General features: G+C 50.6%; 2 protein-coding genes across 3 annotated transcripts in view; both read left to right on the forward strand.

The window, feature by feature from the left end:
* The first annotated feature begins 12,863 nt into the window (after positions 1 to 12,863).
* Positions 12,864 to 19,655, forward strand: LOC136628598 (RNA polymerase II elongation factor ELL-like). Its single transcript, XM_066604628.1, has 4 exons — positions 12,864 to 13,418; positions 13,496 to 13,667; positions 15,638 to 15,682; positions 19,160 to 19,655. The coding sequence occupies exons 1-4, from the start codon at positions 13,402 to 13,404 to the stop codon at positions 19,274 to 19,276; spliced, it is 351 nt and encodes a 116-aa protein (XP_066460725.1). The 5' UTR covers positions 12,864 to 13,401; the 3' UTR covers positions 19,277 to 19,655.
* Positions 19,656 to 54,912: 35,257 nt separating this feature from the next.
* The window catches only part of ISYNA1 (inositol-3-phosphate synthase 1), a 21,582-nt gene continuing 4,668 nt past the window's right edge, over positions 54,913 to 71,826 (forward strand). Inside the window, exons 1-8 of one of the 2 annotated variants that reach the window (XM_066604629.1) lie at positions 54,913 to 54,995; positions 55,479 to 55,599; positions 57,420 to 57,581; positions 59,149 to 59,278; positions 62,424 to 62,617; positions 63,922 to 64,071; positions 64,959 to 65,174; positions 70,436 to 70,600. In XM_066604629.1, coding sequence (XP_066460726.1) covers positions 55,486 to 55,599; positions 57,420 to 57,581; positions 59,149 to 59,278; positions 62,424 to 62,617; positions 63,922 to 64,071; positions 64,959 to 65,174; positions 70,436 to 70,600 — 1,131 coding nt within the window. In that variant the 5' untranslated portion in view covers positions 54,913 to 54,995; positions 55,479 to 55,485. The other variant, XM_066604630.1, reaches the window with a different exon arrangement.

Consider the following 71,826-nt stretch of genomic DNA (forward strand, 5'->3'; position numbering starts at 1 on the left):
TTGATTATGTCATAAATGGGAAAAGTTAATGGGTCCCAACACGGTTATTCAATTCTATGCGCAAAAGAATTAGCGTCCAAATTTTACGTACGGAATCTAATTATCTCACTTTCCGGTGTCACAGAAACGTGAAATTTGGCACGAGCATTGATTATGTCATAAATAGGAAAAGCTAATGGGTCCCAACTCGATTATTCAATTCTAGCGCAAAAGAATTGGCGTTGAAATTTTGCGTGCGGAATGTAATTTTTTCACTTTCCGGTGTCATAGAAACGGAAAATTTGACACGAGCATTGATTATGTCATAAATATTAAAAGCTAATGGGTCCCACCTCGATTGTTCAATTCTATGCGCAAAAGAATTGGCGTCGAAATTTTACGTACGGAATGTAATTTCACTTTCCGGTGTCATAGAAACGGGAAATTTGGCACGAGCATTGATTGTCATAAATAGGAAAAGCTAATGGGTCCCAACTCGATTATTCAATTCTATGCGCAAAAGAATTAGCTTCCAAATTTTACGTACATAATCCAAATCTCTCACTTCCCAATGTCATAGAAACATGAAATTTGGCACAAGCATTGATTGTGTCATAAATATGAAAAGTTAATAGGTCCCAACTCGATTATTCAATTCTAAGCGCAGAAGAATTAGTGTCAAAATTTTATGTACGTAATCTAATTCTCTCACTTCCTGATGTCATTTTATATGAAGGAAACGTCGCATGGTTACCTTCACGTGGTGTTTCCTGGGTAACGCAGAGAATTATGCAAAATGGTGAACATATGTTTTTCCGGTATCTCTAAAGTAAGCACGACTTCATAAGATTTTCCGTGTGAACACCAGATAAACACGAGTACCAAATTAACTCGGGCGAAGCCGGGTATATCAGCTAGTTAATTATAAAATCTAATAAAAATTGATTTAAAAAAAAAAATTCTCCAACTTCCCGATGTCGTAGAAACATGAAATTTGGCACGAGCATAGATTATCTCCAAAATAGGAAAAGTAATTGGGTCCCAACTCGATTATTCAATTCTATGTGCAAAAAAATTAGCGTCCAAATTTTACATATGGAATCTAATTCACTTCCCGGTGTCATAGAAACTCGAAATTTGGCAGAAGCATTGATTGTCATAAATAGGAAAAGCTAATGTGTCCCAACTTGATTATTCAATTCTATGCGCAAAATTAGCGTCCAAATTTTACGTACAGAATGTAATTTTCTCACATAGAAACATAAAACTTGGCACGGGCATTGAATCTGTCATAAATAGGAAAAGCTAATGGGTCCCAACTCGATTATTCAATTCTATGCGCAAAAGAATTGGCGTCCAAATTTTACGTACGAAATGTAATTTTATCACTTACCGGTGTCATAGAAATGTGAAATTTTGGCACGCGCATTGATTTATGTCATATATAGGAAAAGCTAATGGGTCCCAACTCGATTATTCAATTCTAAGTGCAAAAGAATTAGCGTCCAAATTTTACGTATGAAATCTAATTTCCTGATGTCATTTTATATGAAGGAAACGTTGCATGGTTACCTTCCCGTGGTGTTTCCTGGGTAACCTATGCAAAATGGTGAACATAAGTTTTTCCGGTTTCTCTAAAGTAACCACGACTTCATAAGATTTTCCGTGTGAACATCAGATAAACACCAGTACCAAATTAACTCGGGCGAAGCCGGGTATATCAGCTAGTGTGTGTGTATATATATTTTTTTATATATTTATATTTTTATATATATATATTTATATTTTTATTTAAAGCCCTTCCCCGAAAATCATTGTGGGGATGTTGGCGTCCTATTGCTTTCAATAGGGCAATGCCATCCTCATTGAAATTGGTGAGAGAGCTTCGCAATGCGGAACGGATTAATTGCTTTTCCATTCACTTCAATGGGGAAAACTGATTTGACTTACAAGTATTTAAACTCAAACGAATTAAACTATTAACCCCAGGCAGCACTGTATATCTACACACTCACATTCGATGTATTCATTAAAAAAAATTCTATGTAGTCTAGCTGGGGTTTATTTTTGCGGTAGTTTGTATATTATTATATTATACACACACCCCTCTTCTAGGGATAGTTGAATATTATATTGATGGCCTCCATTCCACTAGAGGGAATATGGCACAGAGTGATAAGGCAGCAGAAATGCAGTTCTAAGCGCTCGCTCACGACCTGAGGGTTGCTAGTTCAATCTCCACTTGGTTCAGGTAGCCGTCTCAAGCTTGACTCAGCCTTCTATCCTTCCGAGGTCGGTAAAATGAGCACCCAGATTTATAAATATACACTCTTATTGTCAGTAATATCCCTCCCCTAAATATAAACATTTTATTTGTATAGCGCCAACCTATTCTTCAGCGCTTTCAAGGAACTTGTTTATTACCCCTCACCAAGCTGGGTACTCATTTTGCCGACCCCAAAAGGATGAAAGGCGGAATCAACCTTGATCCGGCTACTTGACCCACGTGGGGATTAAACTCGCAACCTTCAAGCTGTAAGCAAGAGTTTAGAACTGCATACTGCTGCCTTAAAGGGGTGGTCTCGCGAAACCAAGTGGGGTTATACACTTCTGTATGGCCATATTAATGCACTTTGTAATGTACATTGTGCATTAAATATGAGCCATACAGAAGTTATTCCACTTACCTGCTCCGTTGCTAGCGTCCCCGTCTCCATGGTTCCGTCTAAATTCGCTGGCAGCTTGCTTTTTTAGACGCGCTTGCGCAGTCCGGTCTTCTCCATTCAGCACGAGCCGCTTCAGTGTGCTCCCCGCTACAGCTCTTCTGCGCATGCGCAGACGAGCTGTCACTGCTCGGGAGCGCGCTGCAGCGGCCATTCTGTACCTTCCTCTGTTAGAGGAAGGTGCAGAAACTGGAGCTGCCCAGCGGAGAAGCCCAGCCCAGCCCAGCAGCCCCGAGAAGCCTCCCAGGTAAGTGATTTGTCGGGGGGGGGGGGGGGGGGGGCTGCCGCTGCGCCGGGCTGCGCCGGGGGGGGGCTGCCGCTGCGCCGGGCTGTCGCTGCGCCGGGGGGGGCTGTCGCTGCGCCGGGGGGGGCTGCCGCTGTGATGGGGGAACTAGCGCTAGGCCGGGGGGGCTGTCGCTGCGATGGGGGGGCTGGCGCTAGGCCGGGGGGGGCTGCCGCTGCGATGGGGGGGCTGGCGCTAGGCCGGGGGGGCTGCCGCTGCGATGGGGGGGCTGGCGCTAGGCCGGGGGAACTAGCGCTGGGCTCCGGAACCTAGCGCTGGGCTCCGGGGCCTTCACCTGGGCTGAGGGTCTAGCGCTGGGGAGCCGGGGGCTAGCGCCGGTTACCTGCTGCCTGGCGGTGGGCGTCTGGTCGGCGGCTGCGGGGCGTCTGGTCGGCGGCTGCGATGCGTCCGGTTGCCATGGAGACACAGCTGGCGGCGTCTCGGGAGCGCGCACGTCGGGCTGCAGCGAGCGACGGGGAAAGAGCCGGCGGCCATCTTGAGGAAACTTTTATAAGTTGCTGAAACGCTGGAACGGTAAGTACGAACCAGCTAGAAATGTCATTTACAGGGGGGCTTAGTAATGTGTACTTAATGGGGGGGACTGGGCAAAAAAAAAATTTAACTGCTTCCTCGAGACATCTCCTTTAACACTCCGTGCCACATACATGGAAAGTTAAAGAGCCAAATTTTGGCTTACCTCCTCCACAGCCCTGATAGGAGTAAGGTCAGGCTTACACGAGCGGGCCGGATTCCAGCTGGTGAACATGTGTATGGCACTTACCTGTATTGTAAATGACCGTGGCGGTCCATTGGCACAGTACAGATTTTCTCGTCCGTATCATTGGGGGCCACAGCCTAGACCATGGGATATAGCCACTGCCCTAGGAGGCGACACTAAGCAAAATTAGTGTTAGCTCCTCCCCCTGGCTATATCCCCCCCCCCCCCCCCCCCCCCCCCCCCTGCAGGCAGTCAGCTAATTAGTCTTTAGCTTAGTGTCTGCTAGGAGGCAGACGTGGCTATTCCCTGGCTCTACTGGCCTCCCGGGGGAGACGCAGGCAGGGGTGTCTCCACCACTTCTGCGGCGTCTCACCCAGAGAAGAAAAAGGGGCCCGACCATGCAATGCACATCTGAGTCGGTTACCCGCCAGCCATAGGGCTCCCCCTCCCTGGAGTGGCGCACTGCCTGACCAGTGACGCATAGGGGGTAACACTGCTGGAGACAGGTCGACGGGCGGACAGGCTGTGGCTTCCCTGACGGCGCAAGGTACCTCAAGGAGGACGTAGTGAAGAACGGCATCAGGATGGCAGCGGCGGCAGTAGCTCTCCCGGCAGCAGGGGTAGGAGCACGGCATGCTAGCAGGACGCGGGGGCACTGGCTGGGCAGGTCACTTCCGGGTGCGGCGCTCCGGGGGGCGGGGCGCCGGGCTGGAAAACGTCACTTCCGGGTCGCGGGCAGACTTCCGGGGCAAGCCACGCCCCCTCCGACCGCGACAGACTTAAAAGAAGCAACCAGACAGAAGAATGGTCGCTCTCAGCAGCGAGACACCCTGTTTGTCTGGCACTACTGGGCCCAGCACTGTGCGCAGCTCTCAGCTTGCAGCACACAGCAGCATCCAGCCCTCATACGGCCCTGCAGACTATTGGCTACAGAGTGAGCACCCGGACAGCAGCAGCATCTCCTGTAACGGGCACCAGCAGCTGTAGCAGCACCGCAGCAGTTCCTGCCACACACCTGCCGGGTCACCAGCGCTACTATCTCCGTGTGGTGGACCCACGTCGACTCCTGACGGCCTTCCAGCTTCAGGACCAGAGGCTCCAGCTGGATCAGGGGAACCGCTAAAACAGCTGCTAGACCGGGTAAGCCCTGCCAAGGCAGCACTTTGCGGTGTCCCCCCTACCCCTCCCCTGTCCCCCCTGCAGGTACTCCTGTGGCAGTACGTAGCATCCCCACTTACCGGAGGTTTCCTTTTGCCATGTCTGACCCTAGATCAGAGGGTTCCAGCCCGGCCAAGGGGAGGGTGAAGCATTACGCTTGCACAGCGTGCAGCGTTAAGTTTGCCTGCGGTCAAGTCGACCCCCGCTGCGCTAAGTGTGCCACGGCGCGCGCAGTTCTAGGGATCACTGTGCCCCCGCCGCCCCTGTGGAGCCAGGGCCCGAACCCCAATGGGCGAGGTCCTTGGCCGCTGCCGTCTCTGGCCTGGCCACATCTTCTGCGGCAATTTTACGCCAGTTAGAATCCAGCTCGGAAGTTTCCTCTTCGGAATATGCGCGCAGGAGGGCACGCAAAAGGAGGATATCCCGCAGCAGCGAGGACACCTCTCGTAAATCTCGCCATACCAGGAGGTCATCTAGACCCTCCAAGTCCAGGCGGTCCAGAGACTCTCATGATTCCCATGGGTCCAGGGAGTCCGTCCATACGTACCACAGGTCAAGGTATTCTTCGCGGTCCCCGTACTCTGCGAGACCAGTTCGGTTCCACGGTGTCGTTTAGACGGCAGAAGAGATCGCGACACATCAGGATTTCGCTGACGTCCTTAATAAAGAATGGCAGAACCCTGACAAAAAAATTTTAGGGAACATGGGAAAACCTGGGAAGTCACATACCCATTCCCAGGAAGTCTGAAAAAGGGTTGGGCGGTACCCCCGGTAGTCGACCCACCAGTGTCACGGCTATCTAGAGGCACGGCGTTGCCAACAGCCGAAGTGGCAACTCTGGCTAATCCTCAGACAGAAAACCGGATACATTGACGAAATCGGTGTTTCAGGCCACGGGCACCGCCCTGCAGCCGATCTTTGCGGCCGCATGGGTCAGTAAAGCGTCCATAGCCTGGGCCAAACAGCTGCGGAAAGACATTCTAGCAGGCGCTCCACCTAGTGAAGTACTGGAAGCAACAGACAATATCATACAAGCGAACAAGTTCGTATGCGCAGCAGAGCTAGATGCAGCTAAGTTCGTGGCGCGAGCGTCCGCCGCATCTGTCACGGCAAGCCAAACCCTCTGGCTAAAGAACTGGTCGGCCGATTCAGCATCCAAGATGGTCCTGACAAAGTTGCCATTTGAGGGAAATGGGCTCTTTGGGCCTAAAGTAGATGACTTGATAAAGGATGCCACAGGCGGCAAAAGCACGTCATTGCCACAAATTCCAACATGAAAGGAAAAGGTTCCGTTGAAGAGGAAACCGTTTTTTAGGTCCTTGCGGCGTTGCTCGTCCCGTTCTGGGTCAGGGCAGTGGTCCCAATCTAGAAGGACCCCGACAGACGCAAGGAAGGGTCCAACCTTCAAGGCGAGACAAGCATGGCGATCCCGACCGGGAACATCTAAGGCGGCGGGATCAAAGAATGCAGCATGAGGCCGCCGCCCCTACCCAGGGTCACCAGGGTGGGGGGGCAGGCTCTCCCAATTTCGGGAGACATGGTGGAGTCGCGTGAGCGACAAGTGGGTGCAGGAGATCGTGGCATCTGGGTACGCGATCGAATTCGCGACTCTGCCACAGGATTCGTTTCGCAAGTCCAGAGTGCCTGCCACCCCGGAAGGAGTAGCCAACCTACAATTGACAGTGGAAAATCTTCTGGCACAGGGAGTTATAAAACCAGTGCCAGGGGCGCAAGAGAAGCAAGGGTTCTACTCAAATCTTTTTCTAGTGCCCAGAAAAGACGGCAGGGTCAGGCCAGTACTGGACTTAAGGAGACTAAACCAATTCATCAAAACAAAATATTTCCGGATGGAGTTGGTCAGATCCATGATAGCCTCCATGCAGCCGGGGGAATTTTTATCCTCAATAGACATCAAGGACACCTACCTCCATATCCCGATTCGGGAAGCACACCAAAAATTCCTTTGTTTCGAGACGCAGGGAAGGCATTTTCAATTCACGGCTCTGCCATTCGGCCTGTCAAACTCTCCAAGAGTCTTTACGAAAGTACTAGCAGCAGTGATGGCACTACTCCATGCAAAGGGCATAGCGGCCATACCATACCTGGACGATGTGCTAGTAAAAGCACCGTCGCGGGACGGCAATATCAGGAGTTTACGCGTCACGATGGAAACTTTAGAAGAATTTGGCTGGATAGTAAACCGCAAAAAATCGTGCCTAATACCAACACAACAGTTGGAGTTCCTAGGCATGATATTCGACACCAGCCAGCACCGAGTGTTACTACCCCAAACAAAGGTGGACAAGCTTCTACACGGTGCTCGGTCTCTAATACAGAAGAGAACGCTAACCATCAGACACTGTATGAGTATTCTGGGCCAGATGGTAGCAGCCTTCGAGGCGGTCCCCTTTGCCCAATTCCGGTCAAGGATGCTACAACATCTGATATTGTCCCGCTGGAACAGGTCCACACTGACTCTGGAACAACGAATCCGGATAACCCCTCAAGTCCAGGATGCGTTGAAGTGGTGGTTGAAACCAGGGAGGCTTCAGGCGGGACGGCCTCTGGGCCCAAAACAATGGGTAGTATTGACGACGGACACCAGCCACTCAGGCTGGGGCGGAACACTGGGGGACCAGTCAGTTCAGGGAGTCTGGTCTCAGAGAGAAACAAGGTTGCAGATCAACATCCTAGAATTACGGGCCATTTACCTGACTCTCCGGCATTTCAGGTCCAGTCTCAAAAAGGATGTGCGCATCCAGACGGACAACACCACAGCGGTGGCTTATGTCAACCATCAAGGGGGCACACGGAGCGCGTCAGTAATGAACGAAGTAGCTTGCATACTGACGTGGGCGGAGAATCATCTGAGCTCAATATCAGCAGTCTACATTCCCGGAGTAGACAACTGGGTGGCAGATTACCTAAGTCGGGAAACGGTGGATCCCGGCGAATGGGGGTCCCGGCGAATGGGGGTTGCACCCCGAAGTATTCCGGACAATGTCGGAAATGGGGTACACCGGACGTGGACCTCATGGCGTCCAGACTGAATTACAAAATTGTTCCATTTGTGGCCCGAGCACGGGATCCACAAGCGGCAGCAACGGACGCACTGACCATTCCGTGGGGAGGATACAAACTCCTGTACGTATTTCCACCAGTCCCCCTCATACCAAGAATCCTGTGGAAAATCAGACAGGAAGGGCGACCAGCGATATTAATAGCGCCAGATTGGCCAAGAAGAAGCTGGTACGCGGCCATCATAGAAATGTTGACCGACACACCATGGCACCTACCGGATCGAAGAGACCTGCTATCCCAAGGGCCTTTACTACACCCGGATTCCAGGTCTCTACATTTGACGGCCTGGCTGTTGAAACCGAGGTGTTAAGAAGAAAAGGTTACTCGGAGAAGGTGGTTCAGACAATGATACGGGCCAGGAAACCAGCCTCATCGGCTATTTATTACAGAGTCTGGAAGCGTTTCTTCACCTGGTGTGAGGAGCGGCGAGTGCAGCCGATGCAATTTCAGTAGCCAGAATACTGGCATTCCTACAATCGGGTCTCGAAATAGGATTAAGGGTAGGCTCGCTAAGGGGGCAGGTGTCAGCACTGACGGTGCTGTTTCAGAGGCCAATCGCAAACAGAATGGCTGTGCGTACATTCCTTCAGGGAGTCGCCCATACGACACCCCCGTTGAAACCCCCGGTTCAAGTATGGGATCTTAATCTCGTATTGGAGGCTATGACAGACCAACCGTTTGAGCCGCTGAAAGAGATTCCTATGCGGCTACTGACCTGGAAGGGGGTATTCCTCATCGCCATTACCTCTATTCGTAGGGTCTCGGAGCTGGCGGCCTTGTCTATACAGACCCCCTATATGACTTTCCACCAAGATAAAGTGGTACTGAGACCATCACCAGAGTTTCTACCGAAAGTAGTCTCGGAGTTTCACATCAATGAAGAAATTGTCTTGCCTTCTTTCTGTCCAACGCCAGTACACACGAGGGAAAAGACACTGCACCACCTGGACTTGGTGAGGGCACTGAAGATTTCTGTAAAAAGAACCAAAGGATTCCGTAAGACTGACACCCTCTTCGTGATTCCGGAGGGGGCCCGGAGAGGCTCGGCAGCCTCAAAGGTCACCCTATCTAAGTGGATAAGGTCCTTGATAACAGAGGCGTATCGCACCTCAGGACGCACGCCACCATTTTGGGTTACGGCCCACTCCACACGGGCGGTAGGGGCCTCCTGGGCGGAACGGCACAGAGCCTCGGCGCTTCAGGTGTGTAAGGCAGCCACCTGGACTTCCTTACATACGTTTTCAAAGTTTTATAAGGTCCACATATCTGCATCATCGGACGCCGCGCTCGGCCGGAAGATCCTGCAGGCGGCGGTCCCTTGACCACACGGTCAAACTTTAAATGCCCACCCGTTATATATAGATTTTTGGGACTGCTTGTGGACGTCCCATGGTCTAGGCTGTGGCCCCCAATGATACAGACGAGAAACAGATATTTTTGGTATAACTTACCGTAAAATCTCTTTCTCGTCACGTTCATTGGGGGCCACAGCACCCACCCCTTGTTTATTTAGGCGGTTGCTGGAACTTTCTGTTCTTTGGCATAATTCTCTGCCAAACAATGACCGAAGTACGTATTTTGGTATGTATGAAACATAATATGTATAATCGTACTCCCACTGGCTTCCTACTGCTTGCAGACAGACTAATTAATTAGCTGAGTGCCTGCAGGGGGGATATAGCCAGGGGGAGGAGCTAACAATTTTTGCTTAGTGTCGCCTCCTAGGGCAGTGGCTATATCCCATGGTCTAGGCTGTGGCCCCCAATGAACGTGACGAGAAAGATTTTACGGTAAGTTATACCAAAAATATCTGTTTTTCTGTTTTGGTTTGCTTACATTCTCCGCACCGTCGTTAGTGATGACGTGGGTACCTGCAGCCCATACACAATGCTAATTACATCTAGGCTGTGGATTGGATGCTTCCATTGACATCAAGGGAGGCTGCCATGCGGATTCCGTGAAAAAATACAGCATACGGAAAATTGTCTTCCTCTCGGGGGATAACGCAAATCATATCTATAAGTATGCAAGAAAAATTTAAAATACATGCCTTTTAATGCCTGCGGTTTAGTGTGGATCGTCCGAGCGGACGTCTGTTGTGTGAGACTGTCCTAAAGATAGAAGTAGATTGACGCCTAAATGAATAATCGCGTTGTTGGGCAGCCATACACCCATAGCAGTCCATACTGGTCACGCCAGCTGTTCTAGATGGCCATATATGTTCACGGACACTGCGCAATACAGAAACCACTTTCCAAAGACTCATCTTCTCACAAGATAGTTTTTGTGCAACTGTCGGACAAACATTTGACCCCTGGCTGCTTGTTTCCAGACGATGGCGGTCTGTCGGACAAACATTTGACCCCTGGCTGCTTGTTTCCAGACGATGGCGGTCTGTCGCCCACTGCTGCTCATTATCTATCCAACTATTGTTTGACTTGAAACTGTCCCGATTCTTCACCTCTAGTCTGTTATGGGCGCCTTCACACCCTCCTGCCCCATGACTGACCCTTACGTTCCTGTGATTTGACAGATTATTGTGGTCATTTGGCCACAGGAGTTCTGTCCCCACCATCGTCATAGGAGCACAGCTTGAACTGACAGCTTAGGGTCCTGCTGCAGCTGCTGAGATTGGAGAAAACTCTGAACCCTTCCATTAAAGGGGTTGTCCCGCGCCGAAACGGGTTTTTTTTTTTCAACCCCACCCCCTCCGTTCGGCGCGAGACATCCCCGATGCAGGGGTTAAAAAAGAACACCGCACAGTGCTTACCTGAATCCCCGCGCTCCGGTGACTTCTTACTTACCTGCTGAAGATGGCCGCCGGGATCTTCTCCCTCGGTGGACCGCAGGGCTTCTGTGCGGTCCATTGCCGATTCCAGCCTCCTGATTGGCTGGAATCGGCACGTGACGGGGCGGAGCTACACGGAGCCCCATTGAGAAAAGAAGACCCGGACTGCGCAAGCGCGTCTAATTTGACGGCTCCATGGAAACGAGGACGCCAGCAACGGAGCAGGTAAGTGAATAACTTCTGTATGGCTCATAATTAATGAGCAATGTACATTACAAAGTGCATTAATATGGCCATACAGAAGTGTATAGACCCACTTGCTGCCGCGGGACAACCCCTTTAACTCTTAGATGCTGCCATTAATCTTGTGACAGTCATCTGCGATGCATCCACGGAGGGCTAATGAGTGGATATGGGCAGTCGGATACCTAACAGTGCCCTTGAGCCTTGTCAAAGACTAGAGATAATACACTGCAATATAAAAGAATTGCACTGTATGAGCACAGGATCACACGTGCAAGCCCTTCAAGGACGTAGAAGAAAATGTGGAAATGGTCAAAAAAAAAAACAGATAAAGGAAAAATTCCTTTTGTGCACTTTTTTTCTCCTTTTTGTTATTAATTTCCTTCTGCTACATCCGTATCAGCCCGTGTAATATATTGAAGTTCTATCCTGCGCAGTATCTTGGCTCCCTCATTCGGCAGTATGGCCGCCCGCATGTTGAGGGGATGCCCTCTTGTATCAGTAAGTATCTGGCCGTTCTCTGTGATTTGTATATCCTGCACAGTGAAGCCAAAATGTTTTTAATCATTCCGCCTCCCAAAAAAATATAATAAAATGTTTTTAACCCTTTCCAATCCACTGTCTGACCTCTGAAGACATTATGATTTAAGGCTGACAGCTCCGATGTTGGAAGACATCCGTCGGGGTTCTCTTACTGTATATTGCCAGCCTCTCTGCTGTCGGAGCCTATCCAACGTGTCACCTCATGCAGTACTGGCTTTAGCCAGCACATAGCGCCGTTGTGTAACGGCAGAAAAAGAGTAAGCCCCCTAGGAAAACCAGGATACAAATTGGATTGGAAAGGGTTAAAAGGAAAAAAAGGAATTGTTCCACAAAAGGGTGTCGATAAAAAAAATAAAAGAAGCTTGTTCTGCTGGAAACGGGTCTTCATGCAAGTGATGGGAAGATCGTTATGTATGTGACTGCAGTGATGTTAAATAGGGGGCGTTACTGTGCAAAAGTGGACAACCAAAAAAAAAAACAACATGGAATGTGACATCATGGAGAAAAAGGCTCGAAATGAGGCAAAACGAGTTAAAGGGGTATTCCGGGCTTTTCCTGTTGATGACCTCTCCTCAGGATACTCTGATCATGAACACATGAGCCATTCATGGTTGGGAAGTCTCGCTGTCCTCCTAGAGGATTAAAGGAGATGTCTCGAGGAAGCAGTGAATTTTTTTTTTTTGCCCAGTCCCCCCCATTAAGTACACATAACTAAGCCCCCCTGTAAATGACATTTCTAGCTGGTTCGTACTTACTGTTCCAGCGTTTCAGCAACTTATAAAAGTTTCCCCAAGATGGCCGCCGGCTTTTTTCCCGTCGCTCGCTGCAGCCCGACGTGCGCGCTCCCGAGACGCTGCCAGCTGTGTCTCCATGGCAACCAGACGCCCCGCAGCCGCCGACCGGACCCACCGCAGCCGCCGACCAGTCACCCACCGCCAGGCAGCAGGTAACCGGCGCAGCCCCCCCCCCCCCCCCCATCACAGCGGCAGCCCCCCCCGGCGCAGCGGCAGCCCCCCCGGCCCATCACTTACCAGGACGGCGGGACAGCTCGGCAGCTCGAGCAGTGACAGCTCGTCTGCGCATGCGCAGAAGAGCTGTAGCGGGGAGCACACTGAAGCGGCTCGTGCTGAATGGAGAAGACCGGACTGCGCAAGCGCGTCTAAAAAAGCAAGCTGCCAGCGAATTTAGACGGAACCATGGCGACGGGGATGCTAGCAACGGAGCAGGTAAGTGAATAACTTCTGTATGGCTCATATTTAATGCACGATGTATATTACAAAGTGCATTAATATGGCCATACAGAAGTGTATAACCCCACTTGGTTTCGCGAGACAACCCCTTTAACCGCTTGAGGATCCGGTCTGTAGAGATGCTGGAAGCGCCGTGACGTCCGCTGCGCCCTCCTATGTAGCGTCTGAGGCAGCGCTCTGCGGAGAATGTTTTCTTCGTATCGGACATCAGTAAATAGCGGTGTAGTGGTGTCAATCTGGCCGATCGCTGTCCTTCAGTTACACAACGGGAGTGCTGTCAGACTCGTGGAGCCTCCTCGCCTGAAGGATGGCACAGTCTGTCGTCCGGCATTGCCTCCATGTGAATGCTGGACCCCCTCTCTCGTTAGTCTTTTAGACGCAGTTCCATCTTGGGACACTTTGTGGCTTGTATATATTGTCTTACTGAAACCAGACTTTATGCAACCGCAGCAAAACCTGCAACAAATCACAGCAAATCTGTCTGCAGTTTTTGATGCGCTCCCTACTCCACCCGCGCTGCACTCCTGATGGGAAACATTACTTAACAGGAAAACTGTTTTTTGTGTTTTTTTTTCCTTCCCCTAGATGTAAATGGGGCTTGCAGCAATTCCAGTATCCCAACATCGACATCCGAGATGCCAGACTATAGTTTGTGAGTATCTAACTTGTATTCTGTCTGTTGGCACTTGTGTAACTCGCTGCTGATGCCTCGTTGTGTCTGTAACTTAGGAAGTACGCAGCAATCGCATCGCAGGAACAGCGCCAGAGTTACAAGAATGACTTCAATGCAGAATATAACGAATACAGAGATCTACATGCAAGAATAGAGCGGATAACCAGCAGATTCACCCAGCTGGACTCTCAGCTCAAGCAGCTGTGCCACGGCTCGGAGGAGTACAAGGTAAGCGTGGGACGCTGCTAGAGGAAGGTGCATTGTGTGTTGGTGGACTGGTGAGCCCCTTCCTCAATGCATCTATTGTCTAAATCGCCCCACTTACAAGTGCTGGAAGAATGCAGGCTTCCCACAGCGGCCTTCCATGCGGAGCAGATGGCCATCACGCCGAGCGTCTCCGTTCCATGCAGTATTAAGGCCCTGGGCGATATAAATATGTTGGGGTTTTGGTTGGAAGGGTTTATTCACATGGACGTATATCGGCTATGTTTTCACACCCGGACAGTCTCTGCAAGGGGAGGAGGTGGGACAGAGCGGCAGCTAGTGTCCTGAGCCCTGTCTTACCTCCTCCCCTTGCAGAGATGGGCAGCGTATATCAGCCCGGGCGTTAAAACCCGACCGATACATGTCCATGTTAATAAGCCCTACTGACGGCGTGCCGCTACAATGTTATAGTCACACATTCATGACGCAGGATTCAGGCCTGGATTTGCTGACATTCTCCAGTAATGGGGTGAATGCAGTGTTTTTTTATACCGCATTCACGCCCTTCTGAATAAAATGTGAGGAGTATTATACACACTATAGATCTTATAATCCACAGCGTGTTCATCAGTGCTATGCAAAAGAGGAAAAAGGAAAACCGCCAACCAATCGCCAGGAGGACGGAAGCACGGACACGCTTGGCCAGGTGCAACAAGCATGCCAAAAAGGAGGTCCAGCTCATCCAATGGGGAAACCTTTCTGAAAACACTAAATTTTAATTTCACCACCTTTTTGAAAAAAAAAAATGTTAAGGTCGTCTAAACCAAAAAGGACCATAACACACGAAAAAAATAGCTCTAAACCCACCGACTCTTCTCCGATGCCATTCCGCGCTCTTAGTGGTAGGGCTAATTCGTGGAGATCCACATGCCGGTTTCAGCTACGGATTTTTACCAAGCGTTGTAGAGCATGTTAGCAAAATAGAGTGTGCCCACTAGAGGGCAACAGACTGCGTGCAATGGGGAATAGGCACATTACATCGCCTCACCATACTAGTAACTGGCTTCAGGACAACCATATATGTTGAGATCATAACTCACTGGAAGAAGGGTCATTGTGAAATGTCAACTAGTGCGCTGAAAATAATCACACAATCAATGCTGATAAAGCAAGTAATTAAATACGCCAGTCAGCAGGAGATCACAGGTGCCATAACTAGTGCTGTGGCCCCCCAGGGGCAGACTTTGGATTGGGATCCCCCCACTACAGATCCGCCAGGTCTAATCACAGCCTCTATCTTCCTGATATGTAAGTGTCTTACCCAGTTCATGGGTTCCAGGCGTGCCAACACCAACATGGAGATCGGAGATGTTTTCAAATGAGTGTAAGTAAAAGCTCTTTCACCTTGAATCGCCATGCGGTTGTGCAGGAAAGCAGTAATTCAGCGCATGGCCATTACAGTAGAAGTGCTTTCGGCTGCAGTCACTTGATAACTGCGTTGATCTCCATTTTTGGCCGCTTTCTGCACCCTCATCAGCCACCATGCAAGCAGAATGTGTGATCCCAGTCCTACCAATGAATTTACCAGGCATTGTGAGAAGGGACTGCTGTACCTGGAAGGAACGCAGGAGAGTGGGAGACTCGTCCAATGAGGGGTTAATTCAGGGTGTGTGGATGGCGTGTAGAGGTTAGGAGCCAGGAGTCCATGGAAGCTGAGAGGTGATGGTCAGTGCACCCCGGTGTCTCACCTGCAGGCGGCTGAAGAGCAGGGATGTCCCGGCAGCGTCTCACCCGTGGTACGGTGGGATGTACAGGCCTGTGGTCAGCTGGGAGGCAAGAACAGCCAACTGATCTGTGCTATTGGTGCCGTCCGAGGCGCGCCCGGTGCCGTATAGTCACAATCTGCACATGAGCAGATACGATGGTGACTGAATATATCCTGAGGCCTTTGTATTATGTCGCTGATATGTGGTTTTATTTTTTTTCCTTTCTAGACTATCCACGATCAAATCCTACAAGAATACCATAAAATTAAGAAAGTAAGTCTTACCAAATACGTGACCTCCGACCTGTTCCTAAATCCTGAACCGCACGTTACTCCTCACGTGAGAGTCTGTGCTGAAAGTTTCTGTAAATCCAGTCCGTTATCAGATGAGCTGCATTATTGGGCGTCCTGAAGAGTCTGTAGGACTTGTGGTGGGGGGGGGGGGGGGAACTGGCGGAGGCCATCAGTCACCTCCTCCTGCGCCTCTTTGCGCAATCATTCTATGTCATTTTTGCCACATTGTTGATCTTTCACTGTGCCGCTCAAAAAAAAAAAAAAAAAGATAGTTGTACAATATATCCAATAGAGCCGCACAACAAGCCTCAGACGGCCGCGTCAACCAGGAAATAAAAGCCCAAAAAGTTGTGTCCTTTTTAAAGGAGTATTCCCAAAACGGGGTGAGCAGAGAGTGGTGGAGCTCCTCCGTGGGTGCATGTATAATGGAGGTACAGCTAGGTGGGAGGTGCTGCCGGCCGGACGCAGACCTGTACGAGACGGGTCAACAAGTACACTGCGGGAGGAAGAGAAATGGCTCAAGGCGCTTTCACTCCACTATGTACTCCTTATCACCCGTCCTGGGGATTGATGATAAAACTATGAGGGATCAGCCACCATGAGAACGGGGGGTCCCGGTTTCCTCTCCTCTTCACCGTGGGGCTTACTGCACCCCCCGCAGTGATGAATGGAGTGGTGGTCGAGCACGCTGCTGCCGCCCCAATTATTTCCAATGGTACTGCTAGAGATGTACGAGCATTTGGCTATTGCTGTCAGTCCCAGTGAAATGAATGGAGCGACGGCCGCCCAGGCGCAGACAGCGGCGCAGCATGCACTCTGGATAGGCGAGAAGTCCATTTTGGGTTAACCCTATAAGTACCAAGTTAGGACCCATATTTAACCCCTTAAGGACATGACCCTTTTTTCTCCATTCTCGGTTGCTTCTCCCCTCTTTTTTAAAAATTCATAACTTTTTATTTCTCCAGCGACCCTAGATGTCGCATGCCTGATTTTTGCAGGATAAGTTGTATTTTTTAATGGTACTATTTAATGTACCGTATAAAGTGGAGTGAAATGGGAAAATAAATAAAATTCCACCATCTTTGGGTGCATCTTGTTTCTATGGCGCACAAACTGCAACAAAAATGACCTGATAACTTTATTCTATGGCTCGGCACGATGACCACCATACCAAATTTATAGCTTGTTTTTTGTTTTTTTTTGTGTACTACTTAATTTTTTTTCAAAGATATTTATTTTTTTAAATCCTCTTCGGCCGCCATCTTCTGAGCGCAATAACTTTTTTTCATTTTTCTGTCAAAGTTTAATGACTGCTCATTTTTTTTGTGGGACGTCATGCATGTCTTTTTCATTGCTTTTTATTACATTTTTTTTCTTGGAGACAGGAGTGACCAAAAAGGTGCAATTCTGTTTTTTTTTTCTTTTCTGCTGGCGTTCACCTAGTGGGACAAATAAGGCGTTACTTTTATAGATCAGACTTTTATGGACACAGTGATGCCAAATATGTTTTTTTGTTTCACTATTTAGATTCCTTTATTACAAATATGGCAAAAAGGGGCTTTACGTTTTTATTTTCCTTTTTTTTTTTAATAATTAGTAAAGCGTTTTTTTTTAAACTTATTTTTACCCCAGTGGGAACAAGAACTTGTGATGCTTTGATCACTCCTGCAGTATGATGTGATGCCATAGCATTACTTTATACCGCGATCTGACAGACAGTCTATCAAGCCACCCCATAGCATTCTGCTATGATAGCCCCGGGGCCTTTCAGTAGGTGCAATCTCATCGTGGGGGGGGGGGGCCATACGGGGCCCCGGAACATCGCTTGGGGGATTTAAATACCGCTGTCAGGATTGACGGCAGCATTTAAAGTGTTAATGGTTCCGATGAGCAGCTCGGCTTATTGGAGCTGTTGTGAGCAGGCGTCAGCTGTTTAGAAACAGCCACCCCACAGATGTATGGAGCGAGATCTCATACCCTGAAGCTGCAGGTCGGAACTGTACACCCTGCAGCGTTAATGGGTTAAAGGAAATCTGTCAACTAAATTTTCCGTATTACCCTAATACACTGATCGGTACATGCTGTCATTACCAGCCCGAAGTGTCTCCTCTGCGAAGATATTCGTAAAAAAGTATCTTCCGCACTATATGGTAATAAGCCATCTGTTGCAAAGAGACGTCATGCAATCAGCCTCTACATGTCAGAATATTGGGGCGATTGGGAAAATTTAACTGCCAGATGTCCTTTCAAGGGGTTAAAGGATATTCACAGTCTCCCTCTATATATGTTATCGCGGCTCGTACGTCCTGATGAGCGGTCACACCGCTGGATGGTTATATGCGACTGGATCGGTGGGGCCGTCCTCTGAACACGGTCTCCTCCGCAGTGGAGGTAAATGACTTGTGATGTTTTCTAGAACTATAGAAAGTTTCGCTGGTATTACACTATCTATACTATTTCTGTAGTGTCACAAGTATCATCGGGCCTTGCGGTTCCTTCAATGGGGAATGGCTAGGGCTTATTATCCTTAATGTCCGTGCTGCGGTCCTCGTGTGCCGTACGCCTTACTCACAACTACTTACAGGAGCTGGAAGTGCTTGTGGCCACCAGGGGGCGCCTGCTGCCCGTTCTCTAGCACATAATAAGAGACTTGGGAAATGACTTTGTGGAGTAGAAAGTAAACTTTAGATGACGGGCGGTTTCACACCAGGTTTTTATGGCAGTTTTTCTTGCAGATTTTTGAAGCGGAGAGAGGTGGAATTACCAAAAAATGAGGAACACAAACGGGGGTTTATAGTTGGCCCTGCCAGATCCACTTCTGGCTTTGGATCAAAATGTGTGTAAGCTGCCATGAGAACCTGTGTGTGAAACCACCAATGGCACACTGAGTTGGGAAACTCTGCCGCCAGTCGTATCGGACAGTACACGCTGCACGTTCGCAGACATTGCATGTCCGATTCTCAACCGTGAAAATGGACAATGGAGTACGCTGTGATTTTTTTTTTTTTTTTTTTTCTTCACGCAGACCATCAGTCCATGGGGAAAATTGGCCTATAATGGCGGTATGTGCTGTCCAAGGAATACACGAGCAGCACACGGCCCAAAAATGTGGCCATGCGCCTCTGGCCTAATGTATAGATGAACACTATGGGGTGATTCATAATGCCAGAATTCTGATGTAAAGTCGCAAGTTTTCGCACAACTCCAGCTTGACCAAAAATGTGTAACTTCTGGGTATTTTTCTGCGGTCTTCGCTAATTTGATAATTTTTTTTATGTGGGTGTGGCTTAGCGGGTGGGATTGCAAGTCGGATTCCTTGTAACTTATGCCAAAAGCTTGTGCCTCTTGATAAATGTAGCGCCTGTTGATCCAGCAGCCCTTCTCTAGGATGAATGTCCCACGTCGGTCTTGCGGCTTCTTACTGATTATGCCATTTTCTCTTTTTTCCTTCTTGCAGTCAAATCCCAAATACAGTGAAGAGAAGAACCGATGTGAATACCTCCATAATAAACTGGCTCACATAAAGAAACTGATTGCACAGTACGACCAACAGCAGTTTCAGTCCTGGCATTAATGCCCACATCCAGGTAGCAGTATCTGTGCACCTGGGGACGTGACTATTCTCTTTTCCACTTTGAACCTTCTCCTCCGGCCAGCACCACTGAAAGTATTCGCCGTAAGGAACAGTCAGCCTTCTGGCTGCATCCATAGAAGTCTACTGCCCAGCCAAGTAGTGGAAGCTGCACTTGGTTTAGGCACTTTCTCCATAAATGCAGTTTAAGCCCAATTTTCATATATATATTTTTGTCCCGCATCCCCTCCCCCTTTTTCATCCCTTTTAACATTGGTTGGACTAATAAGAGATATACAGATGCCAAAAGAAGATATGCTATTTTTATTTCATGAATTATTGCTGGAATCCAATAATAAATCAATTAATACTGTTGAATGTAGCTGAGCGCTCCATGTGTGGTGTTCATACAAGGGCTGCATGGAAGGCGTGCTGACCTCGGCGGATGTATCTGGTGACCCTCACGCTTTGGGTCTGGTAGTAGATCTTCTCCTTCCTTGTGCATCATGTAATTCTTTCCCCTCATCCGTCCTCTGATTTGGTATCAGCTGTGAATTATTGTGAAATGTTATTACATCTGGGTTAAATATCTACCAAACGACTAAAGAGACCGCACTGAAGTGCCACAAAGATGAAGAACCTGCGCTACAAGGAGCCGAGTAATGTCCTCTCCTGAACCGTGACTAAGGCCATGAGGCCTGCTCTGATATCACAGCTTGCATGGGCTCAAATCACACTTCTTACTACAACTGCAAGAATCATCAGACCTAGTGAATGTCTTGAGTGCCCGATGTCCCTGTGGGGGGTTGTCTTGGGCAGATAAGTATAGGATTGGATTTGCACAATCCTGTTGCTTGTTCCGATTAACCAGACACCCTCCCGCCCCACCAAAGGGTAAGAAAGACAAAACGGACTCCTGTAAGTAGAATTTACTGACTTGTCATCTTGAGGAGCGTCTGTGTTGTGTTTACTACGTCTGTTATGGCGCTAATAGAAGCTGACGCTCAGGTTCTAGTGTCTGTTGGTGGGCTGCACTTCCACATCTAAGCTCAGCCCAGCAATTATCAGGAACCGGCAAGTGCTGGAGACCACCAGTGCTCATGTGATAGCTGCCAAAAGGTGCGATTAGACGAGTCCTGTTGGAGCTTGCCATTTCAGTTAAACCTCCATCTGCACTTAAAAAGAGGGAGGTTCAGCCTGACAATTATAGGGAAATTGCAAGCGGTGGCGGCAAGCACTACTGTAATAGCGCCCTCGTACCACCATCTCAGTGCGGCCAGCACTACTGTAATAGCGCCCTCATGTACCACCATCTTAGTGCGGCTAGCACTACTGTAATAGCGCCCTCATGTACCACCATCTTAGTGCCGCCAGCGCTACTGTAAAAGCTCTCATGTACCACCATCTTAGTGCCACCAGCACTACTGTCATAGCCTCCTCATGTACCACCATCTTGGTGCGGCCAGCATTACTGTAATAGCGCCCTCATGTACCACCATCTTAGTGCGGCCAGCACTACTGTCATAGCGCCCTCATGTACCACCATCTTAGTGCAGCCAGCACTACTGTCATAGCGCCCTCATGTACCACCATCTTAGTGCGGCCAGCACTACTGTAATAGCGCCCTCATGTACCACCATCTTAGTTTTGCCAGCGCTACTGTAAAAGCTCTCATGTACCACCATCTTAGTGCGGCCAGCACTACTGTCATAGCGCCCTCACGTACCACCATCTTGGTGCGGCCAGCACTACTGTCATAGCGCCCTCACGTACCACCATCTTAGTGCGGCCAGCACTACTGTAATAGCGCCCTCATGTACCACCATCTTAGTGCCGCCAGCGCTACTGTAAAAGCTCTCTCATGTACCACCATCTTAGTGCAGCCAGCACTACTGTCATACCTCCCTCACTACCACCATCTTGGTGCGGGCAGCACTACTGTCATAGCGCCCTCACGTACCACCATCTTAGTACGGCAAGCACTACTGTCATAGCGCCCTCACATACCACCATCTTAGTACGGCAAGCACTACTGTAATAGCGCCCTCATGTACCACCATCTTAGTGCGGCCAGCACTACTGTAATAGCGCCCTCATGTACCACCATCTTAGTGCAGCCAGCACTACTGTCATAGCGCCCTCATGTACCACCATTTTAGTGCGGCCAGCACTACTGTAAAAGCTCCCTCATGCACCACCATCTTAGTGCGGCCAGCACTACTGTCATAGCGCCCTCATGCACCACCATCTTAGTGCGGCCAGCACTACTGTCATAGCGCCCTCATGTACCACCATCTTAGTGCGGCCAGCACTACTGTAATAGCGCCCTCATGTACCACCATCTTAGTGCGGCCAGCACTACTGTAAAAGCTCTCATGTACCACCATCTTGGTGCGGCCAGCACTACTGTAAAAGCTCTCATGTACCACCATCTTAGTGCCGCCAGCACTACTGTCATAGCCTCCTCATGTACCACCATATTGGTGCGGCCAGCATTACTGTAATAGCGCCCTCATGTACCACCATATTAGTGCAGCCAGCACTACTGTAATAGCGCCCTCATGCACCACCATCTTAGTGCGGCCAGCACTACTGTAATAGCGCCCTCATGTACCACCATCTTAGTGCAGCCAGCACTACTGTCATAGCGCCCTCATGTACCACCATCTTAGTGCGGCCAGCACAACTGTCATAGCTCCCTCACGTACCACCATCTTGGTGTGGCCAGCACTACTGTAATAGCGCCCTCATGTACCACCATCTTCATGCGGCCAGCACTACTGTCATAGCGCCCTCATATACCACCATCTTAGTGCAACCAGCACTACTGTAAAAGCTCTCATGTACCACCATCTTAGTGCCGCCAGCGCTACTTTAAAAGCTCTCATGTACCACCATCTTAGTGCCGCCAGCACTACTGTCATAGCCTCCTCATGTACCACCATCTTGGTGCGGCCAGCATTACTGTAATAGCGCCCTCATGTACCACCATATTAGTGCAGCCAGCACTACTGTCACAGCGCCCTCATGTACCACCATCTTAGTGCGGCCAGCACTACTGTCATAGCGCCCTCATGTACCACCATCTTAGTGCGGCCAGCACTACTGTCATAGCGCCCTCATGCACCACCATCTTAGTGCGGCCAGCACTACTGTCATAGCGCCCTCATGCACCACCATCTTAGTGCGGCCAGCACTACTGTCATAGCGCCCTCATGTACCACCATCTTAGTGCGGCCAGCACTACTGTCATAGCGCCCTCATGTACCACCATATTAGTGCGGCCAGCACTACTGTCACAGCGCCCTCATGCACCACCATCTTAGTGCGGCCAGCACAACTGTCATAGCTCCCTCACGTACCACCATCTTGGTGTGGCCAGCACTACTGTAATAGCACCCTCATGTACCACCATCTTCATGCGGCCAGCACTACTGTCATAGCGCCCTCATATACCACCATCTTAGTGCAACCAGCACTACTGTAATAGCGCCCTCATGTACCACCATCTTAGTGCAGCCAGCACTACTGTCATAGCGCCCTCATGCACCACCATCTTAGTGGGGCCAGCACTACTGTAATAGCGCCCTCATGTACCACCATCTTAGTGCGGCCAGCACTACTGTAATAGCGCCCTCATGTACCACCATATTAGTGCGACCAGCACTACTGTCATAGCGCCCTCATGTACCACCATATTAGTGCAGCCAGCACTACTGTCATAGCGCCCTCATGTACCACCATATTAGTGCAGCCAGCACTACTGTCATAGCGCCCTCATGTACCACCATATTAGTGGGCCAGCACTACTGTCATAGCGCCCTCATGTACCACCGTATTAGTGCGGCCAGCACTACTGTCATAGCGCCCTCATGCACCACCATCTTAGTGCAGGCAGCACTACTGTCATAGCGCCCTCATGTACCACCATCTTAGTGCGGCCAGCACTACTGTCATAGCGCCCTCATGTACCACCATCTTAGTGCGGCCAGCACTACTGTAAAAGCTCCCTCATGTACCACCATCTTAGTGCCGCCAGCGCTACTGTAATAGCGCCCTCATGCTCCACCATTTTAGTGCGGCCAGCACTACTGTAAAAGCTCCCTCATGCACCACCATCTTAGTGCGGCCAGCACTACTGTCATAGCGCCCTCATGCACCACCATCTTAGTGCGGCCAGCACTACTGTCATAGCGCCCTCATGCACCACCATCTTAGTGCGGCCAGCACTACAGTCATAGCACCCTCATGCACCACCATCTTAGTGCAGCCAGCACTACTGTCATAGCTCCCTCACAACCACCATCTTGGTGCGGGCAGTACTACTGTAATAGCGCTCTCATGTACCACCATCTTAATGCGGCCAGCACTACTGTAATAGCGCTCTCATGTACCACCATCTTAGTGCAGCCAGCACTACTGTCATAGCGCCCTCACGTACCACCATCTTAGAACGGCAAGCACTACTGTCATAGCGCCCTCACGTACCACCATCTTAGTACGGCAAGCACTACTGTAATAGCGCCCTCATGTACCACCATCTTAGTGCGGCCAGCACTACTGTAATAGCGCCCTCATGTACCACCATCTTAGTGCAGCCAGCACTACTGTCATAGCGCCCTCATGTACCACCATTTTAGTGCGGTCAGCACTACTGTAAAAGCTCCCTCATGCACCACCATCTTAGTGCGGCCAGCACTACTGTAATAGGGCCCTCATGTACCACCATCTTAGTGCGGCCAGCACTACTGTCATAGCGCCCTCATGTACCACCATCTTAGTGCGGCCAGCACTACTCTAAAAGCTCCCTCATGCACCACCATCTTAGTGCGGCCAGCACTACTGTAATAGGGCCCTCATGTACCACCATCTTAGTGCGGCCAGCACTACTGTTATAGCGCCCTCATGCACCACCATCTTAGTGCAGCCAGCACTACTGTCATAGCGCCCTCATGTACCACCATCTTAGTGCGGCCAGCACTACTGTAATAGCGCCCTCATGCACCACCATCTTAGTTTTGCCAGCGCTACTGTAAAAGCGCTCTCGTACCACCATCTTAGTGCGGCCAGCACTACTGTCATAGCTCCCTCACGTACTACCATCTTGGTGCGGCCAGCGCTACTGTAAAAGCTCTCGTGTACCACCATCTTAGTGCGGCCAGCACAACTGTCATAGCTCCCTCACGTACCACCATCTTAGTGCCGCCAGCGCTACTGTAAAAGCTCTCTCATGTACTACCATCTTAGTGCGGCCAGCACTACGGTCATAGCGCCCTCATGTACCACCATCTTGGTGCGGCCAGCATTACTGTAATAGCGCCCTCATGTACCACCATATTAGTGCAGCCAGCACTACTGTCACAGCGCCCTCATGCACCATCATCTTAGTGCGGCCAGCACTACTGTCATAGGGCCCTCATGTACCACTATCTTGGTGCGGCCAGCACAACTGTCATAGCTCCCTCACGTACCACCATCTTCATGCGGCCAGCACTACTGTCATAGCGCCCTCATATACCACCATCTTAGTGCAACCAGCACTACTGTAATAGTGCCCTCATGCACCACCATCTTAGTGCGGCCAGCACTACTGTAAAAGCTCCCTCATGCACCACCATCTTAGTGCAGCCAGCACTACTGTCATAGCGCCCTCATGCACCACCATCTTAGTGCGGCCAGCACTACTGTAAAAGCTCCCTCATGCACCACCATCTTAGTGCGGCCAGCGCTACTGTCATAGCGCCCTCATGTACCACCATCTTAGTGCGGCCAGCACTACTGTCATAGCGCCCTCATGCACCACCATCTTAGTGTGGCCAGCACTACTGTCATAGCGCCCTCATGCACCACCATTTTAGTGCGGCCAGCACTACTGTAAAAGCTCCCTCATGTACAACCATCTTAGTGCGGCCAGCACTACTGTAATAGCGCCCTCATGTACCACCATCTTAGTGCGGCCAGCACAACTGTCATAGCTCCCTCATGTACCACCATCTTGGTGCGGCCAGCACTACTGTAAAAGCTCCCTCATGTACCACCACCTTAGTGCCGCCAGCGCTACTGTAATAGCGCCCTCATGTACCACCATCTTAGTGCGGCCAGCACTACTGTAATAGCGCCCTCATGTACCACCATCTTAGTGCGGCCAGCACAACTGTCATAGCTCCCTCATGTACCACCATCTTGGTGCGGCCAGCACTACTTTAAAAGCGCTCTCATGTACCACCATCTTAGTGCGGCCAGCACAACTGTCATAGCTCCCTCACGTACCACCATCTTAGTGCCGCCAGCGCTACTGTAAAAGCTCTCTCATGTACTACCATCTTAGTGCGGCCAGCACTACTGTCATAGCGCCCTCATGTACCACCATCTTGGTGCGGTCAGCATTACTGTAATAGCGCCCTCATGTACCACCATATTAGTGCAGCCAGCACTACTGTCACAGCGCCCTCATGCACCATCATCTTAGTGCGGCCAGCACTACTGTCATAGGGCCCTCATGTACCACCATCTTAGTGCGGCCAGCACAACTGTCATAGCTCCCTCACGTACCACCATCTTGGTGCGGCCAGCACAACTGTCATAGCTCCCTCACGTACCACCATCTTCATGCGGCCAGCACTACTGTCATAGCGCCCTCATATACCACCATCTTAGTGCAACCAGCACTACTGTAATAGTGCCCTCATGCACCACCATCTTAGTGCGGCCAGCACTACTGTAAAAGCTCCCTCATGCACCACCATCTTAGTGCAGCCAGCACTACTGTCATAGCGCCCTCATGCACCACCATCTTAGTGCGGCCAGCACTACTGTAAAAGCTCCCTCATGTACCACCATCTTAGTGCGGCCAGCGCTACTGTCATAGCGCCCTCATGTACCACCATCTTAGTGCGGCCAGCACTACTGTCATAGCGCCCTCATATACCACCATCTTAGTGCGGCCAGCACTACTGTCATAGCGCCCTCATGCACCACCATCTTAGTGCGGCCAGCACTACTGTAAAAGCTCCCTCATGTACCACCATCTTAGTGCGGCCAGCACTACTGTCATAGCGCCCTCATGTACCACCATCTTAGTGCGGCCGGCGCTACTGTAATAGCGCCCTCATGTACCACCATCTTAGTGCGGCCAGCACTACTGTCATAGCGCCCTCATGTACCACCATCTTAGTGCGGCCAGCACTACTGTCATAGCGCCCTCATGCACCACCATCTTAGTGCAGCCAGCACTACTGTCATAGCGCCCTCATGCACCACCATTTTAGTGCGGCCAGCACTACTGTAAAAGCTCCCTCACGTACCACCATCTTGGTGCGGCCAGCACTACTGTAATGGCGCCCTCATGTACCACCATCTTAGTGCGGCCAGCACTACTGTCATAGCGCCCTCATGCACCACCATTTTAGTGCGGCCAGCACTACTGTAAAAGCTCCCTCACGTACCACCATCTTGGTGCGGCCAGCACTACTGTAATGGCGCCCTCATGTACCACCATCTTAGTGCGGCCAGCACTACTGTCATAGCACCCTCATGTACCACCATCTTAGTGCGGCCAGCACTACTGTCATAGCGCCCTCATGTACCACCATCTTAGTGCAGCCAGCACTACTGTCATAGCGCCCTCATGTACCACCATCTTAGTGCGGCCAGCGCTACTGTCATAGCGCCCTCATGTACCACCATCTTAGTGCGGCCGGCGCTACTGTCATAGCGCCCTCATGTACCACCATCTTAGTGCGGCCAGCACTACTGTCATAGCGCCCTCATGTACCACCATCTTAGTGCGGCCAGCACTACTGTAATAGCGCCCTCATGCACCACCATCTTAGTGTGGCCAGCACTACTGTCATAGCGCTCTCATGTACCACCATCTTGGTGCGGCCAGCACTACTGTCATAGCGCCCTCATGCACCACCATCTTAGTGCAGGCAGCACTACTGTCATAGCGCCCTCATGTACCACCATCTTAGTGCAGGCAGCACTACTGTCATCGCGCCCTCATGCACCACCATCTTAGTGCGGCCAGCACTACTGTCATAGCGCCCTCATGTACCACCATCTTAGTGCGGACAGCACTACTGTCATAGCGCCCTCATGCACCACCATCTTAGTGCGGCCAGCACTACTGTAATAGCGCCCTCATGCACCACCATCTTAGTGCGGCCTGCATTACTGTAATAGCGCCCTCATGTACCACCATTTTTGTGCGGCCAGCACTACGGTCATAGCGCCCTCATGTACCACCATCTTTGTGCGGCCAGCATTACTGTAATAGCGCCCTCATGTACCACCATCTTAGTGCGGCCAGCACTATGGTCATAGCGCCCTCATGTACCACCATCTTTGTGCGGCCAGCACAACTGTCATAGCTCCCTCATGTACCACCATCTTAGTGCGGCAAGCATTACTGTAATAGCGCCCTCAAGTACCACCATATTAGTGTGGCCCACACTACTGTAAAAGCTCCCTCATGTACCACCATCTTAGTGCAGCCAGCACTACTGTCATAGCGCCCTCATGTACCACCATCTTAGTGCGGCCAGCACTACTTTCATAGCGCCCTCATGTACCACCATCTTAGTGCAGCCAGCACTACTGTCATAGCGCCCTCATGTACCACCATCTTAGTGCGGCCAGCACTACTGTAAAAGCTCCCTCATGTACCACCATCTTAGTGCGGCCAGCACTACTGTCATAGCACCCTCATGTACCACCATCTTAGTGCGGACAGCACTACTGTAATAGCGCCCTCATGTACCACCATCTTTGTGCGGCCTGCATTACTGTAATAGCGCCCTCAAGTACCACCATCTTAGTGCGGCCAGCACTACGGTCATAGCGCCCTCATGTACCACCATCTTAGTGCAGCCTGCACTACTGTCAGAGCGCCCTCATGTACCACCATCTTAGTGCAGCCAGCACTACTGTCATAGCGCCCTCATGCACCACCATCTTAGTGCAGCCAGCACTACTGTCATAGCGCCCTCATGCACCACCATCTTAGTGCAGCCAGCACTACTGTAATAGCGCCCTCATGCACCACCATCTTAGTGCAGCCAGCACTACTGTCATAGCGCCCTCATGCACCACCATGTTAGTGCGGCCAGCACTACTGTAAAAGCTCCCTCATGTACCACCATCTTAGTGCAGCCAGCACTACTGTCATAGCGCCCTCATGTACCACCATCTTAGTGCAGCCAGCACTACTGTCATAGCGCCCTCATGTACCACCATCTTAGTGCGGCCAGCACTACTGTCATAGCGCCCTCATGTACCACCATCTTAGTGCGGCCAGCACTACTGTAAAAGCTCCCTCATGTACCACCATCTTAGTGCCGCCAGCGCTACTGTAATAGCGCCCTCATGCACCACCATCTTAGTGCCGCCAGCGCTAGTGTAATAGCGCCCTCATGCACCACCATCTTAGTGCCGCCAGCGCTACTGTAATAGCGCCCTCATGCACCACCATCTTAGTGCCGCCAGCGCTACTGTAATAGCGCCCTCATGTACCACCATCTTGGTGCGGCCAGCACTACTGTAATAGCGCCCTCATGCACCACCATCTTAGTGCCGCCAGCACTACTGTAATAGCGCCCTCATGTACCACCATCTCAGTGCGGCCAGCACTACTGTCATAGCGCCCTCATGTACCACCATCTTAGTGCGGCCAGCACTACTGTAAAAGCTCCCTCATGCACCACCATCTTAGTGCGGCCAGCACTACTGTAAAAGCTCCCTCATGCACCACCATCTTAGTGCGGCCAGCACTACTGTAATAGCGCCCTCATGTACCACCATCTTAGTGCAGCCAGCACTACGGTCATAGCGCCCTCATGTACCACCATCTTAATGCGGCCAGCACTACTGTCATAGCGCCCTCATGCACCACCATCTTAGTGCGGCCAGCACTACTGTCATAGCGCCCTCATGTACCACCATCTTAGTGCGGCCAGCACTACTGTCATAGCGCCCTCATGTACCACCATCTTAGTGCCGCCAGCACTACTGTCATAGCGCCCTCATGTGCCACCATCTTAGTGCGGCCAGCACTACTGTCATAGCACCCTCATGCACCACCATCTTAGTGCGGCCAGCACTACTGTCATAGCGCCCTCATGTACCACCATCTTAGTGCCGCCAGTGCTACTGTCATAGCGCCCTCATGCACCACCATCTTAGTGCGGCCGGCACTACTGTCATAGCACCCTCTTGCACGCCACCTTAGAGCATCACATGACTAGATGTATTTTAGAAGTATGGAGCCCACTGGAGAAGTAGATGGTAACTATGACTGCGTTCTTTATGCCCTAGCATTCCTAGATAAGGGTGAGAAGAATCTACAGATGACACGTTCCACAGTTCATAGTTGGATATAACTTTGTGACGATATGGAGGTATACTTGGTCCAAGTTAAGGATTAAACAAACTCCTACAAGAGAAACTGAAAAAGATGGAATATGTGCATTAGAAAATGTGATTATGGATTCTAGAATGGGCGGCATACCACTACAAAAAGTTACTTAAGGGGTTTTTCAGGCACAAATACTAATGATGACTTATCCCCTCGGTATGGGATCGGTCAGGGTCTCCCGCTCACAGCGCGGCTGAGTGGTGCATGCCGTTAGCACGGCTATGCACCAGGGTCGGGACGGAAGCTGTTGATCCAACCCCGGGGTAGTGGCTGGCACTTATAATTGCAGACCTAGCTCTTCGTTATTTCGATGAGACCCCAGCTAGCAACTACAAGCGCTGGCCTCTATACAGGGGCTTCCACTCTGACCCCTGTGTATTGTGACGTTGACAACATGCACCAGCTCAGCTGAACAGCTGGTTCCTGAACGGGTGATTGGCTGATGAATAAGTCAGAAATGGTATGTGTGCCTGGAAAGCCCCTTTAAATCTGATGTCTGAAAATGGAGATGTTATAATGCAGTATCTGGGACTATGTAATGAAAATATGGGCGGAGGGGTTAGTACAGTTAGAATTGGCAGAACAGTAGGGATACACATACTAGAACCAAAACCTTTTAAAGTGTGTGACTAAAGCTAGACGTCTGGCCGATGAGGGCACTGGCGCCAGACGTATGGCCGGTGAGGGGACTGTGATTGTAACCCTGTATGATCCCTGCCAGTCTGTTTAGAAGAGATCAGAAAAGAAGGGAAAGGGGAGGGGTTGGTGTTTGTGTAAAATTCTGGAGAGTAATGTCCATTAGCAGCTTTATCACCTTCATTTGCATGTAAATGAGCCTCTGGGACCTGTATGCAGAGAACAGGTGGTCTGTTCTCTGCGTTCAGCTCCTTTGTTCTGCCGTGGGGCTTCAAGCTGAACACCATGTCATCAGCAGCTTCCAAAGAAGAATACAGCACCATGGACACCAAACACATCATGCAGTCTGTTATCTTCTCTCCGGCTGAACGATGGATTTTTTGCTCATCTAGAAATCATCGTTCAGCCGAAGAGTGAAAGATGGGAGCATTTACAAACAATTATCGCTCAAACGATGGCTTTTGCGTGATAATTGTGAGTAAATGGCCCTTAACTCCGGGTTCGGTAGCCTATTACCCTGGGTTCAAGTGTTTTAAGAGATGCTTCTGAAGGACCTCAAGGAAAATCGCTGCATAGCTCTGTATCCGCATAGCTCTGTATCCGCATGGGTTTATGAGCGGTTGCTCTTGCCACACCAATCTGATCAGCTTCTACACGGAGGTAAGTTCTAGACTGGACCCAGGAGTCACTGGATCTTATGTATCTGGACTTTTCCACAGCATTTGCTACTGTGCCACATGAAAGGTGGGTAAGTAACCAGTCAGTGATAGAAAGCAGAGGACGGTTATAAATGGTACATACTCTGATTGGGTCAGTTACTAGTGCAGTACCACAGGGGGCAGCATTGGCGAGGTCACAGTTACTAGTGGGGTACCACAGGGGGCAGTATATGAGGGGGTCATAGTTACAAGTGGCATGCCACGGGGGCAGTATTTGAGAGCTCACCGTTACTAGTGGGGTACCACAAGGGGCCGTATTGGAGGGGGTCATAGCTACTAGTGGAGTACCACAGGGGGCAGTATTGGACCCTATTCCTTTTAATATATTAATGACGTGGTAGGATTATACAGTAAAATATCAACATTTGCGGCTGATACTAAACTATTATGTAATTAACACAAAAGGCAGAATGTGGTTGCACATGGATGTGGATAAGTGGGGGGGGGGCAGAAATTTGGCAAATGGGGTGTAAGTGATAAATGTAAGGTTCTGCACATGGGCAGAGGAAATACATGTCACCATTACACACTAAATGGGAAACCACTGGGTAACATTGACCTGGAGAAGGACTTGGGGAGTTTAGTTAACTGTAAGCTTAACTGGAGCAACCAGTGTCAGGCAGCTGCTGCCAAGGCAAAAGATAAAAGGTTCCTACACAACACAGAAGGGTTCTTTATTGTAAGAGCAGTGAGCCTATGGAACTCCCTGCCTGAGGACATGGTGATGGTGAACTCTATAAAAGAGTATAAGAGGGGGCTGGACGGCTTTCTTGAGCGTCACAATATTACATGCTATATCCCTGATTACTTTCAGAAGGGTTGGTAATCCGGGGATTTTCCTGACTGCCAGATTGGTGTCGGGAAGCAATTTTTTTTCGCTTAAATGAGGAATGTTGTCTTCTAACTCATTGTGTTTTTTTTGCCTTCCTCTGGATCAACATGGGGGGGGGGGGGGGGGTAATAGGCTGAACTGGATGCATATGTGTCTTTTTATGGCCTGACATACTATGTGATGTGCTCGGCCCATGAAGTCTTAAAGGGGTTGTCTCGTGAAAGCAAGTGGGTCTATACACTTCTGTATGGCCATATTAATGCACTTTGTAATATACATTGTGCATTAAATATGAGCCATACAGAAGTTATTCACTTACCTTCCCTGCGCTGGCGTCCCCGTCTCCATGGCTCCGTCTAACTTCAGCGTCTAATCGCCCGATTAGACGCGCTTGCGCAGAAGGGTCTTCTGCCTTCGGGTCTGTCCGGCAGCAGCGGTGTTCTGGCTCCGCCCCTTCTACGCGTCATGGCGTAGCTCCGCCCCGTCACGTGTGCCGATTCCAGCCTCCTGATTGGCTGGAATCGGCACACGTGACGGGGCGGAGCCAGAACGCCGCTGCTGCCGGACAGACCCGAAGGTAGAAGACCCTTCTGCGCAAGCGCGTCTGGACGGAGCCATGGAGACGGGGACGCCAGCGCAGGGAAGGTAAGTGAATAACTTCTGTATGGCTCATATTTAATGCACGATGTACATTACAAAGTGCATTAATATGGCCATACAGAAGTGTATAGACCCACTTGCTGCCGCGGGACAACCCCTTTAAGTTTAGAGTAAACTTAGTTTTTAAAAGAGTTTTAAAGGTTAAAGTTTGAGTTACATGGAGACGTTGTATCGTGAACATCACAAATGTAACGTGGAGCAGCTGTTCCAGTACAGAATGTTGCAAATAGAGGCACCCAGCTCGGGATTCCTGAGGCCTGCCGTGGACTCCGCTTTCTAGTCCTCATGTGGCCCCAGCCGAGTTGTGGAACCTTTTAATTATTCAATAATCAGTCTTTTTACATTACAACTGAAATGCCTCTTATTTGAAAAGTATTTGGTGACAAGAACGCTAATATGTTATCAGCTTTCACCTGCTTGCAAAGGTAGCTATTCCATTACAGTGTGCCACTTCACCCAGAAGTGGCTGACAAGTATGTTTATGTTAAAATAGCTAAAATTGGGATGTGTGGGGCGCCTCGTGGGCGTTTGGAGCAGAGAACTTGTGTTTTAAGACAAGAAGTGTGAGTGGCAAAACTCAAGTGACAGCTGCTCTCTTGTAACTTGGGCCTCACTGGGCACTGAGGCGATACAGAAATGTTCCCAAAGGTCTCCCTACTAAATGTTTTTTTTTTCTTTTGGGATGAAGGGGGGGGGGGGGGGAGCAAATTACTGGAGAGCTGACTAACCTATGAAATTAGGTGGGCTGCTAATGCTCCATAATTGTGACCACCCACTAAAGAGGACAATGGTCGACCCTTATAATTTAGGGAATCCAAGTGAAATATTAGGAAAAACGTATTCCAGGACACAAACCTCAGTTACACACTTTAGTATATAAGACGTGTGCATATGGTGATGACTTGGGGCTTATGGACCACGCTAGGGACCTTTTATGGTGTTGGGTCGGGAAGTATCGGGTAAAAACACCAGCTGCACATTTCACTGCCAGGAGCGACTGCTTCCCCTGCCCGCCTGGGGCACTAAATTAGCATAGAGGAGTCTGTTACCTACTGGTACCCCATGAGGAGCCTCCACGGGCTTGTACTTGAGACTCGGAGAAACAGTAGATCTCTTAGCCACAGGTGGTCTGGCTTTGTATTTGCTTGCAGGGGTCTCGGCTGGAATGCCAAAAATAAGCTGTGTTTTTCTTTTTTTTTTTTTAAGCTGTAGGCCCTTTAATGCATCTGAGTTTAAAAGCGCCTGTCCTGGTGCCGATTTCCTTGTAGGTGACCTCCAGTTGTGGTACTTCTATGTAGAGGATGCGGCTGGTTTGCTACAATGATGCAGGGTAAGTTTCCACTGTTGAGCAGATGAAAACGGATCACATCACGTTCCCTGGGACGGCCGCGGAGGCACCTATGCCAGCACTTAAATTAGAGGAGTTTAGCAATAGTTGGCTCTTTCTTCCTCCCTCCCCATCTTTACAAGAGACCATTTGCATGTTATGTAGCAGACTGAAGAATAAAGACTATGACTTGAATGGAGTCAGGACACTGGATATTCAAAGCCTCCGTCAAGCTTGAGGGAGTGCGAACCTATTGAAAAGCCTTGGCAGTGTGCCGGGTTCGTAATATGTCCTCTTCGGAGGCCGCCTCATGCTGGGCTTCTGCCGGAGCAGGCTGATTGCATCTCCCAGTGACAGGCTATATATATATATATATATATATATATATATATATATATATATATCACGTTATCAGACTACACAAACTCTCTCAGGAAGTTCCTCCCCGCATGCAGTAACTGCACAAAGCCACAAGTGGTTTAACCCTTTCCAATCCAATTTGTATCCTGGTTTTCCTAGGGGACTTACTCTTTTTCTGTCGTAATACAACGGCGCTATCTGCTGGCTAAAGCCAGTACTGCATGAGGTGACACGTTGGATAGGCTCCAACAGCAGAGAGGCTGGCAATATACAGTAAGAGAACCCCGACGGATGTCTTCCAACATCGGAGCTGCACAGCCTTAACTCAGAATGTCTTTAGACGTCAGACAGTGGATTGGAAAGGATTTTATAGCTGCCATAGAAGAGAGGGGCTCCAGTGTTTATAATTAGTAGTTGAAGCTTTGTGTTTCACGTTAGAGCGGCCGGTGTGTAGTTGCACATACTGGGGTCTTGCCACAGCCGGCATTCATCTGTCAGTATAGACTGCATTCTGTCCATATCTTCCTCTGTGGGCACCTATAGGTTCTGTACAGGTAGGTATAGTATACAGGTTCTCCCTAGTAGCAGCAGCTAGGTTCCTCTCTGCACTAGTTTATATGGTAACTACTGATGTCTCTGCTTCCGTTTCCATAAGACTGATTAGCAGGGAACTAAGAAATCCTTCCATGTAACACAACCTCCTGGGAACTCGGATGGGCCGACCGGCCTCTGATTGTATCCGTCTCATCTCCTTTACCAGGAACACGATCCCTCGGTATCATGTTCCGGTATGAGGCAATACTTAGAGCTGCAGCGTCATGTCGGGTCTTATAACGCAACGTCTGTGTAATCTCTGGCTGTGTTGCTGCAGTCCTAATCCAGGATATACTGTCTATTAATGCTTAATCTGTTGTGTCCTCAATGTGTGACACGACGTGGACTTAATGCAGGAGCAGGTCATCGCTCATGCCACAACCATCTAGTACTGTGCACTGATTTGCTGCACTCGTTTTCCTCTTTTTTCCTATTTAATGGCTGGGAACAAGCGGCAGCGAGAGATTATTCTCAAGAAACGGCATTGCTGATGCTCAAAATTGCGCCTTAGTCTAGTTTCACACGGCCCATTGCAATATCACCGCGGCGAAATCACATCTTTTTTTTTTCCCCACGTTTTATGAGCGTCAGTGCTACTTTTTCTCGCAAAAACATCGCTGCCGCTTGCAACTTTCAGTTTTTTTTGTTTCTGCGAAAGGCAATAGGACTTTCAAATGTTTAAATCGCATCGCAAGTTTGTGCGTTGCAATAAAAAAAAATTGCATATCGCAGAAACAGAGCACGCTGTGGTTTTTTGTGGTTTTTTTTCGCACCATCACAAAAGTGAAAATATCGCAGATGTGAAGGAAACCATTGAAAATCATTTGTTTCATAACTCTGCATTTTTACTCACTCTTGCATCGTGCAATTTCAGCGCCCGTATGCAACCACCCTTTGTGTGACATATTGCATCAACTTAGAATTTCTGGTGTGGCCTAAGCTAGCTAATTGGTAATATAAAGTTGCACAAAGATATCTAAACGGGTGCCACATTTAACATCCAGCATGAGCCAGTATGATAAATCCGGTGCAACTCTCTTTTTGACCCCCTACAGTTTAGCTTCCGCACTCAACGGAAACTGCCCTGACTAAAGTGTCAGATAGCCATATCGAGGGGTGACTACTCCCTACTGATCCTCCTCCTTGTCTCTGCAGCATTTGACACTGTTGACCACAAACCACTCCTCAGCATGATTCGCTCCATTGGACTAAAGCACACTGCTCTCTCCTGGTTCACCTCCTACCTATCTGACCGCTCCTTCAGTGTCTCCTTTGCTGGCTCTACCTCCCCTCCTCTTCTCCTTCCTGTTGGGGTCCCCCAGGGCTCGGTCCTCGGGCCCCCTCCTCTTCATCTACACAGTCCCTATTGGACAAACCATCAGGGCATCTCCATCTCAGTGTGTGGCACCACCATAACTGCCAGCACGCCCGCTGTCTTGGGGTTATATTCGACTCCGATCTCTCCTTCACACCCTCCATCAAGTCTCTTGCTCGAACATGTCAGCTGCACCTCAAGAACATCGCCAGAATCCGCCCTTTTCTCACCGTGGACTACAGTAACACTGTTGGACCCTCGGTGTTTGGCACCAGAAGGTGCGCACCTTGGGAATGCATTTATATTAACTTGCACAGGGACCAGTTCTGAGAGAACACTGTACAGCCACAGCATGAGTCGGGTGACACAATTCACCTAGTGTACGTCTGTGGCCGCCCTGGGCCCCCGAAGGATGATACTTGACGTGCAACTACTGACCGCAGTGGTGATCTCGAACTACAGCACCCGACCGCCGTGGCCAGTCCTTGCCTTGGGCAGTCACATGCAGCATGTCATCTACAGCTGTAACCAATGCAAACGCAGTTCAGGAGGGAACGTACAAGAGCCTCGGGGGTGATGAGGGATTAAAGGGTTTTTGTTTTAACCTAGAACAGTCCTTTTAATTAACAAATCTAATTTTGGAACATTCTAAGCTTACTGAACCTAAAGACACAAGTGAATTTCTTGAAGCAGATCTTAACTTGTGTGAATCCAATATCTAAATGAATGTGAAGAATTTCAAGTCTGTAAATATGAAACGAGTTTTCCAAGGATTATGTTTGTTTATGAAGGTGGAATTAGAGAGATAAGTACTGCAATGTCAGCTCCCGCCTGTATTCTGCAACCTGTTAATACTAGCGGAGGATGCTTGTCACATCCTGGACTGGAAATTTCCACTGTCTAATGAGACACTGCAACTGGTCCTGGAAATTTCCACCAGCAGCATCCTCCATTCAGCTTCTCATTAGCCATTCCAACAGCTTCTAGATTCTTCACCCCTAACAACTGTATCACAGTGTCCTGGCATCTGCGCACACAATTCCATTCTAGAACTGCTTCTTAGTATCATTTTACTCTGAAACTAAATTAAGACAATTATAGTTTTAGCATTTGATGCTGAGGGTATAAATGAATGTGCAGTAAGTCATCGTTAACAGTTTCAGCTCCCATGATTCCTAGAGACTTTTTGATGCTGCAGTCCAGATATTGACTGTTAGAATAGCGGCGGATGGACATATTGCACCCATATTACAGACCTTGCTCAGGGACAACCTCAACCAAAGTGCAGAGTCATTTGCAATCTGCCATTAACATAAACGTAGTGGCAGTGTGCAAGCTCATTCTCCTCTCCATTCACATGGGAACCGTCGGGACTTCTGTTCGGTGGTGGTCCTGTGCATAGAGGAAAACTTTATCTTGGTACACCCCCCCCCCCCCTTCCTATTGCCAGATTTCTTCCATAACTTTCAAAACAAAGCAGGAGCATTGTCAGGGAGAGAGAAGGAGAACCCTGACCGATCCCGCCGCTGTCGCCAATTTGTCATGGATCGACTACTTCAAGCACATTCACTGCTACCAGTTGTCACGGCAGAGCTTCAATCAATCACTCTAGCAAGATTGCAAGCTTTGAGTCATTAGAATACAGACTGATTTGTACCCAGCTTTCCTGGGCTTCTGCATGCATGCGAAACGAAAGCTCAAATCACTACCTGATCTGATCTAACACCTCCCGCACTCTACAATACCCACACATTACCGCTGCCACCACCAGCTTGTATGGCACCGGTAGACTGGAATCCAGATTATGAATTATGAACCCAATCGTCGAAATTATGCTTCGTTTTAAAAAGGGCAAGGCTTGACTAATAAATTGTAATTCTAAAAAATGACTAGCAGTGCTAAATATCCATACAAAAATATAAAGGAAAGGAAGTTACAATGGAGATAAGGTTTACAGGCATAAACGAGTAGTATTTTAAAATAAAACAAGGAGAAAATAAAGATACCAGATTTGGGATATTCACCCAAGGTTCAGATTTGTGCGGGGTCACTGAAGCAAACAAAGCCTTACGGCATAGCGTATCTCCGATTTCTGACAATAGGGGTTCAGAGTTGTAAAGGATTCCCCAGAACACACAAAAAATGCAATAAATCATCTTTTTAAATTTTTGCATATAATACTTTCATATAATCTATCTGTACGGTCTCCATCTAGAATGTGCTCCATGATTGACAATGCCATCCAGTGTACATCTTGTGCCATGTATGTGGTCCTTGTACAGCCGGGTGCATACTGCTGTATGAGATGTGAGCGTGTTGTACATTTGGAAGCCCAGATCCTGGATCTAAAGCTTGCAACACTGAGATCCATTGAACCCATGTAACAGAGTTTGCTGCTCACTGAGCACTCCCTGGGGTAGATGTGGAGGTGGATGGTAGTTCGGGAGAGTAGGCAGCTAGCTGGGTGACAGGAGGAGGGGTAGAGGGGAGAGGAACCAGGGAGCCTAGTCCTGAACTGCAATGCCCCAATAAGTCTGCGGAGTTAGTAGATGAGTGAGATGCCATTACAGGGTTAGCACTGCTGCAGCACGACATGCCCTCTAATCATCAGGGGGATGCCCTCTGACCACCAGGGGGATGTCTGCTTCAGCAAGAATATGAGCACGGACAGGTTAGACAGGTCCTGGTAGTGGAGGACTCAATCTGCCACAAAGACAGGCATTGTCGAATGGTGTGTTGTCTTCCATCGCGGATTGAGTTAATAGATTACTGGGAGGGTCTGGTGAAGATCCAGTGGACATGGTACACATTGACACCAATGACAAAGTTAGAGGTAGGTGGAAGATCCTTAAAAACCATTTCAGGGAACTAGAAGGTAAGCTTAAGGAGAGGACCTCCAAAGTAGTATTTTCTGAAATACTACCTGTACCACAAGGCAGCTGGAGATTGTGAAGATAAACTAGTGGCCCCGGAGTTGGTGTAGGAAGGAAGGGTTTGGGTTCCTGGAGAACTGGGCTGACTTTGCTGTTGGCTCTACCGTAGGGTTGGGTGCAGCTCAATGGGGAGGGGCAGCTGTGTTGGGGAAGAGGATGGCTATAAGAATGTTTAAACTAGGGATTGGGGGTGGAGAAGGGCAACCAGAGAGATGGTGTGGCAGACAATGTAGACAGTTACCTGGAATTAAGTAATGGGAATGGGGATAGTACAGTTAGAACTGGCAGAACAGTTAATAAAAGGTGACTAATGCTAGGAGTCTAACCAATAAGATTGATGAACTGGAAGTAATAATGTCTGAGGAAAACTATGATCTAGTGGGAAAAACAACAATAAAATCCTCCATAGGGGTTTCCTAGAGACAGGCTCAGTGATAGAAAGCGGGAATAGTTCTTAATGGTACATACTCTGATTGGATGACCGTTATTAGTGGGGTACCACAGAGGGGCAGTATTGGAGGGGGTCACCATTTCTAGTGGGGAACCACGGGGCAGTATTGGAGGGGTCACCATTACTAGTGGGGTACCACAGAAGGCAGTATTCAAGGGGGTTACTGTCTAGTGGGGTACCACAGGGGGCAGTATTGGAGGGGGTCACCATTACTAGTGGGGTACCACAGAAGGCAGTATTGAAGGGGGTCACTGTCTTTAATGGGGTACCACAGGGGGCAGTATTGGAGAGGTCACCATTACTAATGTGGTACCACAAGGGGCAGTATTGGAGGGGTCACTGTTACTAGTGGGATATCACAGTGCAGTATTGGGGGGGGGTCACCATAACTAATGGGGTACCACAGGGGGCAGTATTGGAGGGGTCACTCTTACTAGTGGGATATCACAGGGGGCAGTATTGGCGGCGGGTTCACTGTTACTTGTGGGTTACCACCAGGGTCAGTATTGGGCCCTATTCTCTTTGATATATTTATAATGACCTAGTAGAAGGATTGTACAATAAAATGACAATATTTGCAGCTGATACTATATAAAGTAACTAGCTGATTACCTAGAGTTGCCCGTGTATTTTTTTTTAATTCACAGACTTCCCCTGTAATTTTTGTTGCTCATAGCAACCAATCACAGCTCAGCTTTCATGTCTTCTGCTGCTGAGGTAAAATGAAAGCTGCGCTGTGATTGGTTGCTATGGGCAACACAGATTTCCTTTTAGACAGCTTTCATAAGAGTGGGTGCTGGGCTCATTTCTGTGTGGTACATAGTGGCTCAATGCTGGCGGGAAGTTGTGTGGTAGTTGGAGCAGAGGAGGAGGTGGTCTGTGTAAGATACATATCTGAGGAGCAGGAGGCCTGTGTAATATATTAGTATTTGAGGAGGAGGAGGTCATCTGTTTAATATAAGACTGTTAAATAAAAACCATCTGCTCAAGTGCAATTCAGGCATCCCCCCCAGTCACTCCAGGGGTAGTGGGGTTTTGTTATCCCGCCCCCCCTCCCATTGGATGAGTTACATATGTACCAAGTTTGGTTGAAATTCCTTAGTTGAGGACTGATTTTATATGGCAGCCGCGCTCTGGTACTTGTGGTTCCGAGCTGCATGATGTCATAATAAAATTGTGCTGCTGTGAGGCTGTGTAGTAGATGAAGGCTCAGTGCTGGTGGGGGCAAACACACACATTCCCCCTCATACCCTCCGAGGTGGTGGGGCTGTGTTACCCCCACCAAATATGTCCCCATTGGATTAGTTATATATGTACCAAGTGTAGTTCCAATTGCTCCAGTCGTTGATGAGCTATGGTGGCACATACATACATGCTATTTTATATAATATATATAGATATAGATTAACACAAGAGAGGACACAAGGTGGTTGCAGAGGATCTGGAGATTATTCAATTGGTAATTGAAAATTTGTCTTCTACCTCATTGGGGCTTTTGCCTTCCTTTGGATCAACATTGGGGGGTAATAGGCTGAACTGGATGGACATGAGTCTTTTTTTGGCCTGACATACTATGTTATTATTTATGTTAGTACGTTTTAGAGTTCTCCTTTCCCTGTCTCATCTGTCCGTGGGCACTTTGTGAGCCTGTGCTGTAGATGGCATCCTCCATTGTGCCCACTGTGCAGTGTTTCAGTGACTCTGTGTAGTACACCTGACGCACTGAAATACTGATGCAGTGTATTTGGTCCCAGCTATGTATATGCTATATGTAATCTAGGTTAAGGGCTCGCTCACACAGGCCTATGGGGACAACGTATTACATATTTTTCATACATGTAATACTCAGTATACAGTTAAATACAAATGTAACATGTATTTATTGCGTATTACCAAAATAGAATGTGATTGTTCCCAGCAAGAGAAAACAAGTCATCTTGTAGACATGATACATTTTAACCCTTTCCAATTCACTGTCTGACCTCTGAAGACATTATGATTTAAGGCTGTACAGCTCCGATGTTGGAAGACGTCCGTCGGGGTTCTCTTACTGTATATTGCCGGCCTCTCTGCTGTCAGAGCCTATGCAACGTGTCACCTCATGCAGTACTGGCTTTAGCCAGCAGATAGTGCCATTGTATAACAGCAGAAAAAGAGTAAGCCCCCTAGGAAAACCAGGATACAAATTGGATTGGAAAGGGTTAATGGCTAACACAAATACATGATGTTATTGCGAGGGTTCGAACCAACGCAGGGTTCTTCCTCAGGCAAAATGAAACCGATCCAAGGAGATCTAAAATACAGTTTTTGTTCAGTGTTGGTGCAGATTATTTTGATGTCATCCTTTTAGCTGAAGTAGGCCAATGGTTTGCTGGAGCAGGAGGCAAGAAAGTCACTCCAGTTTTGCCATGAAAAGGTTGGCACATTGCGGTGCCATTTTGCTGCCCATGGCGGTTCCGGTGAGTTGCAGGAATATCTCTTTGCCAAAAGAGAAATAATTGTTTGTGAAGATGAATCTTGCGAATTGTCCAATTCATAGAAGCGTGGCAGCATAAAACGGTGCAAGAAACCTTCAAATTAGCATACACATCTTTATTGTTCCATAGAGCAAGTATCAGGCAACGTTTTGCCCAACAATTGGCCTTTATCAAGCCTAAAAACAGTGATAATAATAACACCCTAAGTGTTGTGCATGCTAATCACACCAATGGGTGGAGTATCGCTCATCAGACCCCAGGTCAGTGGGTCACGTCAGCGTCATCACGATGTGCGCAACACGTCATCGCATTACGCATCATCACGGATTAAGCTAATTGATTCTATAAGCATGATGGGCGGTACTATAATTCCACCAATGATAGACCACCAGGGTGGCGACTGATTACGCCCACTGCTGATTGACATTGATATTAGCCATTGGCGATTCGACACTTCACGGATGGGTGGGTATTTGTTCTAGGGGTGGGACTATGTTACCCTTTATATTTTGAAGGACGGTCTCTTTTGGTCATCTCCAGCATGGATTCCCTGCATGGTCTCATAGGATAAGTGGTTGTTTTATATGTTTTATATGTTTTTTTTTTTTTAACTTGTCTTGTTTGTTGGTGTCTGTACATTTTTAGTGACAGTGTTATTATTATCACTGTTTTTAGGCTTGATAAAGGCCAATTGTTGGGCGAAACGTTGCCTGATACTTGCTCTATGGAACAATAAAGATGCTAATTTGAACGTTTTTTGCACCGTTTTATGCTGCCACGCTTCTATGAATTGGGTTATGCTCAGGTTGACACTTAACAACCGGATCGTGGCTATTGCATTTGTCTGACTATACGTGGTTCCTCCCTGTTGCGGAGTTTTTATGCCACATTGTGAGTGCTGTGGGCTTCCGTACCTTTACGAATCTTGTGAATTGTAACGCCGATTTTGAAGCAACCCTATTGGCCTCAAGGTGTGACTGGCAGGCAGTCAATCCATCTTTAATGTGGGATGTTGGAATATAAGGATGGCCAGGATGGCGCTATCAGGGAGGGGCCTATTGATCGTTTCTTCAGTAGGTCCGTGGTGTCCTGGAAAAGTATCTGGTTGCGTTTCTCAACAGGAGGACACCAACCATCCTGAGATTCCTTCAGTCAGGGTTTCCCGCACCTGAGATAATTGACCTCCCTGGGTTGCCATATTTGTGTGGGTTGGAAGCCTGTAGAATGGTCCACCCCTGGAGTTTTCCAGTATCAAGTCCAGAAGTTTTGCATACAGATATTCTATATTTACCAAAATAGAACATGCTGTGTTTTTTTTTTCACGTGTGTAATACGTTTGTGTTAAAAACACGTCTAAGGCCGGCTTCACACGAGCGTGACGGGCTCCGCTGCGGAATATTATCGCAGTGAAGCCCGTCACGGCGCCCCCCAGAGACCCCATACTTACCAGCAGAAGATAGCGTGAAGACGCTTTCCCGCCCACCGCCGTCACGTCACGACACGCCCACCGCGTCACATGACGCGGCGGCGGTAGGCGGGGAAGCGTTTTCACGCTATCTTCCGCTGGTTGCAGCGGGAGATAGTGTGAACGGACGGCTTCCATTGACTGCAATGGAAGCCGTCAGCGCGTACACCCGCGGCAAATAGAGCATGCCGCGGGTGAGGATGGGAGATTTCACGGTGCGAAATTCCGCGGTGGAATTCCGCATCGTGAGCATTGTGCTATTAGGTTCAATAGAACCTAATAGCAGGGGGCAACGCAGCGGATTTTTGCCGCGAATTTACGCGGCGTAAATCCGTTCGTGGGAAGGAGGCCTAAAGGGCCCCAATGTCTATCAATGGGCTTTTAGGACTGCGTTTTAGGTGTATGAAAAATACACGCATAATACGCAGCCCCCATATGCCTGCGTGAGTGAGCCCTAAGGGGTTAAAGGGGTTGTCCCGCGCCGAAACGTTTTTTTTTTTTTCAACCCCCCCCCCCCCCTTCCCCGTTCGGCGCGAGACAACCCCGATGCAGGGGTTAAAAAAGAACACCGGACAGCGCTTACCTGAATCCCCGCGCTCCGGTGACTTCTTACTTACCGGCTGAAGATGGCCGCCGGGATCTTCTCCCTCGGTGGACCGCAGGGCTTCTGTGCGGTCCATTGCCGATTCCAGCCTCCTGATTGGCTGGAATCAGCACGTGACGGGGCGGAGCTACAAGGAGCCGGCATCCTGCACGAGCGGCCCCATTGAGAAAAGAAGAAGACCCGGACTGCGCAAGCGCGTCTAATCTGGCCATTAGACGCCGAAAATTAGGCGGGCTCCATGGAAACGAGGACGCCAGCAACGGAGCAGGTAAGTGAAAAATTTCTGTATGGCTCATAATTAATGCACAATGTACATTACAAAGTGCATTAATATGGCCATACAGAAGTGTATAGACCCACTTGCTGCCGCGGGACAACCCCTTTAATAATCTGCCACTTTGTGCTGGGTAACTGTGCAGTTCTGAGCTGGTGTCTGCCAGTGTCGCCATCTTCCTGTGTTGCGCTACGTATATATCTTTACGCTGTGCATTTTTGAAAACTCCACGGTGTCGTTTTTTTTTAATCCCCAGTAGACCTGATGGTGATTTATTAATTCCGGCTCCAGTCTCTCCACAAGTCAAGTGTTTGCCACGGTCTTCAAACGGGCATGTACATAGATGAAAAACCGTATCGTTAGAGTTTTAACGAGTGGCATGCAGTACAGCTGTGGTCTGATTTGTTATCGAAGTCACAGTGATGGACCGCTAACGCCGGGTTCACACGACTGGATTTGTGCGCAGAATATACAGTGACTAGAACCCATTGATTTCAGTGCGTTCGTTCAGAAGCGTGGATTATGCGAGCGCAATTCTGTGGCGCAAATAACTATGCAGCATATTCTATTTTACGGTGACTTTGCGCAAGGAAATGGAAAGTATGAAACTTTAGGCTAATTAGCCACTTCAGTGTACGGAAGAACTGTGCTTGCCTGTTTTTTTTATGTTTGTGCGTGCAAAAAATACAGTAAAAAAACACAAATACACAATGTGCAAATACACAATGCCCGATGTACACAAATGTGGCCCAAATACGCAGGCGCTTGTGTGAGTCGAGCCTACAGGTGCTTCTACACTGAACAATAATTGGTTCATCGCTCAGGCATAAAAGTCAAACGTCAGTCGTCCCGTGTAAACGGGTGGCGTTCATCTCTGCCTGTTTACTGTGAATGGAGGCGGGCTTCGGCAGCGATGTCCGGCCCACTCCGCCTCCATTCATTGAGCGAGGATCACGCCTGACTGCGCAGGAGTAATGGCCGCTGGAACGTCCCCTGTGTAAAAATACCCATCTAAAACCTCGCAAACCTTGTTTTTCATTGAGCAAGGGCAGTAAACATCCACAGTGCAGGGAGAAAGTAAATGAACCCTTGAATGTATTAACCTGCAGATACTTCCTTTAACCCTTTCCAATCCACTGTCTGACCTCTGAAGACATTATGATTTAAGGCTCTACAGCTCCGATCTTGGAAGACATCCGTCTGGGTTCTCTTACTGTATATTGCCAGCCTCTCTGCTGTCGGAGCCTATCCAACGTGTCACCTCATGCAGTACTGGCTTTAGCCAGCAGATAGCGCTGTTGTATAACGGCAGAAAAAGAGTAAACCCCCTAGGAAAACCAGGATACAAATTGGACTGGAAAGGGTTAACAACAATTCTCTTCAGATGTCCCTCAGCTGCAGCTACAGGAAACTATTTTGGTCCATCACTGTCTGCAAGTCTTTCAGTTCATCAATATTTCTGGGATGACTTGTGTGCACAGCATCTCAGTAGGATTAAGGACAGGACTTGACCATTCCAAAATGCAAATGTTCTTGTTCTACCATTCTATAGTTGTGTGCCTCGAGTCATTGTCATGCATCTCCAACATGGGGTCATAGACTGCTGCCCTTACATTTACCTTAATCCTCTCAGCATTCATTGTTTCATTAATTATTGCAAGGTGCCAAGAGCCTAAGGCCTCATGTCCACGGGGAACAGAAGAATTTAAATCCGCAGCGGATCACCCGCACGCCGATCCGTACCCCATAGGGATGCATGGTCAATAAAAGTGAATTTAAAAAATCCTGGAGAATGAAAAAAAATGGACATGCTGCATTTAGGTGCGGGTCTCCCGCGGGGACGGTTCCCGCAGGCTTCTATTGAAGTCTATGGAAGCCGTCCGGATCCGCAGGAGACCCGCGCCTGAATTAAACTCACCTGCTCCGGGCGATGCAGATCTTCCTTCCTTCGCGGCAGGATCTTCTTTCTTCGGCCTGGCGGATGTGCCCGGCACGCATCCTGCGTGCCGAGCACATCGGCCGAGCCGGAGAAAGTAGATCCGGCCGCGAAGGAAGACACGCACGGCCCGCAGCAGGTGAGTTTATTCTGAATTAACCCTTTCCAATCCACTGTCTGACGTCTCAAGACATTATTATTTAAGGCTGTACAGCTCCGATGTTGGAAGGCGTCCGTCGGGGTTCTCTTACTGTATGTTGCCAGCCTCTCTGTTGTTGGAACCTATCCAACGTGTCACCTCATGCGGTATTGGCTTTAGCCAGCAGATAGCGCTGTTGTATAACAGCAGAAAAAGAGTAAGCCCCCTAGGAAAAGCAGGATAGAAGTTGGATTGGAAAGGGTTAATGCCTCATGTCCGCGGGGCAGGAGGGACCCGCTACGGATTCTCCATGGAGAATCCGTAGCGGGCCTGATTTTTCCCCGTGGACATGAGGCCTAAAGCCCATTTACACGGGGCAAATGATGCACGCCACTCGTCACCGCACATACTTACTCCCGTTATGTTGCACAGGAGCAAGTATCATTGGCTCGCAGTACTGAACGGCTGCAGTTTACACTGAGCAATCATTCTTCAGGATTTTATGCAGCCTAACCGATGAGCGATGTTCTGAACGATATGTTAAGTGACTGGAGAGGGGTGGGGGAGAGCAAGGAGTGAAATCTCCTCCAGCCACCCCGGCTCCCCTGCTGAGTGAGCGAGCCAGCGATACTCGCTCCTGTGCAGCAGCATGGGAGCGAGTACATGCAGGGATGAGTGTCGGCCATCGTTTGCCCGACATTCGTCTCGTGTAAATGGGCCCTTAATGCAAAAAAGCAGCCCCAGACCATTACAGCAACCTTTGTCCCCTTTATCATATCCTTATCATGTATAAGCCTGTTGACAATAGCACCTGCTTGAGAAAGGACTAATGCCCCAAACATTGCCACTTCTGTGTACATATGGAGTCATGAAAAAGATCCCTATCTCAATTGGTCTTTGGAATTTTAAAGTGTGTGCTGTCCATTTTCTGCTATTTTTTGTTTAATTGTGGAATCCAGGACGGTTGGATTCTGGGACACCGCACCGTGCTCTTGAACCAAAGAATGGGTGCTTATCAATATTACCTTGCTCCTGGTATCTCAAGAACACATCTTCTGAAAGAGACATGGATCATTATAACTAATCTTCCTTTAGAAAAACAGATTTACCAATCACCAGGCTTTGTGTGCCTTTATTTAATGGGCAGTGCACCTGTGAAACCAACATTGCCAATCTCATCACCTCCAAAAGCTAATTGGCAAAAGGCTTCTTAAGTTGACTGACTTGCAATCACTATCGTTTGGGATTTTTTGTGACTCTTGCAGTTGTGTTAGTTTGCAGTCATTGACAATCATTAGAGATTACATTGTGACACTACGTTCTTCCTGTCATGACAAGAGTTGGTATGTAGCCCCAGTCTAGTGCTTTTGCTCAGCGCCATACCTACAGCCCTCCAGCAGTCCCTGGCATGCTCATTAACTATTTCAGTGCCTGCAAAGAGTGGAGAGATGTGGCTGGGAGACATATCTGACTGTAATCTGTGCAGGATAAAGAACTAAGCGCGTGGCGCTCTGCCAGAGAAGTCACCTGACCAGCTAAATGGAGCGTGTTCTTCAAAGCTGTGATGCTCTAGGCCAGAGGTGTCACACTCATTTTCACCAAAGGCCACATTAGCCTTATGGTTGCCTTCAAAGGGCCGATTCTAATTGTAAGACTGTATAGTAATAGTGAACCCCATAGTGACCAGTGGTAATAGGGTTATCCATAGTGGCCCCAGTATTAATAGTGACCCCCCCATACTGGTCTCAGAAATCGTCATTGTTCCATAGTGGCCCCAGTAGTAATAGGGTCTCCCGTAGTGTCCCCACTAGTAATAGTAACCCTCATAGTGGCCTCTTTAGTAAGTGTCTCCTATATTGGTGGCCCAGTAGGAATAGTGCCCCCATAGTAGTCCAAGTAATAGTAGAGACCCCTCTATTGGCCTCTGGCTGGTCAGCATCCCAACAGGCATTCCACTCACTCAGGCTGTAGCTCTGTTCTGACGGCAGCAGTCGCTTCTGAGCCAGTGACCACCGACCTCTCACCTCAGCATCTGTGCTGCATCCAGGATGGCGCGCGCAACACCAGAGTAAAGAAGTCAGCGGTCACAGACTCAGCACTGCTGCCGCTTGGCTGCTGCTGCAGGCTGGCGATAGAATCGTGCGAGATCTGTGCGTTGTGAGGCGTACAAATCTCGCACAAATATGAAACCCATTCTTTTGAATAGGGTCATACAGATCTGAGATGTTTTTCTGCATAGCAATGCGATGCAGAAAACAGATTGCAGCATGTTCATTCTTTTGGCGATAATGCCCATTGTTGTTAATGTGGCTGGCGGCAGCAGGGCTGGCCCCGTTGAACCCAATGTGAGAACATCACAATTCCTGCTGCGGTCGTGACAGCTGCGGTAGGAGATTCCTTCAGCGATCTTCTCACATTGATTTCAATGGGGCCAGCGCTGCCCTTATTGCTGCACAGCCGGCGGGCGACATAAAATGAGATGGTGGGCTGGGGGCCTTGTGTTTGACATGTGCTCCAGGCTGAGTTCACACCAGCGTTTTCATCTCCGTGTGGCTGATCCGTCATGGGAACAGTGAAGCAGAAAGAAACCGTTTCCATTTTCCGGCCCATTGGCAAACCGCACAGCAGAAGGTCTTCAGCTTCCACCTGTTTCTGTATTTTCCACCTCCATTCCGCTGATTGCGGCTCTTCTGCTTAGTTTCAGACGAGTCCAGGCGCATCCTTTGTTTATTACATTGTGTTCAACCAGAGGGCCTGGAAGCAGAAAGTGGTGGTGGTGGGCCTTCGGTGAATGTGGCTCAGTGGTTAGCAGTGCTGGGGGCTTAGGTTCAACCTCAAACTCCATACAGACATCACCCTTGGTCAGATTTGTACCTACATCTCCAGTAATGCAAGGCAACAGTGCTAACCACCGAGCCACCATGCTTGTTCTCTTTTTCTTCTGCCCTGTCTGAAAAAAAACCAAGAGTAAGCACAATGAGAACACACAACCTCCATGCAGATATTGTCTATAGTCAGACGTGAACCTAGAAACCCCAGTGTTGCAAGGCAACAGTGCTAGCCACTGAGCCACCCAGCTGCTTCTTCCTTCTCTGGATGAGGAGGAGATCATCATCTTCCTTTTCCTCTGGAGGAGCAGAAAGCCTAAAGAACAAGGTGGCTCAGTGCTTAATACTGCCGCTTGCAGTGCTGGAGTTGTGGGATCAAATCTGACCAAGGGTGATGTCTGTATGGCGTTTTCCAAACTTGATGTTGCCCTTGATGCCATTTTTACCTAGGACCCCAGCACTGCAAGATAACAGTGTTAACCACTGAGCCACCACCATGCTGGGAAATGGATGTAGACGGAGAGCCCACAGACGCTTCCATCTTCTGTCTTTAGTAACAGTGGGCCCCTTGAACGCCCACCGGGGCCCCGACTGCTGGCTTATTTATTTTGTAAATCTTTTAGTTGTATTATTGGAAACTCTTTACCAGGAAATGTTGGCAAGTATAATTGTGGACTGAACTTACTGGGAGCCACAGAAAGTATCCTGGCAGCACGCTGTTATGGATGCCCGTAGTGAGCAGTCAGCGTGTGGGACCCTGCAGATGTGTCATATATACACCTATGTGTACACAAGCAGTAGAAAGAAACATTACATAAGGCTTGATGGTGACGGCGTGCATCTTGCTGTCCTGGCACACCTTGGACTTGTAGTACCACAGTGAAGCTTTCTCTTTGCTGTATATGGCTTAGTGCAGGTCTGGAGGAGCTTCTAGCGGGGCGGACGCCCCTGCTTCTGCGTTCTGTGTTGCACCTGTGCATTGACCCATGGGCAGCCCTGCTTCTGCCTTCTGTGTTGCGCTTGCGCATTGACCCATGGACGCCCCTGTTCTGGCCTCGTTGTAGCGGGGGCAGAGGGATGGACGCCCTGGCTCTGGCCTCGATCTAGTGGCTGTGGACGGACGCCCCCGGTTCTGGCCTCGCTGTAGCGGCTGCGGGCGGACGGACGCACACCCCCCGGTTCTGACCTCGCTGTAGTGGCTGCGGGCGGGGCGGGCGGACGCACACCCCCCGGTTCTGACCTCGCTGTAGCGGCTGCGGGCGGGCTGACGCACACCCCCCGGTTCTGACCTCGCTGTAGCGGCTGCGGATGGACGCACGCCCCCCGGTTCTGGCCTCGCTGTAGCGGCTGCGGACGGACGCACGCCCCCCGGTTCTGGCCTCGCTGTAGCGGCTGCGGACATTCGGACGCCCCCGGTTCTGGCCTCGCTGTAGCAGCTGCGGACGGTCGGACGGACGCCCCCGGTTCTGGCCTCGCTGTAGCGGCTGCGGACGGTCAGACGGACGCCCCCGGTTCTGGCCTCGCTGTAGCGTTTGCGGACGGTCGCCCCCGGTTCTGGCCTCGCTGTAGCGGCTGCGGGCGGTCGGACGGACGCCTCCGGTTCTGGCCTCGCTGTAGCGGCTGCGGACCGACGCCCCCGGTTCTGGCCTCGCTGTAGCGGCTGCGGACGGTCGCCCCCGGTTCTGGTCTCGCTGTAGCGGCTGCGGACGGTCGGACAGACGCCCCCGGTTCTCGCGTCGCTGTAGCGGCTGCGGACGGTCGAACGGACGCCCCCGATTTTCTGGCCTCGCTGTAGCGGCTGCGGACGGTCGCCCCCGATTTTCTGGCCTCGCTGTAGCGGCTGCGGACGGTCACCCCCGATTTTCTGGCCTCGCTGTAGCGGCTGCGGACGGTCGCCCCCGTTTCTGGCCTCGCTGTAGCGGCTGCGGACGGACGCCCCCGGTTCTGGCCTCGCTGCAGCGGATGCGGACGGTCGCCCCTGATTTTCTGGCCTCGCTGTAGCGGCTGCGGACGGTCGCCCCCGATTTTCTGGCCTCGCTGTAGCGGCTGCGGACGGATGCCCCGGGTTCTGGCCTCGCTGTAGCGGCTGCGGACGGTCGCCCCGGGTTCTGGCCTCGCTGTAGCGGCTGCGGACGATCGCCCCGGGTTCTGGCCTCGCTGTAGCGGCTGCGGGCGGACGCCCCGGGTTCTGGCCTCGCTGTAGCGGCTGCGGACGGACGCCCCCGGTTCTGGCCTCGCTGTAGCGGCTGCGGACGGACGCCCCCGGTTCTGGCCTCGCTGTAACGGCTGCGGACGGTCGCCCCGGGTTCTGGCCTCGCTGTAGCGGCTGCGGACGATCGCCCCGGGTTCTGGCCTCGCTGTAGCGGCTGCGGGCGGACGCCCCGGGTTCTGGCCTCGCTGTAGCGGCTGCGGACGGACGCCCCCGGTTCTGGCCTCGCTGTAGCGGCTGCGGACGGACGCCCCCGGTTCTGGCCTCGCTGTAACGGCTGCGGACGGACGCCCCCGGTTCTGGCCTCGCTGTAACGGCTGTGGACGGACGCCCCCGGTTCTGGCCTCGCTGCAGCGGATGCGGACGGACGCCCCCGGTTCTGGCCTCGCTGTAGCGGCTGCGGACGGTCGGACGGACGTCCCCGGTTCTGGCCTCGCTGTAGCGGCTGCGGACGGTCGGACGGACGTCCCCGGTTCTGGCCTCGCTGTAGCGGCTGTGGACGGTCGCCCCGGGTTCTGGCCTCGCTGTAGCGGCTGCGGACGGACGCCCCCGGTTCTGGCCTCGCTGTAGCGGCTGCGGACGGACGCCCCCGGTTCTGGCCTCGCTGTAGCGGCTGCGGACGGACGCCCCCGGTTCTGGCCTCGCTGTAGCGGCTGCGGACGGACGCCCCCGGTTCTGGCCTCGCTGTAGCGGCTGCGGACGGACGCCCCCGGTTCTGGCCTCGCTGTAGCGGCTGCGGACGGACGCCCCCGGTTCTGGCCTCGCTGTAGCGGCTGCGGACGCCCCCGGTTCTGGCCTCGCTGTAGCGGCTGCGGACGCCCCCGGTTCTGGCCTCGCTGTAGCGGCTGCGGACGGACGCCCTAGGTTCTGGCCTCGCTGTAGCGGCTGCGGACGCCCCCGGTTCTGGCCTCGCTGTAGCGGCTGCGGACGGACGCCCCCGGTTCTGGCCTCGCTGTAGCGGCTGCGGACGGACGCCCCCGGTTCTGGCCTCGCTGTAGCGGCTGCGGACGGACGCCCCCGGTTCTGGCCTCGCTGTAGCGGCTGCGGACGGTCGCCCCCGATTTTCTGGCCTCGCTGTAGCGGCTGCGGACGGTCGCCCCTGATTTTCTGGCCTCGCTGTAGCGGCTGCGGACGGTCGCCCCCGATTTTCTGGCCTCGCTGTAGCGGCTGCGGACGGATGCCCCCGGTTCTGGCCTCGCTGTAGCGGCTGCGGACGGTCGCCCCGGGTTCTGGCCTCGCTGTAGCGGCTGCGGACGATCGCCCCGGGTTCTGGCCTCGCTGTAGCGGCTGCGGGCGGACGCCCCGGGTTCTGGCCTCGCTGTAGCGGCTGCGGACGGACGCCCCGGGTTCTGGCCTCGCTGTAGCGGCTGCGGACGGACGCCCCCGGTTCTGGCCTCGCTGTAACGGCTGCGGACGGACGCCCCCGGTTCTGGCCTCGCTGTAACGGCTGTGGACGGACGCCCCCGGTTCTGGCCTCGCTGCAGCGGATGCGGACGGACGCCCCCGGTTCTGGCCTCGCTGTAGCGGCTGCGGACGGTCGGACGGACGTCCCCGGTTCTGGCCTCGCTGTAGCGGCTGCGGACGGTCGGACGGACGTCCCCGGTTCTGGCCTCGCTGTAGCGGCTGTGGACGGTCGCCCCGGGTTCTGGCCTCGCTGTAGCGGCTGCGGACGGACGCCCCCGGTTCTGGCCTCGCTGTAGCGGCTGCGGACGGACGCCCCCGGTTCTGGCCTCGCTGTAGCGGCTGCGGACGGACGCCCCCGGTTCTGGCCTCGCTGTAGCGGCTGCGGACGGACGCCCCCGGTTCTGGCCTCGCTGTAGCGGCTGCGGACGGACGCCCCCGGTTCTGGCCTCGCTGTAGCGGCTGCGGACGGACGCCCCCGGTTCTGGCCTCGCTGTAGCGGCTGCGGACGCCCCCGGTTCTGGCCTCGCTGTAGCGGCTGCGGACGCCCCCGGTTCTGGCCTCGCTGTAGCGGCTGCGGACGCCCCCGGTTCTGGCCTCGCTGTAGCGGCTGCGGACGGACGCCCCCGGTTCTGGCCTCGCTGTAGCGGCTGCGGACGGACGCCCCCGGTTCTGGCCTCGCTGTAGCGGCTGCGGACGGACGCCCCCGGTTCTGGCCTCGCTGTAGCGGCTGCGGACGGACGCCCCTGATTTTCTGGCCTCGCTGTAGCGGCTGCGGACGGTCGCCCCCGATTTTCTGGCCTCGCTGTAGCGGCTGCGGACGGATGCCCCCGGTTCTGGCCTCGCTGTAGCGGCTGCGGACGGTCGCCCCGGGTTCTGGCCTCGCTGTAGCGGCTGCGGGCGGACGCCCCGGGTTCTGGCCTCGCTGTAGCGGCTGCGGGCGGACGCCCCGGGTTCTGGCCTCGCTGTAGCGGCTGCGGACGGACGCCCCCGGTTCTGGCCTCGCTGTAGCGGCTGCGGACGGACGCCCCCGGTTCTGGCCTCGCTGTAACGGCTGCGGACGGACGCCCCCGGTTCTGGCCTCGCTGTAACGGCTGCGGACGGACGCCCCCGGTTCTGGCCTCGCTGCAGCGGATGCGGACGGACGCCCCCGGTTCTGGCCTCGCTGTAGCGGCTGCGGACGGTCGGACGGACGTCCCCGGTTCTGGCCTCGCTGTAGCGGCTGCGGACGGTCGGACGGACGCCCCCGGTTCTGGCCTCGCCGTAGCGGCTGCGGACGGACGCCCCCGGTTCTGGCCTCGCCGTAGCGGCTGCGGACGGACGCCCCCGGTTCTGGCCTCGCCGTAGCCGCTGCGGACGGACGCCCCCGGTTCTGGCCTCGCCGTAGCGGCTGCGGACGGACGCCCCCGGTTCTGGCCTCGCCGTAGCGGCTGCGGACGGTCGGACGGACGCCCCCGATTCTGGCCTCGCCGTAGCGGCTGCGGACGGTCGGACGGACGCCCCCGGTTCTGGCCTCGCCGTAGCGGCTGCGGACGGACGCCCCCGGTTCTGGCCTCGCTGTAGCGGCTGCGGACGGACGCCCCCGGTTCTGGCCTCGCTGTAGCGGCTGCGGACGCCCCCGGTTCTGGCCTCGCTGTAGCGGCTGCGGACGCCCCCGGTTCTGGCCTCGCTGTAGCGGCTGCGGACGCCCCCGGTTCTGGCCTCGCTGTAGCGGCTGCGGACGGTCGGACGCCCCCGGTTCTGGCCTCCCTGTAGCGGATGCGGACGGTCGGACGGACGCCCCCGGTTCTGGCCTCGCTGTAGCGGATGCGGACGGTCGGACGCCCCCGGTTCTGGCCTCGCTGTAGCGGCTGCGGACGGTCGGACGGACGCCCCCGGTTCTGGCCTCGCTGTAGCGGCTGCGGATGGTCGGACGCCCGCGGTTCTGGCCTCGCTGTAGCGGCTGCGGACGGTGGGACGCCCCCGGTTCTGGCTGTGGATGGTGCTCCCCCTGGTTCTCCCCTCCGTTGCCCGCCGGGGGGGGGGGCCGCTTCGAGCTCTGTCACCCGACCCGCCTCCACTCCTCCTGCCGCTGCTGTGATGGGAGGGCGGGCTATATAACCAGGAGCTCACGCCCCGCCGGCATCCTGACGGCTCCGGGCCACGACGGTGAGTACCGGCCGGCGGCAGCGAGGACACCGGGAGCAGGTGGTGCCGGACGGGCTGCTCCCCGGCACGAGGGTCTCTGCGGCCGAGATGTGGAGCCCCTCGCCCTAGAAACGGCGTGTGACCGGCCAGAGCTGCGCATCTCCGGCGGGGGGGCTGTACGTCCGGCTGCTTCCCCAGCTAGTGGTGCTACCGGCGGCCCCGCTCCTCTCCATAGCTCGGGGAGCACGGCGGAGGAGGTTATCGGACCTGTTATATAGCCGGCGGGGGTGTCCTCCATGTGGGTCCCGGTGACGTGTATCTAAGAGCCGGGGCGACCCGTGGAGGTCGCATAGTAGCCTCCAGTTATATTAAGATGGGGTTCCCACTGGCTGTCCTTGGGGGCCGGGATCCCCCTGCGCCTGCCGTAGACGGAGCATTAAAGCTGTATTTGATTAATCTTTTTCCATAAATGTTTGATTTTTTCGCATTTTTTTTCCTCCGCAGATTAAGAATGGCAGAGAAATTCCGTATTGACAGCCCCAACGTGCGATATTTAAAGGATGTGATAGAAGCCGATTACAGCTATGATACCGCCCGCGTGTCTGAAGAGCACGGTGTTACCATGGTAACCAGTAGCTAGTAATGTAGCGGGGTTGTCACCCAGTAGTAGTGACACTATCATGCGGGTGTGCGGCCGAGGGATGAGGTTGGTGTAGACATGAAGGATGAAACATGGTGTTACAATGGACTTCCTACGCCGCCTTCTCCTACAGAAGCTCCTTGTTGTCTGGAGGGTCCGACGTCTCTCCAGATGGGTGGGATTACTAGCTGTGAAGTGTCTCCACACGGCGTCCGTCTGATGTGGTGGCTCTAATGGAACCATGCGTCCCCCTGATGGGTTATAAGATGTCGCTGCATCTTCAAAGGTCATTGTTTCAGCTACGTGATTGGCTTTACGGGAAGACACAGCGATGGCGGCCGCACTCACGTCTGCTTCTGGGGTCCGTTTTTTTTTTTTTGCGGTTACCAAAGAAGTAAGACAGGATTGACTAGAAGGGTCCGTCTGTCTTCTGTTGCGGCCTCCGGCGTGTTAGCGGACACAATAGTGCGGCCGGCTGCAGGGTCATCTAGGACTCTCGTGGAAATAGATTGTAGGGGCAGAAGCTTTAAGGTGACCTTACAGAGATGTCGGCCAAGTGTGCCGCTGCCGTCCACAGGGTGAAGATAACAAGCCGCTGCCAGACACCTGTGAGGGCAGTTTATCGAAATCTAACCTGCCTGATCCTCCTTCCCCCAAATTTACCAAAGCAAAAAATTGGGGACTCGTCTATATGCTTGGAGTGGTTTGCCAGTCTGCCACCACGGGTGGGTTTGGCCAATATTCATTTTACATCTCTGGCCACTTTGTAATTGTCCTGTAAGCTCTGTGTGTTCAGGCCTTTTGGATGATGTCCGCCGTTAGTCAGAGTAACTGGGGTGATGGCGGCTCTACCGATTACACTTGAGTATCGCCCCCCGGAGGGCAGATGCCTTCTCTGTGTAATTCATGCAACAAGTGAAATCCGCTGTGAAAAGTCGTAGCAAAACCTGCAATAAAGTTGTGCATCTTCTGGGTGAGCCTGCAGGGATCTTCTGGGTGAGCCTGCAGGGATCTTCTGGGTGAGCCTGCAGGGATCTTCTGGGTGAGCCTGCAGGGATCTTCTGGGTGAGCCTGCAGGGACCTTCTGGGTGAGCCTGCAGGGACCTTCTGGGTGAGCCTGCAGGGACCTTCTGGGTGAGCCTGCAGGGACCTTCTGGGTGAGCCTGCAGGGATCTTCTGGGTGAGCCTGCAGGGATCTTCTGGGTGAGCCTGCAGGGATCTTCTGGGTGAGCCTGCAGGCATCTTCTGGGTGAGCCTGCAGGCATCTTCTGGGTGAGCCTGCAGGCATCTTCTGGGTGAGCCTGCAGGCATCTTCTGGGTGAGCCTGCAGGCATCTTCTGGGTGAGCCTGCAGGCATCTTCTGGGTGAGCCTGCAGGCATCTTCTGGGTGAGCCTGCAGGCATCTTCTGGGTGAGCCTGCAGGCATCTTCTGGGTGAGCCTGCAGGCATCTTCTGGGTGAGCCTGCAGGCATCTTCTGGGTGAGCCTGCAGGCATCTTCTGGGTGAGCCTGCAGGCATCTTCTGGGTGAGCCTGCAGGGCTCTTCTGTGATCTCTGCACATCCGTTCTGTGTCTGCATACAAGTACAGCTCAGTGCAATCTCCGTCCCTCTATAACCAGGATCGTCCTCCCCAAACTTTGCATACTGTTGTATTTGCAGCACATTTGTCTGACCGGTCAAGTACTTTGTAGAGCAGATTTCATCTTTGCACTCAGAGCTCCTTCTATAGCCAGACCTCCTCCGCGTTCAGCAGACAACTTCTGTCTTCCACATCAGACCATTCATATATGATGTCTTGTCCGCAGGTCAAACCGTGTTCCACCAAGTTCACCTTCAGGACAGAAAGAAAGGTACCTATACTGGGAGTCATGCTGGTTGGCTGGGGTGGAAACAATGGAACCACCGTTACCGCAGCAGTACTAGCCAATCAGATGGGACTCTCATGGATGACAAAGACCGGAAAGAAGGTATACATATATTTAATTGTACTGTTCATACAACAGTATAGAGGTTTTTGGGTATTTAAGCATGGCTTACAAGTACTGTTCTACATGTTAATGAGTTAAGAGATCTAGAGGAGTGTGGCCTGACCGTGTGGAGCGCTGGATGGTCCTCACCTGAGCTCCAGAGGTCCGTCTTAAATCTCTCCCCATCCTCTGCTATGACCTGGCCCTCAGTCTTGAAACCATAACGCCATACCTTGGAGTAGATTTCTCTGAGCACATCCAGGGAAATAATGAGTGCCAAGGTGTGCCTCGCCAACTCCTGGCAGCAGAGCTGCCCCATGCCCTGGACTGCAACCCAGAAAGCTCCAGCCTCCCAGTGCCGCAGTTTTTACTGGTGGGATTCTGCCCGATTGACCTACTCTCCTTGGAGCAGCTGAATCTCTTTTTGCCCCTGGGGAACAGGGAACACCTTTCCCCAAGACCTTGAGGCTCTCTGACCCTGTCCCAGCTTCATAGAAGTCCGCTGTCAAACAAGTGAGCCAAGTGAGTCAATGATATGGACACCAATTGTAGCTCTGCCTTGGGCAAGGAAGTCACAGCTGGCCCTTGTAGATAAAGCCATGGCCTGCTGGTACAACGGCTGGGCAAAAAAAAAAGGTGCTTGAGGATTAAGAACCAAACATGTTGGCCTATGCCTTTTAGACTGCAGAAAGTGAAACTTTAGGAGGCCTATTCTCAGGACCCCCACTGATCAGCTGATGGCACACTGCTTCGGACGAGCGCCACCATTATTGTAGTGGTCTGGCTTGGCATTGCAGCTCTCTCCCATTGAAGTGCTTGGGAAAGGGCTGCAGTAGCACACTGGACCCCCGCTGATCTGCTGTTGGTGTCCTGTCCTATTGATGTCCAATAGGTTTTGCTCCTGGAAAAGCCCTTTAATCTCTGGCTATGGTTAAGGACTGAGGCTGTCCTTGGGTTGTATCCGTATGAATGATGCCGACAGTGGTTTTTCATGTGGATTGTACATTTCAGCCACTTGGGGAACTTGTTTTCTCTTCCCATCATCGTATACTTGTATCTGATCGGCATCTGACATCCCATTAAAACAGAGCCTAAGATCTCGGGAATACTCCCCTTACAGAAGCCCTTCTCTGTGATCTAGTGCTAATGTTCATGGAAGGGACGGAGTAGCATTCAGGGGTTGAGCTCCACGTTCTGGGATATCTGGTACTGGTTACCGGATTATGGGATGCTTTAAAGACCTTTTGACAACTGGCCGATTCTGGCTCTGTGACGCTCAAGGATACAAAAACGTGATGAGGGTCAGCGAACGGGCTTCACACAGGCTGATGGACTATGTGGGGTACTGATAATTGTTCTCCCCCATACACCTCACTCTTTACGCCCCCTCTTTACATGGGTAGATGTGCTGCCGACAACGACCTATTCAGACGTCATTTGCTCCTTTGCTGTCCTGTTGACAAGGGGCAGTTATTTCCACCTGTGTAAGTCTATGGTTATTTGGGTTGTTGAGTCCTGGAAGGTTTCTCTAAGATGAACGCCAATAACTTGTATGAATTCTCTTCAGGTTGCCAACTATTACGGCTCGTTGTTCCAGTCCGCCACGGTCTGTCTGGGGTCTGGGCATGATGGAGATGTATACATTCCTTTTCGAGACCTTCTTCCCATGGTTCATCCTAATGATATTATCTTTGATGGTAAGTTGCAGTTCGTCTGCTTTATGTCTAAATTAACCCCTTCCTGCTCCAGGACGTACCGTTACGTCCCGGGAGCCTGGTACTTCCCGCAAAAGGACGTACCGGTACGTCCTGGAGATGGCACGGGATCACATAAGAACCCGCGCTATCCCGCAGCGGGAGCCGGCTGTCAGTCACAGCCGGCGTCCCGCTCCAACAGCGGGGGGACATCGGAGATGCGCCCGCCGCTGTTAACCCCTTCCCTGCCGCGATCTAAGTAGATCGCGGCAGGGAAAGAGTTCACAGAGGGATCGCGATCCCTGTGTGTCTCCGGCCGGAACTCGCGATGTTATCGCGAGAGCCCGGCCTGTCACCATGGCAACAGGACGCCAGACACTGGCGTCCTGTATTGCCTGTGCCTATAATCGCTGTACAAGCGATAAGGCATGGCAGAGCAGTAGCTCTGCCATGCCTTATGACAGCGATCATAGGCACAGTGATGTAAGTCCCTCAGAGGGACTCAAATAGTATAAAGAAAAGAAAAGTGTAAAAAAAAGAAAAATGTAAAAAAAAAAAATGTAAAAAACCCCCTTTTTTATGCTTTTTCTAATATTAGCATAAAAAAAGGGAAAAAAAACTAAAACCCCACATATTGGATATTGACGCGTCCGTAACGACGTGTACAAAAAGCTGAACACGGTTTTTATTTTGTACGACAAAAAGCGTAAAAAAAAACGCTAAAAAACAGGCAAAATGCTAATTTTTAGCATTTTGCCTCACAAAAAATGCAATAAAAGTGATCAAAAAAGCCGTACATTTCCCAAAATGGTACCAATAAAAACTACAGCTCGTCTCGCAAAACATAAGCCCTCATAAAGCTCCGTACATAGAAAAATAAAAAAGTTACATGACTTTGAATGCAGCTATAGAGAAAAAAAAAAGATTTCCAAAAAAAAGGGGGTTTTATTGCAAAAAAGTGTAAAAACCTAAAAAAAATATAACAATTTTGGTATCGTTGTTACCATACCGACCCGCAGAAAAAATTTAGTGTGTCATTTATGCTGCATGATTAACGCTGTAAAAAAAAAATAAAAATCTATGGCAGAATTGATGCGTTTTTTCTCCCTGCTATCATTAAAAAAAAAAAAAAAAAAAAATTTTACGATATTGTCTATATACCCAAAAGTGGCACCGATAAAAACTACAGATCGCCACGCAAAAAACAAGCCCTTATATGGCCGCGTCCACGGAAAAATAAAAAAGTTATGGCTTTTGAAAAATGGAGATGGAAAAATACCAAAAAATCGCTTGGTCCTCAACGCCAAAATAGGCCATGTCATTAAGGGGTTAAATGTGTCGTTCTTCGCGATGCCAACCAATCGGTTTCAGACGGACACTTACAAACTTGTTCTGGCAAAATGAAAGGAGTGATCGGATTAGTTGCTCTGGTCAGCAAAGACACCCTTATTTCTGTGCACAAGGTCCGTAGAGTAAGTGCCGTTTTAACCCGAACACCTCTCTCCCGTCTCCAAGACTTCTCCAGAGTTGCACCAGTCCTCTGGAACGCTCTACCCCAAAACTATCTGGGCAATCCCTGACACACAAAACTTCAGGCATGCTCTAAAACGCACCTCGTCAGGGAGGCATAACGTATCCCCTAAACCAAACCCTCTGTACCCCCCTGACAACATGCTCCCTGTCCTACTTACTGCAATCCCTTCCAATTGGCATCAAACGCCCCTGCAGTCATACTGATTCAGCCACTATACGGCCTAACCATTGTCTGTGTTTAGCATCCCTCATTCTCCACCTCGCCATACCGTGCACATCTCCAGCCCCTTTACCTTCTGCATCCCCCCCATTATGTGTAGTATGTAAGCTCATTGGAGCAGGACCCTCACCCCTACTGTCTCTATCAACTGAATACATTAACTGCAGTTTTTTTTCTGTTCCCCCTGCCTTGTAAGCGCATAGCTTAGAGTTTTTGTCTATTATACGGAAAAATAGCCCCATACGAAACCCCTCTCAAGGGCATGTTTATGATTGCCTTCTGAGCATGGAACACCAGGACTGCAGTGCCGGGCAGCGGCTGCCGTAAGCTCTGTCCTGGCTTTGGTTTGCACACACTGCAAATGCTCGGAATGAGGACTAAATCCTTCGCTGTCTAAGAGGAAATTTCTTTTGTCACCCTGAGCGGCCAATCACAGCACAGCTTAAATTTTACTTCAGCAGTATAAGGAATGAAAGCTGCATTGTGATTGGTTGTTATGGGTATCAAAGACAGGGTCCTTGTAGACTGTAGGGAGAATTTGTGTGTTTATCAAAGAGAAGATGATCCCAGATGTCGTGCAGAAGTCTGGACCCAGGAGAAATACAAATCACACCAGCCTGTGCGGTATCAGATGATTACTAATTTATTCTAAGGTGTATGTGGTTTATATACCATAAGTTACATCACAGGAAAAGTATATACCTCCAAGATTAATAAGAATACATGATAGGGTATTACTAAAATGTTTAACATAAGTTACACCTTCTAAGGTGTTACTACAACATACAATGAGACCGTTATGAATCAGTGAAAAGGAATGCAAGGGGGGGTCTGGGAGACTGTTTTATCTCCTGTCTGTCTGTCCCAGTACCAGGCTATAGAAAGCTTCCGTTTAACCCCTTCACTACTTATTCTAGCATCATGCTATATCTTTCTAGTCTACAATGCAATAAAAGAACAATTAACTGATACATTGATCTACAATTTTCTTAACATAGACCGTGTCATAAGAGTGCGGTGTTGGGTTTCTTCTCCGTGGCCCCCTGTAGGATATATCATCTTAAATATAAAAGGGACTTAAAATATATACTATTAGAATTGCTAGTAATGACATGTTGGAGAGCGGAGTGCGGGCCTGGATGTGGCTGCCTCACCTGGCGGTACACTGAGTGAGGGGCTCCCCGTTCTCGTACCGGGTGGGTTATTATAGAGCGGTTGTACCCCTCTCCCTGTCAGACATTCATGCTTATAGCCATGAGTGTCTCAGATAGGAAATCCCACTAATGACCCCGCCGGTACATGCCAAGCTCTGCGTTTCAGTCGGCCCACAGAAGTGGATCTCTACTTAATACAGTAGTTTTTGTAATGTAACATGTGATTGTGCGTCTGATTTAGGTTGGGATATTTCATCTTTAAACTTGGCGGATGCCATGAGGAGAGCAGAAGTTCTAGACTGGCAGCTGCAGGAACAGCTGAGGCCGTCCATGGAGAAGCTGCAGCCAAGACCTTCCATCTACATCCCGGGGTTTATTGCAGCCAATCAGGGGGACAGGGCTGATCACGTGATCCACGGCACCAAAGCTGAACAGGTGAACAATGCCTCAACGTATCGCTAAACCGCTGCAGAGTAGAGGGAGAATACAGACGGTCTAATACTTACTGGCTGTAGTAGACTGAACTTCCAAAATGAAAGCCGGTTTAAGGGGTTGTTCCAAACTTCCTATCCGTGGGCCGTGTCTGGTTATTGCAGTGCAGCCATGCTTACTTGAAAGGCTGAGCTGCAGTACCAAATGCATCCTGCGGACAAGAGGGGGCCGTACTTAGGAATAAAGCAGCCCCAGTCGTCAACCTCTAGCATCTTCCGACTCTGTGTTGTATGGCGCAGAATCCTGTACATGTACAGCGTGGGCTGCGGAGACCCCCTATCAGCTGTAGACCTTCGGGTTTAAATACCAGGCGAACAACCAGATTTCGTTCATGTTTAGTTTATTCACACTATGGCAGTAGCAACTCATCAGCCAGCAACCATCATACAGCCCTGTAGTAGGCGTGGGAATAGTCTCCTTCAGCAGCTAGTAGCGGGGAGAGGGGTCACCTCACCTTCCTGAGAAGACAGGTTTCCTTGTCAGTCTTTATTACTGCATGTGTCGGACGCTCTCACACACCTCCTGTCCTCTGCAGCCGGTCTTCTCTTATATCTACCCGGTGCCTGCCCATGTGTAAACCTGTACTAGAGTGGGGGCGAGCCAGGCGTATGGCACAGAACTGAGCGACCTCCGCGATACATACTTCTCATCCCTGACCTCTCCCCTATCCCTGCTACATGCCGCCCGTCCCTGACCTCTCACGCTGCTACATCGATGCCGCCGTCCATGACCTCTCACGCTGCTACGTAGATGCTGCCCGTCCCTGACCTCTCGCGCTGCTACGTAGATGCCGCCCGCCCCTGACCTCTCTCGCGCTGCCACGCAGATGCCGCCCGCCCCTGACCTCTCTCGCGCTGCCACGCAGATGCCGCCCGCCCCTGACCTCTCTCGCGCTGCCACGCAGATGCCGCCCGCCCCTGACCTCTCTCGCGCTGCCACGCAGATGCCGCCCGCCCCTGACCTCTCTCGCGCTGCCACGCAGATGCCGCCCGCCCCTGACCTCTCTCGCGCTGCCACGCAGATGCCGCCCGCCCCTGACCTCTCTCGCGCTGCCACGCAGATGCCGCCCGCCCCTAACCTGTTGTTTCCCTTACTGGGTCATGCTTGATTACTTCAGTATATGCTGCTGTCACGAGGGAATGACTCTGCGGCTCACGCCGCTGCTGGGGAGGCCTGATGCCCCTTGGGTTTAGCTCAAGTTTTTAAATAGAATAATTTACCAACACTTTCTCTCCTTTTATTTGTAGGTCCAGAAAATTCGTGAAGACATCCAGGATTTCAAGCGAAGCAGTGGAGTAGACAAGGTTATTGTATTGTGGACTGCAAACACCGAGAGGTTCTGTGATGTCATCCCGGGCGTTAATGACACTGCGGAGAACTTGCTGAAAGCCATTGAGGTGAGGGCTGTTCCAGTAGCTTCCTGTGACGCCATCTTACACCGTTATTGTCTGACATATCTGTAAAAGGATATAAACATTTGTTAAAGAGACCAATCCTGTCATCTTCTCATGAAAAATTTGGCCAACCTAGGTGTAACTTTTTTTTTTTTTTAAATGGTTCCTGTACTTTCAACAAATTTTTCGTAAACCAATAGTATAAGAGAATACAAGATACTCTGTAATATAGCTGGTCAGAGTAGAAGGGGGTTTGTTCCCCTTTTCCCTTCTAAGTTGTATATTCACTCTGAAATACTGCGAGAGATGAGACAAACCGCTCACTGATGGATCAGATTACATGCTGTCTGTGGAGAAGGGAGGGGAAGTAGATGCCAATGTGAGAGAGAAGCAGCGAGACATGCTGCAGCAGCTAATAGTATTTTATTGCCCCACAGCTACAGTAATATAATATAAGCAGGAACTCCTCTACTTTGTGTGTGTTCAGTGGATAGAGGCTGTCATAGGTGCTAGTCTCCACCCAGCTGAGAACTAGGTTTCTAACACTCACTGTGTGCCAGAGATGTTTGGGCGCAGCTCCCATCAGACACCTGTCCATGTGCTGTCCGATATGTGGATGGCCCGCACATTGACATACAGTGAGGTTGTGTCTGACTTGGTAAATGAGTTTCGTTTAATGTATTACTTGCTACACCATATCAGGGCTAGAAGTTTCTGCAAACTTTCCTCAGTTGTCCTCCATCCGTCTCTACGAAGAGCCTTCTGATGTGCACTCTGTCAGACGCACACAGGTAGATTCTATCGTGATGGGATTGGACTTTTGACTCTCGTATGAAGTTGCTGACTTCACTGCCTTGTTGGTCTAATTTCTGCTTTCTTCCCTTGCACAGCTTGGACTTGAGGTTTCTCCTTCCACAATGTTTGCAGTGGCCAGCATCTTGGAAGGCTGCGCCTATATCAATGGTTCTCCACAAAACACCTTTGTTCCTGGGGCGATTGAGCTGGCTGTGAAGCAGTCCGTCTTTATTGGTGGCGATGACTTTAAATCTGGGCAGACCAAGATGAAGTCCGTTCTGGTGGATTTTCTTGTCGGTGCTGGACTGAAGGTAATTAGGGGCTCTTAAAACGTCAGCTTTATAAAAAAAAACAAAAACCTGATATCTTAAAGGAGTCGCAGCAGGCAAACCTTAAAAAGGCGCATTAAACATGTAAATACTAAAGTTCTAAAGGCTGAAGAGATTCCGATGAGGTTTCCTCTTCTCCGCAGATCCACGTAAAAACCTGTTCTGTTACTTTGTGTGTGCAGGTTTGTAATGTAGAGTCCTCTGTATACCTGAAGGCTACACATTACTGTGGGGTGGGGCAGGGGTAGCCGGGAGGCGCTGCAGCCCTCTACACCTGCATGCTATTCATTTAGAGCTCTCTCCATCCCCCCCATGTTCTCAGACAGGACTTGTCTACATCTTACCTGGCCGGCAGGTGTGTACATGTGCGGACATCAGCTGCACTAGATTTGTATAAGATGTCCTCTTTTCCCCGTGGCCCTTCAGTCCTTGGAACCAGGTGGATTTAGTGACTTTACATTGGACTTCAGTGCAGTGGATTGTATTGAGGTTGTGACTGCCTTCCATGATCTGCTCGATGACACATTCCTGTACATCCTCGCTCTTTAGTCTACATGTGGCTGCTGTGAGTCAATATGTAAGCAATCCTTACAATGTCCGAGAGGGGATTAGAAGGGGATTTCTTATTACTGAAACACATTGTCTGTTCTCTAAGGCCCAATGTCCACTGGCAGACTGGATTCTGAATGCGGGAGCCCGCAGCGGAATCCGGCCCTGCCCGGAGCTGAGGACACTGCATTACCTGTCTGGATCTTCTGTTTCCTGGTCTGCGGAAGCGCCAGCCCGTGACTTCAATGAAAGCCATCCATGTGGGATCTGCACTGAAGTGGAGCATGCTGCGATTTGTTCTTCAGACCAAAAGGTCCACAAATCAAATCCGCATGCTTTATTTCATTTGCGGACGCCCATGTTTCCCTATGGACTGCTTGATTTGCGGATCTCCCATGTGGGTTGCCCATTCAGATTCTGCAGATCATACCCGCCCGTGAACATTGGGCCTAAGGCAGTGATGGCGAACTTTTTAGAGGCAGAGTGCCCAAATTGCAACCCAAAACCCACTTATTTATCGCAAAGTGCCAACACCTCAGGGGGGCGGGACTTATCACAACCTATGATTTTTTTTACCTCAGTCGTTCTAAAAAGGACAGGGCCTCTTCAAAATAGACAGGGTGCAGATTTTGCCATTGTAATTTCCGCCACATGTAAACATACCCCAGCGGTAACGGTGACGCCCCACGGCGGCCCCCAGCGGTAACGGTGACGCCCCACGGCGGCCCCCAGCGGTAACGGTGACGCCCCACGGCGGCCCCCAGCGGTAACGTTGTCGCCCTGAGACCCATATACTTACCCTCTTCTCCTCCTGGAAGCGCCACTGCTCCTCTGCTTGGCGCTGCTGATGGCCCAGATCCCAGGTGCACACTGTGACGTCAGTGTGCTGCCGGACGCCTCCTCCTCTGCTCTTGCGAAACCTAAGAGGAGACGTCGGGGGAGGAGGATCCCGGCTGCACACTGACATCACCGTGTGCACCAGGATCAGCGCAGCTTAGAGCGCCGCTGAGCGAATACTGGCAGGGGAGCCGAGGCACTTGCAGTTTACTAACGTGGTGAGCGGCCGACAGCGGCGTGTGCCAGCAGGGAGGGCTCTGCGTGTTGCATCTGGGTTGTGTATTATAGGTTCGCCACCACTGGCCTAAGGGAACTATAAGACAATACATGAATGGCGTGTGTAGGGAACTAAATATGTAGTCCATATGGGAGCGAGATCCCCACCAATCAGAATGACCAGTGTATTCATGAATGTTTTGGGTAGTGAAAACTCCATAGATCCATCCAGCCTGCTGTCAGAGGGGAGTTATGTACCACAAGGGATCTGGGATTCGCATGGAATCGATCTACTGATGAATCCATGACTTGGTTAAAATCCGCCATGCATATAATTTCAGCATGAGGGTATTGGTGTGCGTATGGGATGGCGGCCTGCATTATTTATTAATTTTTTTTGAGGGTATAATGGAGATGTCAAGTAGTAGATAAGTATAGAATCTTTTTTTTTAAGTTAGAGTTGCAATGTAAGGGGACACCCTGTTGGCTTGGGTATATGTTGGCGCCCACAATCGGAACAATAACAAGGATGTTGTGGTTGCTTGGTATATATTCGTAATGTGGGTATGATGCTTGAATGCGGATTTAAAGGGCAGTGATCTATCTAGGGTCAAGTGCCAGTATACTATAATTGTGGGCACCACTACTCCCAAGCCAGGAGAGTTTGACCTGATGTAGTTATGTAAATCAGTTTGAAGTTGCTTTGATTCCTGCAAAACCAGCAATAGTTTGATTATTTGTGTAAGTCTAGGTGGCGTGCGCCCCGAGCCAGTCCGGGCCTTGGCAGGTGGATGAAGAAACGTCGGCCTGCCATCTGTAATGCATATGTGGGTGGGATAGGCCATGGAATATGGGAGCCTTCTACCCTTTCATTTCTTTTTAACTTCAACGAAGGTAGCTCTTTGTTTCTCAAGGTCAACTGAAAAGTCGAGAAAGACAGAATATTGTTTATTTAAGAGGGCCTTTCAGTTTCACCTGGCCCAGGGAGACGGCCCAGCAGCTCAACAGTCTAGTTAATAGTGCCCTCGGAGGGTCGCCGAGACACAATGAGTCCGCTTCACTATGAAAGAGGCAGAGAAGATCTCTTCGCCCAGTGTAGATTTTGGCCAATGCTCCGTGAAGGTGTCAGGTTGTGATCCCTCAGCTTTTTCGGGAAGGCCAACAATATGTAGGTTGCTCCGTTGGAGGCGGTTTTCTACATCAACTTTAGATTGACAAAATTCCGCTTTCTTTATCTGCCTTCTGTATCGGGATGGGAAGAGGGGTAGTTGATCCTCAGCACAGGAGAGCTGACCTTCCATTTCTCGCATCCGATCTGCATATCTTGGCTAAGCAGGGTACCTCACTCCTAACCTCTTATTATGTAAGGGAGGCTTTACGGGTATTAATGGCCTCCAGTAGCTGTCGTAGAGTAGGTTCAGAATCCGGGTCGGCCTCCGCCTCATCTTTATCTTTTATTTGGGCAGCTCGCGTGGATTTGGAGTGTCTGTACATGCAAACTCTCTTAGTTTTTCCGATGCACTCGGGTTTTTCGCCCTTGTGACCATACTAGCTGGATTTAAGTGGTGTACAGAGAATTGTAAGAAATTGAGGAACAGCAGCGGGTACGTTCTATTAGTGGCGTGGTATGGCTGGATATTGGAGGTACTGTATATTCCCATCTACAGGGATTATCAGCAGGGCAGTTAGCTGTAGGGAAAGGGTTCCAGCCTCTAATATAAGGCTGCTAGCGGCACGTTTCTATTGCCCAGAGGAGTCTCAAACCCTCAGCAGCATTTCAGCGCAGCAGGGCTTCAGGCCTAAAGCGAGGAGGCCCTGCCACGTCCCCAGCCCCACTCCATGTGGTCTTAGGTTATGTTGCCGCACCACAGCGATGCTGTGCTCCATAGGCTCCAATCTCACAGGAGTATGGCTGCAGGAGCTCTTCCATGAAATCCACAGCGGGCAGGAACATGGCCGTCGGCCTGAGGCTGCAGTAAACATCAGGACTCTCCGGGTAACCACCGATGGCTGACTCCTTTAAGGGGTGCTTCCCCAGAGAGCTGCAATCGTGCTGCACCAACACTGCCAGGCTCTTCCAGCACAGCGTGCCAGTCGATGCTGAGTCCGAGGATCGGCAGACAGGAGGGGGTGAGCACCTAGGTGGACAGTGCCAGAGCTCCAGTGTGTGTAAAGGCCACTCAACCCCTCAAGTGGGCAGGATGTTTAGGAAGGTCCCGAGGGAGCTCCTCTCAGCAATGTCTGGCCATGTTAGCAGCTAGCCAGGCCACCCCGGAACTAGAAGATGTCAAGGAAGCCCACACCGGACAGGAGCTCTTGTCTTCTGGAACCTTGGTGCACTTGATGTCTTATCTGCCATGTCCCAAGACCCGGCAGCTCCCCAAGGCAAGCAAAGTATCTTGGAAACGTCCCCCCGTTTATAGTGTCTGCAGTAAATCTTTCTTCTATCTTTTATAATGGGCTTGGCTTGAGGCGGTGATCTGTCCGTTGGGTTCCCTTGCACTGTTACAATACCCCAGCAGCACAAACAGACTGTCATACAACCTGTAGTCTGTGTACGGCCCGCCAGGGGCCGAGCCGAGACCAGACGTGACATTTCTGACATGTGGCTCCCCTCCCTAAATGCCTCTCTGGAGAATGATGGTGGAGAGAACTTCAAGCTGGAATGTTCCTATGATGCAAGTCTGACACTGATAAGCCTTGTGTACTCGGACAACTTGACAACTGTGCTTATTGCTGCTTTGTCTTTTTTTACTTTTTAATGTTTCCCTTTTTTTTTTTTTTTTAACAACCTGGCTTCCTAAACCCTTTTGTTGTATGATATATATATATATATATATATATATATATATATATATAATACATACATATATTAGATGGGATTTACAGTAGTGCAAGCTTTAGCAGCCCTACATATGTGTTAAAATAATCCTGCATTCTGACCTCCCCATCCTAAGCTCTGATCTAGTGATGGACGCCGGTGATCACATTGCGGAGCTACTGGGCGTTCTAGGAGACAGTACTGCCAGTCGTATATACAGGGAACCCCTTTAGCACTGCATGTATGCTGGACTCTGGTTGGGACTGACATGTTAATAGTAAGTCAGTGGTTATTTAGGGGTTAAAGTTCCAGAATCCTAGAACGGTAGAATTGGAAGGGACCTCAAGGGTTATCGGGTCCGACCCCCTGCTCAGTGCAGGATTTACTAAATCAATCCCACACATATACCTGTTCAGCCTTTGTTTGAACGCTTCCATTGAAGGAGAACTCCCCACTTCCCGTGGTAACCTGTTCCACTCATTGATCCCCTTCACTGTCTAATATCTAATTTGTGCCTCCTCCCTTTGTTTTATCCCATTGCTTCTAGTCTTTCCTGTACATGACAATAGGGCTGATCCCTCTGCACTGTGACAGCCCTTCAGATATTTGTAGACCGCTATTAAGTCTCCTCTCAGTCTTCTCTTCTGCTAAACATTGCCAGATCCTTTAACCGTTTATCCTTTAACCAAAAATTATTCAGAATGTTAGAGATGATGAGACCTAGAAACTGTTGTCGGACTAAAGTGACATTACGTAACATGGAATGTGTGTGTATATAAAGCTGACCTTCCAACTTCTCCATTACTTTCTGTTCTTCCAGCCGGTCTCCATAGTGAGCTATAACCACCTGGGTAACAATGATGGGAAGAACCTTTCCGCTCCTCAGCAGTTCCGCTCAAAGGAGATCTCAAAAAGCAATGTGGTGGACGACATGGTTCAGTCAAACCCTATTCTATATGGACCAAATGAGAAACCGGACCACTGTGTGAGTACATCTGCTCAGAAGATCCGTCTTGTCGTGTCCTCCCCCACCTCTACAAAGTGATTTCATCTGTATATTAACTCCTTAGTGACTGCAAATATGCCTTTTTTATGGCAATCACAAGGGGGCCTTATGTGATATATATGCCTCTTTACTGCACATTGGAATAAGTGTAGCGGGAGCTCCGCTGTCTGACAGACGTGCATCGGCTCTAACAGCCAGGAATGGAGAAATCTCTGATTTGCAGCTGCCCAACCCCTACGGCACCTCATCGGGTTTTACAGAGGGAGGGGACTCCCTCTGTACTCCATCTCTTCCACTCCAGGTTATTGTCATGTACCGATGACTTGCTGTTGAATGTACAGACCTAACAATGACCCCTGGGCCTGCCATCTGCAGAATCCTGTTGGGCCTTAATAGTATAATACACTGCAATACTTGCGTATTTCAGTGTATGATATAAGCGATCGCTGTAAGTGAAGTTGAAGTCCCTAGCAGGATTAAAATGAAAAGTGAAAAACGTTTAATAAAAAAAAACTGGCATCACTGCATTGGTAACAACCCAAACAAAGACCCTGTGGGGTGTCTGACGTTATTGCACTATTTAACCCACACAGTGAACACTTAGATGATTAGCAAAGACTAAGCCAAACTTGTTAATTTTGCTTATACCACCTCACAGAAATCCAAACAAAAAGTGATCAAGAAGTTGTGTGAACCACAAAGTGGCACTAATAAACTACAGCTCATCCTACAGGAAAGAAGCCCTTAAAGGGGTTTTGTCTAAAGAAAAAAATCTATACTCTCCTTTTCCTCCCCCATCAGGCTCCTTACAACATCTTCTCCTGGCTGAGCTTCTCCAGTGCCCTGGGTCACCTCACCTCATGCTGGGCCAGCTTGTTATGAAGGCTGCATTCCTCACATTCCTTCCAGCCAGGTCAGTGAAGGTCACATCCCTGTGCTGTAGCTTCACTGCCTAGGAAGGAATTGTAATCTATTTCAGAGTCAGCTCACATGAGCAATCTCTGAAGAGGATAGGCAGTCCTCCTGCTGGCCTGTGAGCTGTGATGTAACATGCATTACCAGGCAGGCAGAAGGCTGCCAACCAATGTACATAACTTCACAGGAAGGAGAAGAATCAGGCAGCTGGAGTTGCAGTGACCCTGAATAAGACTGGAGAAGATGGAGGGGAGGTGAAGATCTGGTAAGTAGACTGATGGGAGAAATAG

Source organism: Eleutherodactylus coqui, chromosome 5 (assembly GCF_035609145.1).
Source record: "Eleutherodactylus coqui strain aEleCoq1 chromosome 5, aEleCoq1.hap1, whole genome shotgun sequence".
In the NCBI taxonomy this organism is placed as follows: domain Eukaryota; kingdom Metazoa; phylum Chordata; class Amphibia; order Anura; family Eleutherodactylidae; genus Eleutherodactylus; species Eleutherodactylus coqui.

Excerpts from the sequence above, each read along its gene's own strand:
- LOC136628598 (XM_066604628.1), top strand. Across the intron at positions 13,668-15,637 it reads ACGGCTCGGAGGAGTACAAG|ACTATCCACGATCAAATCCT; the intron begins GTAAGCGTGGGA and ends TTTCCTTTCTAG. Across the intron at positions 15,683-19,159 it reads AATACCATAAAATTAAGAAA|TCAAATCCCAAATACAGTGA; the intron begins GTAAGTCTTACC and ends TCCTTCTTGCAG.